Raw genomic sequence first — 72,089 nt, 5'->3', positions numbered from 1 at the left:
TGTTCCTTGACCAGAGGGCTCCAGCTGAGCCAGTGACCCCTTGCTCAAGCCAGAAATCTTGGGCTCAAGTCAGCGACCATGGGGTCATGTGATGATCCTATGCTCAAGCCAGCAACACTTTGCTCAAGCTGGTGAGCCCACGCTCAAGCCAGCAACCTTGGGGTTTTGAACCTGGGTCTTCTGCATCCTAGGCTGATGCTCTATTTACTGTGCCACTGCCTGTTAAGGCTGTAATATGTTTTTAAATCAGAAAGTGTATGGTGTACAACTTTGTTATTCTTTCTCAAGATTGTTTTAGCTATTTGAGGTGCTTTGAGATTCCATATAAATTTTAGGATAGATTTTCTATTTCTGTAAAAAATCTCACTGAAATTTTGATAGTTCCTTGAGATGTAGTTAGTTTATTGATTTGAATCTTTCCATTTTTTTAAAATATAGGGGTTTTTTTCCTACTATAAAACATCCCTCTTGGATGTTTTGCTGCATCCCGTAAGTTTTGGTATGTTTCTGTTTTGTTTTTCTTGGTCTCAAGATATTTTCTAATTTCCCTTGTGGTTTACTTTAGTCTTTGACCCATTGGTTCAAGAGCTAACTTTCTAGTTTGGGGAGGGAAAATTTCTATGTAAATGAGGCTGAAGACCAGTTACAAAGCAGGCAGGGCTCTCGTGCATGGCATGGACTTGTAAGGCTCACGCTATGCGATGCCCACAGTCTGGAGAATGATCATCAGAACACCAGCTGTGGAGACCATGGGGCTGTTGAGTGTCTTGATCACTATCTCTACTTGAGGCTCTGAGTGTATCTGTGGTTCTGTCCAGACAGAGCTTTAGTCTGAGGTTAAGTGACTGCCCCCAGAACACAGCACAGCCATGTCTTATTCCCATGCTCAGAGAGAACCAGGCACAGTGTTGGGCAGATAAAATGTATTATGCTCACTTTGTTAAAGAGGCCGTTGCCCAGGTGATATTAATGTGTGTTGGGGTGGGCTAAAGGCAGGCAGAATCCTTGTAGCCTGGGGCTTGGTTTTGGGATTAAGCCTTTCCTACCCTTTTTGGTGTAAGGTGGTACAATCCTATCATGCCTCAGAGAAGTGACTTTGTATTAAGAGACTTCCCTATTATGTATATTGGATTAAGGGTTTGGATTTCTACACTATAAAATGGGAACAGAGCGGGAGTTTGGCTCTTGGTTCCTGAGATTATCATTAGAAGAGAGAGCAGAGGAGAGCAGAGAAAGGCCACGTGGAGTAGGCCAGGAAAAGCAGCCAAGATGGTGGAGTGCTGAGTGAGATGCCAGTTTGTACAGAGTTTGTATCTGGGATAAGGCAGGAGATGGGGAACTGAGGAGAAGAAGGCTGGTGAGCTAGAAACCTTTGATTCTAGGAAACTCGGATAAGTCAGTGGCTTTGTGAGCACTGAGTGTGACTGGGTTTTGGAGCCCAGTGTATGTTTTTACTTGCCCGCCGGGTGCAAGGTAGGATTAAAGGCTATGGCCCACCAGTTTTTGGCTCCATGGTTTCTTTACCGACTGTCCGAATCCAATGCGAACCTGCATGGGCCGGGCGGCTGTGATAGTGGCCCTGGCCGTGATTGCTGGCTTTACACACAGGCAGAAAGACAGTCTAAAAAGAGGCCCACCCAAGCATCTCACAGGTTTCAAAGGTTTCTAATGCTGAGTGGTAAATTGTCTGTCTGGTCTTATCACTTCCTCTACCTACTCCTTCTTTGGAAGCCACTGCTCACCCTTCTTCTCTCCACACTCTTCCTTCATTCAAAGAGAGAAGAAAGAGAGTAAATAATATACCATGTGCTTTATATGCATTATCTCATCAAAGCCTTACTAAGTATTACCATCTCCATTTTATAGTTGAGAGAACTGAGGTTCACAATGGTTAAGTAACTTCCTCAATCATTGTTGAATAAGAAGGCAGTTAGTAAGAGGAAGAGATTAAACCACAAAAAAAGGTCTTTCTGAATCTAACACCAAACTCTTCTCATAGTAGCTACCTCTCCCATTTACTCACCAAATACCTGCGAGGTGTTTACCCTGTGATAGGGCTCAGAAAACGACAAAAACAACAAGATACGGTTCTTGTCATCCAAGGAAACAATTGCTGGTTGAGGAGATTGGTGGCAAACCTGTAAATTATCTCTTTAATTTTTTTAAATGCTATAGAAGTGTAAATACTATGGGAGCACAGAGAAGCAGGAATTCTAGGGTGTAAGTAGAAAGACATCTCACATTTAGGGCAGAAAGAAAAAGAAAAGGAAGGACATGTACTTTTTGAAATAAAATTCTAGATGGTAAATATTTTAGACTGCAAGCTAGGCAGTCTCTGCTACAGCTACTAACTCTGCCACTGCAGCCCCAAAGCAGACACAGACAAAACGTGAACCAATGAGCACAGCCATGTCCAACAAAACTGAATTTACAGAAACTAGAAGGCGGCTGGATCTCAGCCGGAGGCCAGAGTTTGCAGACCCCTCCAGAATTAAAATGAAAGGTGGTGAGTAAAGCAGGAAAGTGATCAGATTATTGTTTTAGAATGGCTACTCTGACAATGCAGAGAAAAGAGTTTATATTCTTTGGAGTGGCTGAAAGAAATTTGCACCACGGTGGGCCAGTGGGCCTTGGAACTATGTAAGGTAAGAATAGTGAGATGGGGAGTCTTCACACAGCTCTCTCACTCCTCCTGTGCCACTCACTCTCCCAATTCCATTTCCCCCTGTATATTTTATCTGTCCCCATTCTGAGTACAGGGTTGCCAGACTTAGCAAATAAAAATACAGAGCACTAAGTTAAATTTGAATTTCAGATTTGTTGGGCAGATAAAATGTATTATGCTCATTTTGTTAAAGATAATGCTGCCCACGTGGAGGCCGTTGCCCAGGTGATATTAATGTGTGTTGGGAGCAGGCAGGATCATTGTAGCCTGAGGCTTGGTTTGGGGATTAAGCCTTTCCCACCCTTTTTGATGTGGGGTGGTACAATCCAATCATGCCTCAGAGAAGTGACTTTATATTAGAGACTTCCCTATTTTGTATATTGGATTAAGAGTTTGGACTTCTACACTATAAAATGGGGACGGAACTAGAGTTTGCTCTTGGTTCCTGGGATGATTAGCATGAGAGAGCAGAGGAGAGCAGAGAAGGAGGCCACGTGGAGGAGGCCAGGAGAAGCAGCCAAGATGGCAGAGTGCTGAGTGAGATGCCAGTTTGTGTAGAGTTTGTATTTGGGATAAGGAAGGAGATGGGGAACTGAGGAGAATAAGGCTGGTGAGCTAGAAACCTTTGATTCTAGGAAACTCGGATAAGTCAGTGGCTTTGTGAGCACTGAATGTGACTGGGTTTTGGAGCCCAGTGTGTGTTTTTACTTGCCTGCCGGGTGCAAGCTAGAATTAAAGACTATGGCCCACCAGTTTGTGGCTCCGTTGTTTCTTTACCGACTGTCCGAATCCAATGCGAACCTGCATAGGCCAGAAGGCTGCTGTGATAGTGGCCCTGGCCTTGGCTTCTGGCTTTACAAGATTGTTGGGCAGATAAAATGTATTATGCTCACTTTGTTAAAGATGGTGCTGCCTACAAGGAGGAGGCCGTCACCCAGGTGATATTAATGTGTGTTGGGGGCGGGCTGTGGGCAGGCAGAATCCTTGTAGCCTGGGGCTTGGTCTTGGGATTAAGCCTTTCCCACCCTTTTTGATGTGGGGTGGTACAATCCTATCATGCCTCAGAAAGTGACTTTGTATTAGAGACTTCCCTATTTTGTATATTGGATTAAAGGTTTGTATTTCTACACTATAAAATAGGGGCAGAACGGGAGCTTGCTCTCTTGGTTCCTGAGATTAGCATTAGAGAGCAGAGAGCAGAAAGAGGCCATGTGGAGTAGGCCAGGAGAAGCAGCCAAGATAGCAGAGTGCTGAAAGAGAAGCCAGTTTGTGCAGAGTTTGTGCAGAGAGAAGGAAGGAGATGGGGAACAGAGGTGAATAAGGCTGGTGAGCTAGAAACCTTTGATTCTAGGAAACTCGGATAAATCAGTAGCTTTGTGAGCACTGAATGTGAGGGGGTTTTGGAGCCCAGTGTGTGTTTTTTGCTTGCCCGCCGGGTGCAAGCTAGGATTAAAGACTATGGCCCACCAGTTTTTGGCTCCGTTGTTTCTTTATGGACTGTCCAAATCCAATGCGAACCTGCATAGGCCAGGCTGCTGTAGTAGTGGCCGTGGCTTCTGGCTTTACACAGATAAACAACAGATCTTCAGTAGAAGTATGTTTCATGCAATATTGGGGATATACTTGTGCTAAAAATGTATTCATTGCTTATCTGAAATTCAAATTTAACTAAGTATCCCTTTTTATCTGGCAGTGCTACTTAGGGGCCCCTTCAGTCTGAGTTCCTCAGAATCCTAAAGAAATACAAGAGGACAGAGATCAGGACAGCTTCATGTATAGATTGAGTTGTGGCTGGTGGGCATGTGGGCAACAGCTAGGAATGGGTGAGACAGTGGAGTGAGGCCTAGTAAAGTGAGTATCGAGTAAAGTTCCGCTAAGCCATAGGTTGAGGGAAAGGGGATGCTGGTGAGAGGTTGCTGAGACAGGCCTGTGGAATGTGAGCTGGGCCAGGAAGTGAAGCAAGGGTAGGTGTGGTGGCTTTCACAATCCCGCCCATCTGAATAGAGCTTTACAACCTTACCAAAGTTGTTTCCATTGACCCTCCCAGGAACCTTGCTGGGAAAGGGCATGAGTATTCGTAGTGAATACTCACTTGAAAAGTGGAAAAACCAGTCTCAACTATTGATCAGGCAAGTTCCCTCAGATAACCCAGGTTAATGGCCCTTCTGAGACTCAAATAAAGCCTTTTGACCAAACTTCACTTCCCCTGCCTTCTGAAAATTTGTTCTATGGTCAAAGAAATTAATGATAATAAGAAGAAGCAACACCAGCATCAGTTGTTAACATTTATTGAGCACTTACCTTGTGACAGACCTTGTTGTAAGTGCTTTCTTTGTATATTTAACTCAATTCTCTCTTTAAATCCTTATTTAAATGACACAGAGAAATCAAGCAACTAGCTCAAGATGAGAATGAGAATCCAGATCCAGTCATTTCAGTTCAAGAGCCCAAGTTCCTGATATAGATTTGTTCCTTTTTCTCCACAGCCTCTCCAACACTTATTATTACCTGTCTTGTTAATAATAGCTAATCTAACAGGTGTGAGGTGGTATCTCATTGTAGATTTGATTTGCATTTCTCAATTAGCTAGCAAAGATGAGCATTTTTTCATATATCTGTTGGCCATTTGTATGTCTTCTTGTGAGAAGTGTCTGTTCAGGTTCTCTCCCCATTTTTTAATTGGATCGCTTGCTTATTTGTTGCTGAGCTTTGTGAGTTCTTTATATATTTTGGATATTAACCCCTTATCAGAGCTGTTGTTTGCAAATATCATCTCCCATTTAGTTGGCTGCCTATTTGTTTTATTATCAGGATTTTTTTTTTTTTGGGGGGGGGGGGTTGCTGTGCAGAAGCTTTTTAGTTTAATTTAGTCCCATTCATTTATTTTTGCCTTTACTTCCCTTGCCTTTGGGGTCAAATTCATAAACTGTTCTCTATGGCCAAGGTCCATGAGTTTAGGGCCTATGTTTTCTTCTATGTAATTTATTGTTGCAGATCTTATGTTTAGGTCTTTGATTCATTTTGAATTGATTTTTGTACAGAGAGACAAACTGAGGTCAAGTTTCATTCTTTTGCATGTGGCTTTCTAATTTTTCAGCACCATTTATTGAAGAGGCTTTCATTTCTCCATTGTGTGTTGTTGGCTCCTTTATCAAAGATGACCTGTCTATATATGTGTGGTTTTATTTCTGGGCTCTCACTTTTGTTCCATTGGTCTGTGTGTCTACTTTTCTGCCAATACCATACTCATTTGTTGCTCTTGGGAATGTAAATTAGTACAACCATTATGGAAGAAAAGTATGATGGTTCCTCAAAAATTTAAGAATAGAACAATCGCCTGACCAGGCAGTGGCGCAGTGGATGGAGCGTTGGACTGGGATGTGGAGGACCCAGGTTTGAGACCCCGAGGTTGCCAGCTTGAGCGCGGGCTCATTTGGTTTGAGCAAAAAGCCCACCAGCTTGGACCCAAGGTCACTGGCTCGAGCAAAGGGTCACTCGGTCTGCTGTAGCCCCCCAGTCAAGGCACATATGAGAAAGCAATCAATGAATAACTAAGGAGCCACAATGAAGAATTGATGTTTCTCATCTCTCCCATTCTGTCTGTCTGTCCCTATCTGTCCCTCACTCTGACTTTCTCTGTCTCTGCCAGAAAAAACAAACAAACAAACAAACAAAAAAGCACAATAGAACTACCATATGACCCAGCAATCCCTCTACTGGGGTAACTACCCCCCAAACTCAAAAACATTGGTACATAAAAATACATGCAACCCCATGTTCATCACAGCATTATTCACAGCGGCCAAGACATGGAAACAACCAAAGTGGCCTCGATAGAGGATTGGATAAAGATGTTGTACATACATACAATGGAATACTACTCAGCCTTAAGAAATGATGACACAGTGTCATTTACAACATGGATGGACCTTGAGAATAGTATACTGAGTGAAATAAGTAAATCAGAAAAGGCTGAAAACTGTATGATTTCACACATAGGTGGAACACAAAACTGAGACTCATCGACATAGATTAGAGCGCAGTGGTTATGGAGGAAAGGAAATATAAGAAAGGGAGGGGGGCCTGGGGAAAGGGTGTAAAGAGGAACAAATATAAGGCAATGGAAAATGATTTGACTTCAGGTGATGGATATACAACATAATCAACTATTCAAACAATGTAGTAATGTTTACCTGAAATCAATGATACCCTGTTAAATTTACTTTTCTTAAAAAAAAAAAAGACCTGTTCCTTCACCAAACTTTAGTCAGTCTCCTCTGAGTCCACTTCCCAAATAGGCTTAGCCTTGCTTCCTCCCTGTCCTTGCTGAGTCCAGTTGTAACAAGAATCTTGCTAAGTCAATTTAGAGAGAACCCCTTACCCAGGGGTCCCCAAACTTTTTACACAGAGGGCCAGTTCACTGTCCCTCAGACCGTTGGAGGGCCAGACTATAAAAAAAACTATGAACAAATCCCTATGCACACTGCACATATCTTATTTTAAAGTAAAAAAACAAAATGGGAACAAATACAATATTTAAAATAAAGAACAAGTAAATTTAAATCAACAAACTGACCAGTATTTCAATGGGAACTATGCTCCTCTCACTGACCACCAATGAAAGAAGTGCCCCTTCCAGAAGTGTGGCAGGGGCCGGATAAATGGCCCCCGGGGGCCGCATGTGGCCCACGGGCGGGCCGTAGTTTGGGGACCCCTGCCCTTACCCTTGATAAGGATCAAATATCTCATCCCCGACCACTGGTATCTCATCACCCTGGCCTGTCTTACCTAAGAATCCTGTTAAGTCGGTTTAGCAAGTACCCCCCTGCCCTTAATTTCTCTTAGCATATTCCCATCCACTGACATCCTCAGTGTGCTCACCATTTATAAATCCCCAGCTGCCTTTGCTGTATTTGGAGTTGAGTCCCATTTCTCATCCCTGTTGTGATAGTCTTGACACCTTTTGCAATAGTCCTGAAGTAACTCTTTCTTACCATTTTAACAAGGGTCAGAATAAATTTCTTTTTAACATATGCGGTTTATTCAGGTCAAAAGGTGGAAGGTATGAGGAATCAGATGTATGAGGAAGGAAAGCACAGGTTAGTACAAAATGAGATAAGCTGGGGGGACAGACCACCTCATTCTTCCCAATCCTCCTCTGCCCTTTTATGTCTTTGCACAAGCTGTCACTGAAATGGCCCCACTGCTATTCCCATGCCTCTTCACCCCAAACTCTTACATACCATTCACCACCTATTCAGATGTCACCAGGTTGAGGAGACCTCCACTTCCCTAGATAGTGTTTAGAACTCTTTTCTCTGAGTGGCAGACTTCTCTCTTAATGCCTGTATTAAAGGACTGCATTCCCATCATTTACAAGTCTGTCTCCCTTAATATCAGTATAGATTAGGTACTCTTCTACATGAAAGTCATTCCACCTTCAACCCTAAATTCAAGATTTTTAATTCAATCCCTCTCAGTGGCTTACACAACAGAAGCTTATGGTGAATCTCAAGAAACAATTTCTGATCTACAGGAGGACTTCCATGTGGTTATTTTAAAATTCAAGCTCCTTTTGTCTATTGGCTCCACCTTCCCCTAGGACCATGAAGTTCTCTGCATTCAACCTGAAGATGAGAAAAGGGGTTAAAGGGTTGCATGTGGAAGCTTTTTATGAACCAGGCTGGAAGTACCACTCTCCACTTCTGCTCCCATTCCACTGGCCACAATTCAGTCACATAGCCACAATGGGACTCAACTCCAAATACAACATAGGTTGTAGCCTAGCTACAGAGGAGGCTAGGAAGTGTAACTTTGCTGTGTGGCCTGAAAAAAGGAATGGACCACAACCAAATTGCCTGGTTTGATTCACAGTTCTATCACCTACTAGTTGTATGACCTTGGAAAAATTACTTAATTTTTAGAGCCATAATTTCTCATCTGTATAAATGAGAATAATGCATATCTCATGGGGTTAATAAAAGGAATAAATGAGTTAATATATGTCAAGTACTTAGAACAGTGCCCAGCATCTAATAAATGCTATCCAGAGGTTAACTATTATCAGCATTAATATTCTCTAATCAAAACTCTCTTAGTCCTTCCCCTCTGACCCAAAGTAAAAGCTGAAGTCTGCACAGTGGCCTATGAAACCCTTATATAATCTGTGCCCAGTTAGTTCCTGCTTCTCTTACTACTCAAGCCACATTGATCTCTTTACTCTTTCTGTCAAGTACCCAACTTGCTCTCACCTCAGGGCCTTTGCCTTGCAGCCTCTCTGCCCCGAAGGCTATTTATTCTCCAGGTTTCTGCATGAGTCACTCCAAAACTCTTTCAGATGTCATGCCCTGACTACTCAATCGAAAATTGCAAACAGTCTCACCCCAATAGTCCCAATTCCTCCTCCTTTCTTTATTTTTCTCCATATCTTCTATTATTACCTAATATGCCATATATTGAACTTAATTTTTTTCTGTCTTTCCCACTGGGCCTTCATCTCCATGAGGACAGGAATTTTTGCCTATTTCACTCACTTCTGTGTCCCCAGGATCTACAATAGTGTGTGGCACAGACTAGGCACTCAATAACTTTATACAACACTTCAACATACAACGATGCCTCAGTTTTCGCCGATAATCCGTCAGAAAACAATCAGTGAAATCCGAAACTGATGACAACCGAGGTAATTATTTCCATAAAAATTAATGTAAATCTAATTACTGTACACAGTAATCACTTACATGTAGTTGTAATATTAGCACTTGCAATCAATAAAAAAAAGCACAAAAACACTGGAAAGCAATGGAATTGTTTGGCTAGATGTGCGGGGTGATGCTCACACAACGAGAAAGAATGCCACCCTGAGCAGGAGAACACATGGAGTTAGCAATGAGGTCATGTGGGTGCACCGACAAAATCCGAGACAAATTTTTCACAGAAAAATTCGACAAAACCTGAAACAGACAATAACGGAAGACAACGAAAACCGAGGTATTACTGTGTTAACAAATGCATGCATGGCAATTCTTGTAGAGAAGAGACTATTGCACGATGTGACCATTGTCCAACCTACAAGCTGGACCAAGGCCCAAAAAGAGATTGCTTACTGTAAGCCCCCTTATACTCTGTCTGATCATAATCAATTTTCATTCTGAAAAAAAAAAAATTAGCACCCCTCTTTTGCCTCCTGGTAGTAATTGGGTTTGGAAAATATTCCATTTGTCTTGACCTGATCGAGCATGTGAAAGTAATTTTCCATACCCAGTGGCGTTCACAGACTAGTACGCCTGGCTCTTTCCCCTCTCCACTTTACCCTATATAATTCTTTGGTACCTGCTATGTAACACGGACGTCCATTTCATCTGATGCCTTCCCTTAGTAAATGCTATTGGTCACTAGACTGCAGTGGTCAGCTGTTTTCTTCAGGCTTTCCCTGCCCTCTAGTTACGGAGGGAATTTAAGCCTCAGGGCCTTTTTCTGGGTCTGCATGTACAATTTTCCACTAACAGTCTAACATCTCTGGGCTTATTAAACGTCTTTAAGAATTGTGGTGACTACGGTTTCTGTGTAGTCAGACCTACAGTTCATCTAGTAAGTGTGTGCAGTATGCAAACACTCTGTTGGAGACAGAAATACAAGAGAGTCCTTTGTCTCCAGGGAGCTGTGGTTTGACCAGCAACTGAATTATCTGAAATTGGAACAGTCCAAATAATCCAGAAAACATGAATTAGGGTCTTAGACTATAGTCTGCAGAAAAGCAGCAAAAAAAATAAAGTCTTGCTGCATCTTTATGACCAGTGTATTGAATCCAGCATATTCTGAGTCTGGCAACATCTAATGATGATGTTTAAAGTTCATACAGTGTGTTAAAATGAACACTAGTTAATTAATAATCAGTTATACAAAAAACTGAAGAAACTCCCCCCCCCCCTTTTTTTCCCTGTTTTAACAGAAATGAATTCCTTCCAGTGTTATTGTTAACTTTTGTAATTTTGTCTTGTTGGCAGTCTCCTGTTAACTTTTTCTATGATTCTGTAACTCTGGGGAAATACCAATGTAGAAGTCAGTTTTTCAAGAGTTGCATCAAGTCCAACAGCACTTCTTTCCTCTTCAAAGATTTGTCCTTTTCTTGCTTAAAGTAACACTAACAGAATAGGTGATGGGTCGGGTGTGACTTCTTCACCCAGGGGCTAATTCTCATTTTTACTCCAAATTAAGTGTATGTCAAGAGGCACTTTACAGAGAGTACCATATTTCTCCATGTATAATATGCTCCCATGTATAAGATGCACCTAAATTTTAGGGTCCAGAATTTGGGGGAAAAATGTACTACATAAAGTTATTGAACTCAAGTTTTATTCATCATAAAAATCATACAATTCCTCAAGCAGGAAATGCAAGTAAAAATATCTACAACCACTGTATAAGACGCACCCAGTTTTTACACCCCAGATTTTTCAAAAAAAGGTGCGTCTTATATACAAGCTGTGAAAATACTGAAACTGGTTTAGCTGGTCTGGGCGAGGAATCAGACTTTTTATCCACTATTCAGTTGAACCCACCAGTGATATTGAATCCTCCCACAAAATAAAACAAGCTTGAATGTTTCTGGGTAAAGCTAACAACAATTAAGGGCAGGGTCCTGGAGCTTTATTTTTAAGAGGAAAATTCTTGCCTGGAATACCCTCCATCCCCTCAACCCCACCCCAGTCTAGGTAGGTGTCCTGTGTTTTATTCCCCCAAAACAACCCTTTATAATACTTAGTATCTGTCTTTCAGGTCAGGAAGGGACTGAATCACATACTTTACACAGTATCTCAAATGCCTTGTGCAGTTTTGTGATCTATAAATATATACATTGACAACTAGCTTACTGACAACCTCCTATCTATGTGATTAACCTATGGGGAAGTCAAAGAGAACATCACTTTTAATTAAGCACCAGAGTCCCATATTGACTCTACTTTTTCTAGCTTTGTGACTTGGAAAAGTAACCCAGACTTTCAGAACATCTACTACTCCATTTGCGAAATGAGAATAATAATAGTACTATCCTCCTGCTTCAGAGCATTGTCTAGGAGCACTTGATTATATACTTGTGTTTAGTACCATATTTCCTCACGTATAAGACGCTTCAGTGTATAAGACACACCTTAATTTTGGGGCCCAAAATTTGAGAAAAAAAAAGTACAGTATTACATAAAGTTATTGAACTCAAGTTTTATTCATCATAAAATTGATAAAACTCAAAAAAATTTCATAAAACTCCTCATCACTGTCAAAACTCCCATCCATTAGCTTGTCCTCATCTGTGTCTGATGACAAATCAGTGTCTTCAACAATGAGAGCAAAAACAAGCGCAAAAAAGTGGGAAATGCAAGTAAAAAAAATCTACAGCCATTGAATAAGACGTACAAAGTTTTTAGACCCCAAATTTTTCAGAAAAAAGATGCGTCTTATACATGGGGGAATACGGTAACTATTCAAAGCATATTTAGCCAGAGTCATTTAAGTGGTGAACATTTTTAACCCTAATGCAGTAAAAAAATTTTATAATGGAAAATAAGATAAGATACAATCTTATCTTATAATATAATTTTATAATAGAAAATAAGAACAGAGGATATGGTCATCTATATCTTTGCCATCTGTGGTCAGTTTATTTGAGGTTAAAAGAATATCCATAGCATGGAGGAACTTGTGGAAGTGGCAGCAAATAAACACATTTATTATCTGCCTTACCTTGTCCATACTATTTGACTGCAAGTCTTGAGGTCAGGGGTCCTGGATTATTCACCATTGATTGCCAAATCCTGGGTCAGGGTTGGGCCTAAGCATATTCAAAACATATTTACTGAACAGATGATTGACCAAAACAATCTCTCCATTTCCTCCATTTGTCGAACTCAACCCATCTGCAGGGATTACCTGTGGCTAATGCCTGGGAATTAAACTGCTTTACCTGTATTCAGACTATCATCTTTGTTTATGAACATAGCCCTGAATTGTATTTTATCCTGACATAGGATCATATCTAACTACTAATTCTTTGGATTAGCCAAATGATACCCTCATTTCTATGGGTACAAACAGTTTCTGGCTTCTCCAGGATGTGTTAAGGACACCCACCCAGGCAGAACTTCTAGGAAACTGGCCCAATAAAAAAAAGTTACCGTGGTGTGTTGGCCAGAGGGTGGGAGGAGGGGGAAATAGAGAGCTGTTGTTTAATGGGTATAAAGTTTTAGTTTTGCAAGATGAAAACGTTCTGGAGATTGGGTGCACAAAATGTCATTATATTTAACATTACTGATCTGTGCCCTTAGAAATGGGTAAGACAGCTTTTCTGCCTGTGCCCCCCCCACACACACACACACACAAGTGCCGCTCACGCTACACCACAGCAGCTCCGAGCCCTGGGCTTCTGCTAAGCCAGTGCCTATGTCCTCTCCTCCCAGACATCATGATCATCTGCCAGAGCCTCGTCATTCATGGTGAGATGTTCTCCAGTATCTACAGGATCTGGGAAGCCTCAAGCTGTGCCTGGAGGTGAAGGGGAAGATGGTCGGTAGGACAAAGTGTAACACAGATGTGATTCGGTCACAGGTGAAAACGCCTCCACTGAAGGCCCCAAGGGCGAAGATACAGAAAGCACAGTCTCTGTAAAAAAAAAAAGGTAGGTTTGGCTGCCTAACCAATGAAAGCCAAACTTGTGATGCAAGTGCTGGTGCAAAAGGAAAGAGGTTTATTCAGGCTCCATGATCTGGGAGAACGATGGACTCCAGTCTCGAAGACCATCTCATCTTCCTGCTCAAGTACATGGTTCTTATAGGAATAGAGAGGGGAAGGTTGTTGGTTTTTTTCTATCTAATTATCTTGCTAGGTTTTGGTGTGCTCAGGCCCTGTCCCTTTATCTTTTTAGCCTTTGGTGCACTCAATATAAGAACCATCCCTCCTGCCTGACCAGGTGGTGGCGCAGTGGATAGAGCATTGGACTGGCACGTGGAGGACCCAGGTTCGAGACCCCGAGGTCGCCAGCTTGAGCGCGGGCTCATCTGGCTTGAGCAAGGCTCACTAGCTTGAGTCCAAGGTCGCTGGCTCAAGCAAGGAGTCACTTGGTCTGCTGGAGCCCCCCCAGTCAAGGCACATATGAGAAATCAATCAATGAACAACTAAGGAACCTCAATGAAGAATTGATGCTTCTCATCTCTCTCCTTTCCTGTCTGTCTGTCCTTATTTGTCCCTCTCTCTGACTCTCTCTGTCTCTGTTACACACACACACACACACACACACACACACACACACACACACACACAAAACCATCCCCTGCATCCTCTCAGCCAATGAGGGACCAATACTCCCTGCCTGTCTATGGTAAAAATGCCCCCCCACAAATTCTAGATGCTTGTAATCTTACAAAGGTAAATTGATGGGGTTCTCATCTTCTGTAGTTTCTTCTAAAAGATGTTACTTCCTTCTGATATCTGGGGCACTTTGCACAATAAAAGTCATGTTTACCATCCATAAATTTTCTGGTGCCTGTGGATCAACATCTGTGTGCTTTCAACAGGCATGATAGATCCTTCCTAAAAATCCAGAAGGATCTTTGTTTGGTTTCTGTTAAATGGCCTGTGTCATAGTCAGGCTCTTTTGTTTAAGGCACTCCTTTATTAAGTCCTTCTAAAGTGCATCTTCTGTAATGTGTTAAGAAGGCTAGGTCCCCATCACTCCGGTCCCACTTGGTCTCTGTCAAGGGAATCACCCCAACCAGGTTAAGAGGCCCATTGGGATTCTCTTGATGAAGGTGATGAGTCTCTCCATTAGCCTTATCTATAACTAGCCACCTTTCATCTGTCGTTTGCAGGATGTTAAGGAGAGCCTATACATTTGTCTACTTTGCATGGTGAGTGGCAAAAATGGAGGTGATAAGATCTGCCATTTTCTGAAGATCCTCCCTACATGAGGGGGTTAAAATTCTTCCAGTTCAGTAAATCTGAAGTGGAAAGTGAAGAACGGGCACAGCAGTACGGTTTACGGGCCTGCCTAGTTTACTCCTCCTGTAGGGCATTGCATCCAAGGGAACTGTCCTACTCTGGATAGGGTGCGCCCCGGCCAAACCCTGCCAGATCTTCAAGGGGTGGGGCTGTCACCTTTCTGGGTCCTATTTCAGGGGTATCTAGCAGCATGGTTGTTGATGGGCAAAATCTTCTTGCTGCTAATCCAGGGTCCCCCAGATCCAGGACATTAAAGAAACTCATTTCCTCATTTTCCTTTTCTTCTTGTGTCTTACTATCAGGGAGGAGTTTTAGAACCAATTCCCTTCTTTGTATCATTAATTTGTTCCCTTTCTTTTTCTGATCTTTATTGTATAAAGACATAAACACCTGGACCTATGGGATTTCATCCCATTCCCCTGATTGTTGGCAAACAATCCCAATGTATGATGGTATAGTAATGTAGGAAACGATTTAGGGGCCACTTCCCCCCATTGTAAACACAGGCCAAACAGCGTTACAATAGGAAACGAGTTCCTTCTTAAACATTGGATCATAGATATGTATGGACCAATCTGCTCAATTTTGGCCCAGTGGGCTCCCTTTAGGAGTCAAAACAACCCCTGACAGCATGAAAGTACAAACCCCAAACCATACCATAGGAAGATCCCAGACAAAGTGGAAATAAATATATGAACAAAACTTGGATCCATAATTCCATTTGTCCAAATGAGAGCTCACAAGCGAGTCTTAAGGTTTTATCTCCTGCCAACTGATATCGCAAGTGGTCCTGATTGGAACTCAAGTGGCACAAAGCCCAAGTGGCAAGGATAGATGGTTGGCTAATCAAAACTTTGCTGGCAGCTGCCCATGGTCTCTCAGCTGCAGCAACTTCCAGCAGTTAGCAGTGTCCCAGCCATTAATTTCATATGGCCGGCTCATTAGAACTTTGCCAGCATTTGTCAGGGGCACAAAACCCAAACAGCAGAGATAGAAGAATCCCACGTGTATGTGCTGTTTCAACGTACCCAGTTGGATCTATTGCCCATCATCATTACTGGCTGCTGCTTTTCATCCACACTCTAAAAGAAGGACAATGGGGCTGATGTTATCTTGAGCTCTTCATTTATTCTGACCTTAATTTATTTACAGCAGAGGCATTGATTTTAAGAAAAACATGTTGTTGCAGGAGTGACCCCATTGGAGGATAAGACACTCAGACAACTTAATTATTAGAGGGAGGAGAATGTATTAGTAGCCGGCAGAGCATGTGAGGATAGTAGCACCAAAACATGAGCCCCCAAATTAGATTTTCTCACAGGTTATATACCTTTAGCAGTGGTGGTCAACCTGGTCCCTACCGCCCACTAGTGGGCGTTCCAGCTTTCATGGTGGGCAGTAGTGGAGCAACCAAAGTATAAATAAAAAGATAGATTTAACTATGGTAAGTTGTTTTATAAATATTTATTCTGCCAAACTTAGTGAAAATCTGATATAATGTACTTGGTAGGTAATTATTATTATATGCTTTAACTTGCTGTAACTCTGCTTTATAAATTTTATAAAGTACAGTTACTTCCCTACTTTATAAATCACCATTACTGTGGAACCGGTGGGTGGTTAAAAAATTTTACTACTTAACAGAGATACAAAAGTGGGTGGTAGGTATAAAAAGGTTGACTACCCCTGGTTTACAGCATCCAAGCCATGGGTGTGTGATACCTTTGTTTAAGATTTTCTAGGACTCAAGGAGAGGGGAGGAGGAGTTTTGATGGGGTAAGCAAGGAGGAAGGGGTTACCAGGTCACTGGTGGTAGCTACATACAGATCCTGCTTCTCTTGCTTTGTGTTGCAAGCAGCTCTAAGCAGCCATTTAGAGAGAACTATAAATGCAGTTAATTTATAACTGGCTGACTCAGTTATCCCTGCTGGTTCCTCTCCCTTGTATTCTTCTGGTTTCTCCCCTCTCAGGGCAGAATGGAGGCTTGCTCCTTCCTCAATGTCATGTAGTTTGTCTAAAAATAAAAGGCACTTAAACTAAAAAAGATGAAAAAGACAGTAAATTTTATGTTGTGCATTTTATGACAATTTTTAAAATTGTAACCATCAGACATCTCTGCCATCCACTGAATAAACAGGGTAAAGTCCCTATGGAATAAAGATATTGCATTTTATTTTATGACAGATTGCATGAAAGCTTGGAGGTATTCTTATTACCTCCAGAATTCTTAAGCACTGACCTGTAGAAAATAGGAATGAAATAGCATACAAATATTTCATATTGCCAGGTTAGAAAATGAGTGTCTGGACTATGAAATAGTGTGTGAAGGTTATTAAATCCACAAAATACATGGATAAACTGACATTTTTCTACAGAGGCAAATCAGAGTACTTAAAGTGAGATTCATTATAGTACTTGGAGGGATTTTTTTTGTTCATTTGTTTTTTTCCAGCTTATTAGGATATAATTGGCATATAATATTGTCTAAATTTAAGGTATACAACCTGTTGATTTGATACACTTAATATTTTAAAATTATTACTACCTCCATCAGTGTTTCTTTTGTGAGAATATTTAAGATCTGCCCTATTAGGAACTTTCGAGGATATAATACAGTATTTTAAACAGTGCTTGGGATTTGCACTAAAGTTTATTAATTAGAAATTTCTCCAGCAACAACTACATACCTGTAGGGGAGAACATACACATCTGGTTTTCAACGCCTAGGTTCTACAACTCTGGTCAAATTATTCTGCTGAATTCACATGCTTTCTTTCTTCTTGTTTACCAAAGCAAGGTTATGTAGAATTACATGCCAAACAGAAATAGGAAGGGGTTTGTTTGTTTGGTTGGTTGACTCAACTTTTCCACTTGTCATATTTCAACCATTGTTTAAATGGCAGCAACATTCTAATCACAATTACAATTACAAGGCAAAATACAATTAATCTGTCCCTTGGGGCTTTTTCACAGTCTTCACTCACTTTTTTTATTTTTTATTTTAGTGAGAGAAAGAGAGGCAGAGACAGAGGCCCCCATGCTCCCCAACCGGATCCATCCGGCAAGCCCAGCAGGGGATGATGCTCTGCCCATCTGGGGCCCTTGCTCCTTTGCAACCATTTTTTAATACCTTAAGCGGAGACCATGGAGCCATGCTCAACACCTAGGGCCAACTTGCTCTAATCGAGCTGTGGCTGGGGAGGAGAATAGGAAGAGAGAGAGAGAGAGAGAGAAGTGAGAGGAGGAGGAGTAGAGAAGCATATGGTCACTTCTCCTGTGTACCCTGATCGGGAATCGAACCCGGGACTTCCACACATTGGCCTACGCTCTACCACTGAGCCTACCGGCCAGGGCCCTCACTCACTTTTGCTTCTTAAAGCATTCAGCACAGTTGACCTCATCTCCTTTAAGAAAAGTTCAGTATTGTTCTGTCTCCAGCTGTGGCTCTCTGTTTTTCTTCATCTCTGACTCTGTCCTTCCTGCTTTGCCACTTGCTTTTCTCCTCTATGTATTCAGTGAATATTTCTGGAGGGACTGCAATGCTCCAGTTCCCATACTCCCAACAGGGAGCAAAACGGATGTGCAGCCCATTCCCTTTGGGTGCCCTGAAAGTGGAGACGCAGGCGAGAATCAGATCCTTACAGTAACAAGTGTGGACTTGCAATGACAACTCATGACAAGGGCACTGGGCTGTGGGGAGGCCAGGGAAGGCCCTGGGGCTAAGACCTGAACGATGGGTAGGCATCTGTGAATGAGATGAAGAGGTGAGGCCATAACTCCCAATGTTCAGTCACGGGCAGCTTCATCTTCACCAACATCCTTGATTTGCAGAGTGCTTGTTTGTTTACAACCACTTGCACATACATCACATCCTGGTGATGTTCTGTATGTGGAAGGGCAGGGATTGTTAGCCCTTCATATAATTGAGGACACGAGGTTCAGAACCATTAAGTGGTATACCCACTAGACTGACTCCAGGCCTCCCATTCCAAGTCGTGGGAGTACCATTCTCTCTTCTTTGGTGACTCATTTCCTCACTCATAACCTCAACAGAAAGCTCTCAGACCCACCTCTCGGGGCCTTCCACTCTTCAGATTCACGATTCACATTGGCTGCTGGGTATTTCTACATGGGCATCCCAATAATGCTACTTAAATAAAATAGTGCTTCTGCGAACACTGGTTTTTCTTTTAAAGTTTTTTTTTTTTTTTTAAGGCACACTCTTAGGTAAGAGGTGCTTTTTTTATTATTTTTTTTATTCGTTTTTAGAGAGGAGAGGGAGAGACAGAGAGAGAGAAGGTGGGGAGGAGCTGGAAGCAACAACTCCCATATGTGCTTTGACCAGGCAAGCCTAGGGTTTCGAACCAGCAACCTCAGCATTTCCAGGTTGATGCTTTATCCACTGCGCCACCACAGGTCAGGCCTTTTAAAGTTTTTACATTAATTCTAACAATATCATTCTGCCAAAATCTTGGATTACATTAGGTTTAGGTTCCGATTATCCGGGACGAGAAGTCTCTGTTACTATTTTTCTTTTGTATAATTTCTCACCTAATATTGGACATTTATTTCTTCAATAAACTATATAATTATTTTTTCCAATTCCAAAAAATAAAATAAAATCTTGTTTTCATTCTAATGGAAACTGAATGAAATTAATTTTAAGAGAATTAACTTTTTTATGATGTAATATTTCTCATCCAAAAATATGGAAGACCTTTCCAGCTATTGAAATCCTTTTTGTGTTTTTACAAGGTGGTAAGAGACTTCCCCTGTATTTTCTGTTATGTTTTGTTAGAATTATGCCTAAGTAATTTATAGTTTTTGTCACAATTATACATGGAAAAATATATTTCCATTTTTAGTTTTAGTTGACTCTTATTAGAATAAGAAAAAATATGCTATTGATTTCTATATCTAGCATCCATCCACTTTATCACATTTTCTTAAGATATTATTTACTATTAGTTTTTGGTAAATAGTCTTTTGTCTACTTAAATAATTTGCTCCTATGCTTATACTTAGAATTTTTATTAGGAATGCATAACTGCTGAATTTTAGTGTCCTTTGAACATCTACTGATGTTTTCTTCTCTTCCTTAGTTTATCAAAGTAATGGCTTATGTTCATGGACCACTCTCATAGTTTGGGAATATACTTTGCTTATTGTTTTTCTTTGTTTTGATATAATGAAGGCTTCTATAAGCTAATATTTTATTTATAATTTTTTTTCAATCATAAGTGAAATTAGTCTACAATTGTTGGTCAAATAAGTTTGTAAAATATGAGTTTTATGTTTGCTCGCTTATAGTTTGCATTGGGGGCTGGGCAGCGCCAGGTATACATGATCTGTGAAATTGCAAATTACCTTCCTGCTTGGGAAGGGCCATTGTTTTGCTAATGTTTGCTGGAGGAGAGGTTTTCACACCAGAAAGTTTTGAAAAGAGAGAGCAGAAGGAGAGGAGGAAAGAAAGAAGCCATGTTTGCAGAGTGAGAGCAGAGAGAATGCAGAGTGCTGAAGGAGAAGCCATGTTGGCAGAGAGAGAGAAGGTGTGCAGATAGGGAACCACAGCTGAGGGGCTTTTGTGAGCTCCGCTGAGACTGGTGGGGCCTTTGATTCTAGGAGAAACCAGAGAAGATTCTTCTGGTTGTGGACCAGATAATGTATCAGGGCTTTGTGAGCTCTGAATGAAGAGGGAAATGTTTTCCCTATGTATTTGCTCATTGGCCGGTGCGAGACTTTAATAAACGAATGGCCCACCAGTTTTTGGCTCCACTGTTTCTTTACTGTCTCCAAATTCACTGGGAACCTGCAAGTGAATGGCAGTGACGGCCACGACTATTGGCCATATAACAATTATAACTGTATTTAAAAATTATAAGTCATCTGAACATTTTTTTCTTATTTTTGCATTAAAATTATATTGAATTGAAAACATGAATTTAAAAGATTTTTAAATGTCTTGGTGAAGCTAAACCCACAGTTCTGATCAGCTCCCAGGTGATACCAGTGCTACTAGTTTGTGGACACGCTTTGAGTAGCAAGGGTTTTTTAAATCAGTGGCTTTCAACTGTTTTTACACTTGGGGACAGGTGGAAATAGAATTATTTCAGGACAACTAAAGCAGAAGCAAAGTAGAATGGCATGGTTATTCACATCAGTTGATTCATCAAGTTGTAAATGACAAAACATTTTGATTTCTTCATCCCTTCTACAATTTGCTCTTTAATACTGTTGACCATGTCAGCAATTCTTCTCTAGAGCAATCTAGCCTCAAGTTTTTGTGCTGGTTGAGGACCCAAAATTTCCCAAGTGACATCTAAGATGCAAGACTTAACTAATTCTTCACCAATACTCAAGTTTTTCTTTCTTCAATATTCAAAGGGCAACTAATTAAAATGCTTGTAGCCGCAATTTGTCATTAATCATCAAGTTCTTCACTTGAATTTTTTGACTTTTCATTTGGTTGTATAATCTTTCCAAAAAAACCCAAAAACAACCCAGTGGCTTCTCAACAAAATCACTATGCTTCTAATGCAAATGACAAGTAAGTTTGGAAGGGTGTGGGTCAAATAAGTTTGCAAATATGACGTATATGTTTGCTCACTTATAGTTTGCATTGGGTGTGGGGGACAGGCTGTAAGCAGGCAGGGTTCTAATAGCCTAAGGCAGGTGTTCAGCAAACTCATTAGTTACCAGAGCCAAATATCAATAGTACAACGATTTAAATTTCTTTTTGTAAGGTCAGTGGTGGGCAATGGGGAAAGGTCACGTGAGGAACCAGACCCGGGAACTTTGACTAGAACCACCCACACCCATGTGCGCCAAAAGAAACTTCCCAGAAGTCTTTTGAAAAAGAGCGACTGTCAGCCAGTGAGATTTCACTACGTCATATCAGCTCGACCACTCTACAGACCCTTTAAATATTCCCCACGTGGTTTCATCTACGCAACTTCTCTGGTCTCTGTCCCCGGGACCAGAGAATATCATCCAGGAAGCACTGTACTAAATAAAGCTTTTATTATTTCACACTTCATGGCTACACCCTTTCTTCTTCCTCGGCAGAGAAAAATACCTTACATTTGGTGCCAAAACCCGGGAGGAGTTGAAGTCCACAAAGGACCGCTCCTCTCCCCTTCCCCTCCAAGAAAGAACCAGGATCTCCAACTTTCCACCCACTTTGGCACATGGTGCGGTAAGTCCCCTGCCTCCAGCCTCCCCTCAGTTCTTTCTGCCAAGACTCCCTGTCCGAAACAGCTGCTGCATCAGGGACCTCTTTTCCATTCCGAGTGTGTGTGTGCCCATGGAGACGTCTGGGAACACCTACTTTACTTAACCATCCAGGGGCCAGAGATTGAGTTGTGGGACGCCAATTCTCATCTCTGACCACTCCGAGAACTGAGGGTGGCCATAGAGGCACAGGAATCGAAACCAAAACCAAAAACACTACTGGAGTGCCTTATCCAAAATCTCTCCCTCCCTAAAGAAGAAGAAATTGTTCTCTTTTCCACTGTGGCCAGGCCACAGAACCCACTGGATAATCAAACCAGGTAGCCTCCTGAAGGGACTTTCAATTTTAACATCCTCACCAATTTAACCATTGCCAAAGAACTGGGAACTGGTTGGAGATCCCTTACATTCAGGGCTTCTAGTATTTGCACTCCCGTCCTAATCTCTGTGCTGCCTGCTACATGGCACAGGCCCTTTTTGGCCAGAGAAACCTCACCTAAACCCTCCACTTCTGATCTTTCCTCCTTTGCTGACCCCAAATTCTCTCCCACTCCTGCCTGACCCCTGGGGGCACCCTTCTCCCAGGACCCCTCTCTGGTCCCTCTGTGGACCTCTTCCACTAGGGTCTCTTCCCTCCAAGAGCCCCCTGCCCTCCTTTTGCAGGATCCTGTTTCTCATTCACCTGCAAATACCACTCTCTTTCTCCTCCCCTGCTGGCCAGGAGCCCCTCCCTTCTCCACTGTGTTCTTAAGCCCCTCCTCTGTCAGGCCACTCTCCACCTACTATTGACCCTCACGCCAGTTTTCAGTTCACCTGACCCCATGGCCCAACCCCAGTCTTCTTGCAGGAAGGCCTGGCCCTGTCCTGCCTTTGGCTCCAGCATTTCCGGCTGGATCCGGGTGTCAGGCTCCCCAGGAACCCCCCCTCCTCTTATTCTCAACCCCTAAACCCCTATCTGGGACCTGTGAACACAGCATTTAAAGTTTTTAATAATCACAGCTAGTAGAAAAAGGTTGAGGCTACTTGCCAGGCCCGCATGCATCAGAAAGTAACTCTCCAAACCCAGACTCTTATGGCAGCCCTGAGGCCAGCACAGCAACAGAGGCAAGGCACAGAAGGTGCCCGACTCAAGTCCGGGCTGCAAAGAGGAATCCCACCCGGAGCTTGCTTTAAGTGTGGCAAGGAGGGTCACTGGTCCTGGCAGTGCCCACTAAACCCTGCCCTGACTTCAAGCAGCCCGGTCACTGGTGGAGTGATTGCCCCTTTTGGGAAACAGGCTTTTCCTTAGCTCCTCTATGTGAAGGACAAGCCACCCAAATGGGAGGCCAAGCCAGCCAGGCAGGCTCACCACTCGAACTCCTAGGCCTCATGGACGACTGACACCAACCAGACTCAAAGACTCCCGTCACCCACACCAAACCCAGGGTAATGCAGCAACTAGCGGGTAAGTTCATCTCATTTCTTGTGGACTACATTCTCTGTTTTGCCATCACACTCTGGACCTCTAGTTCTCTCACAGGTCTCGGTTATGGGAGAGGATGGGACCCCTTCCTTTCCTGTTGGGCAGATAAAATATATTATGCTCACTTTGTTAAAGATGGTGCTGCCCACATGGAAGCCCATCGCCCAGGTGATGGTATTGGTTGCCCTTCTTGCTTGGGATGGGCGTGATTATATTAATGTGTGTTGGGGGCGGGCTGTGGGCAGGCAGGATCCTTGGAGCCTGGGGCTTGGTTTTGGGACTAAGCCTTTCTCACCCTTTTTGATGTGGGGTGGTGCAATCTCATGAGGAATCCCATCATGCCTCAGATAAGTGACTTTGCATCAGAGACTTCCTTGTTTGTATATTGGATTAAAGGTTTTGGTTCCTACACTATAAAGTGGGGCAGACCGGACCTTGCTCTCTCTCAGTTCCTGAGATTAGCATTAGAGAGGAGAGCAGAGAAAGGTCATGTGGAGGAGGCCAGGAAAAGCAGCCAAGATGGTGGAGTGCTGAGGAAAAGCAAGTTTGTGCAGAGAGAAGGAAGGAGACAGGGAACAGAGGTTATAAAGTCAGTATCCACAGCCATTATCACAGCTGCCTGGCCCGTGCAGGTTCTCATTGGATTGAGACAGACGGTAATGAAACAACAGAGCCACGAACTGGTGGGCCATTATCTTTAATCCTAGCTTGCACCCGGCGGGCAAGTAAAAATACACACTGGGCTCCAAAACCCACTCATTCAGTGCTCACAAAGCTGACTTATCCGAGTTTCCTAGAATCAAAGGTTTGTAGCTCACTAGCCTCATTCACCTTTGTTCCCCATCTCCGTCTCTACACAAACTCTGCACTAACTGACTTCTCTTTCAGCACTCCGCCATCTTGGCTGCCTCTCCTCTCCTCCATGTGGCCTTACTGTACTTTCCAACCTGTTCTCTGCTCTAATGCTAATCTCAGGAACCAGAGAGAGAGCAAGCTCCCAATCTGCCCCACTTTATAGTGTAGAAACCCAAACCTTTAATCCAATATACAAACAAGGAACTCTCTGATACAAAGTCACTTATCTGAGGCATGATGGGATTCCTCATGAGATTGCACCACCCTACATCAAAAAGGGTGGGAAAGGCTTAGTCCTAAAACCAAGCCTTGGGATACAAGGATCCTGCCTGCCCACAGTCCGCCCCCAACACACATTAAATATAATCACACCCATCCCAAGCAATCACCTGGGCATGGGCTTCCAAGTGGGCAGTGCCATCTTTAACAAAGTGAGCATAATATATTTTATCTTCCCAACAGAGGTGAATAAATCTGGTGAGCTAGAAACCTTTGATTCTAGGAAACTTGGATAAGCCAGTAGCTTTGGGAGCCCTGAATGGAAAGGGAAGTGTTTTCCCACTGTGCATATTACTTGCCCGCTGGGTGCAAGCTAGGATTCAAGATAATGGCCCACCAGTTCTTGGCTCCATTGTTGTTGTTTTTTTGCATTTTTCTGAAGCTGGAAACGGGGAGAGACAGTCAGGCAGACTCCCGCATGCGCCCGACCGGGATCCACCCGGCACGCCCACCAGGGGCGATGCTCTGCCCACCAGGGGGTGATGCTCTGCCCCTCCGGGGAGTCGCTCTGCCAAGACCAGAGCCACTCTAGCGCCTGGGGCAGAGGCCAAGGAGCCATCCCCAGTGCCCGGGCCATCTTTGCTCCAATGGAGCCTTGGCTGCGGGAGGGGAAGAGAGAGACAGAGAGGAAGGAGGAGGGGGGGGGTGGAGAAGCAAATGGGTGCTTCTCCTGTGTGCCCTGGCTGGGAATCGAACCCAGGTTCCCCGCACGCCAGGCTGCCGCTCTGCTGCTGAGCCAACCGGCCAGGGCCTCCATTGTTTCATTATCGTCTGTCCGAATCTAATGCGAACCTGCATGGGCCAGGTGGCTGTGATGGTGGCGATGGCTACTAACTTTACATTTCCACTTCGTACGCCACTCCTGACATGCAGTTTTGTCTCAAGCTGCCCCTATACAGGACCGTTGGCAGTCAGAACCACTGGATCCTACTCATCTCTGGCTCACCAAAAGGCTGGTCCCTGCAGATCCTTCTATTACTCCTCTTTTTTAAAATTCTTACAGGACTGCATCCATGAAATTTCTCAAGTCACGGTCAAACAGATGTTCCTCCCGACTCCCCTCAAGGCCACCACCTTCCGATCTCCCCTCCCCACAATGCCCCTAACCAGCAGGAAGTAGCCAGAAAAATAGCAGTACCCCTATTTAATACAAAAGATTGGAATAGCCCTGGCCGGTTGGCTCAGCGGTAGAGCGTCGGCCTGGCGTGTTGGGGACCCGGGTTCGATTCCCGGCCAGGGCACATAGGAGAGGTGCCCATTTGCTTCTCCACCCCCCACCCCCTCCTTCCTCTCTGTCTCTCTCTTCCCCTCCCGCAGCCAAGGCTCCATTGGAGCAAAGATGGCCCGGGCGCTGGGGATGGCTCCTTGGCCTCTGCCCCAGGCGCTAGAGTGGCTCTGGTCGCAGCAGAGTGACACGGTGGGCAGAGCATCCCCCCTGGTGGGCGTGCCGGGTGGATCCCGGTTGGGCGCATGCGGGAGTCTGTCTGACTGTCTCTCCCCGTTTCCAGCTTCAGAAAAAAATAAAATAAATAAAAAATAAATAAAAATATATATATTTTATCTGCTCAACAATGCCTCAGATAAATGGTTTGGTATCAGAGACTTCCTTATTTGTATACTGGCTTAAAGGCGTTAATTTCTACACTATAAAATAAGGCAGACCAGGGGCTCTCTCGGTTCCTGAAATTAGCATTGCAGAGGAGAAGCAGCCAAGATGGCAGAGTGCTGAAGAAGAAGCCAGTTTGTGCAGAGTTTGTGCAGAGAGAAAGAGTTGGGGAACAGAGGTGATTAAGGCTGGTGAGGTAGAAACCTTTGATTCTAGGAAACTCAGATGAGTCAGTGGCTTTGGGAGCCCTGAATGGAAAGGGAAATGTTTTATCACTGTGTGCATTTTTCGCCTGCCAGGTGCGAGCTAAGATTAAAGGTAATGGCCCACCAGTTCTTGGATTCATTGTTTCATTACCATCTGTCCAAATCAAACCTGAGCCTGGCGGCTGTTATGGTGGCCGTGGCTACTGGCCATACAAAGGGATTACTACATTATTTGACAGAACTTCAGAACATACTACACATAAGAGCAATGGCGATGATTTGCTACCAGGTGCTTTAATGAAACCAAGTCTTAAATATTCCTTTTTGTGCTGCCTAACAGTTTCCTTTTTTTTTTTTTGGTTTCTGTTGCACTTTCCAAATTATCAACACATTTCCTTTTCACTGTGTCAACGTAAAAAAACTTCCAAAACCTGTGAGAATCTTTAATAAGTTTATTTGAGCCAAACTGTCAACAACTGCCAGGAAGCCAAGTCTCACCGGATTGAGAAAGTGTTCCGGAAAATGGTGGTTTCACCACTTATTTTATACAGAGACATGAGGGAGTTACATGAAATTGATTGGATTGGAGATAGATTAAGGAAGTGGGAGAAAGCAAGGGGGGGAAATCTCTGGGATTGGATAAAAAGTACTGAAATTTCTCTTACACAGACAAGATTAAATAGTTCACAGTTAATTAACATGTCAACAGTAACAATAAGGGGATTTGTAGTTTCAAGCCCTGGTGGAACACTTGCCCTGAGGGCAATTTAGGAAAAGAAAATTACCTGCATGTTATCAGGTACAGATATTATAGATGCAAAAGACAAGAGCGGACTAGATTAAGGTAAACATTGACCTTTGTTAGAGAAAAATACCTCCCTAGGACATGACTACCCACCGTGAACTGCTTTTAGTTAGAAAGTTTTCATTTCAGACGATCCTGTGTGGTTACTGTAAGAATGAGATGGCACTCCATCACCAGATGTGCAGGCTTTATTAGAGGATAAAGACCTGCTGGGGCACTCCTCCAGGAGAAGTGCACCGGGTTACAGACTAGGGGTGAGTTATATAGAGCCTGAGGGGATACTGAGGCAAAAGTCCTGGTATGTTTGGAATGCTCCTCCTTGGGGGGCTTCGAGCATGTGGGTGTTGAATCAAAAGTCCTGGTATGTCTGGAGCCCCTCCTTGGGGCGGCTTGTCAGCTTTTTGGAATTTCCTCTGTCTCAGGAGCGATAGTCCAGTAAGGGTGAGGTCTGACAGATAAGAGGAACATCAAGAGGGCAGTTTGGAATACACATATCTACCATTTACTTCAGGTCCCTGAATCTGCAGGCTTTCGCTGAGCTCGCCAGGTTCGGCATGCGGCCCTTTCTTGCTCCACAGCTGTTCCTTTTAAACTTGAAGCACTACCACCTGGTTTACATTCAGTGTCATTACTACTTTTCTTTTGACTATTGTTTTCACTTATGAAGGTTAAAATGTTTTGGTTATTTTTCTTCTCATTTTGTAGGGTTTTAAGTTTACAGCACAATGACACTAAAACACAGAATATAAATTATGCAAACAATATGAACACATTCTGAACAGGATAGTACAGGCATGACTATTTGACCAAGTGTGAAAAAAATGTACTACTGAGAAAGAGAGGGGACCAGGCATGGAAAACACAACATAAAGAGTTTTATCATACTGCACATGATAGTACATTACAGTGCAAGCTGGTACTTGGTTTCCAAACGCCACTGTAAGGCCAGTAGCCATGGCATGGCCACCATCACAGCCGCCTGGCCCATGCAGGTTCGCATTTGATTCGGACAGACGGTAATGAAACAAGGGAGCCAAGAACTGGTGGGGCATTTAATCCTATGTTGGGCAGATAAAATATATTATGCTCACTTTGTTAAAGATGGTGCTGCCCACGTGGAAGCCGTTGCCAAGGTGATATTAATGTGTGTTGGGGGCGGGCTGTGGGCTGGCAGGATCCTTGTAGCCTGGGGCTTGGTTTTAGGACTAAGCCTTTCGTACCCTTTTTGATGTAGGGTGGTGCAATCCAATCATGTCTCTGATAAGTGACTTTGTATCAGAGACTTCCCTATTTTGTATATTGGATTAAAGGTTTTGATTTCTACACTATAAAATGGGGCAGAACGGGAGCTTGCCCTCTCGATTCCTGGGATTATTAGCATTAGAGGAGAGAGCAGAGAGGAGAGGAGAGAGAGGCCACGTGGAGAAGGCCAGGAGAAGCAGCCAAGATGGCGGAGTGTTGAGTGAGAAGCCAGTTTGTGCAGAGTTTGTGCAGGGAGAAGGAAGGAGATGGGGAACAGAGGTGAATGAGTCTGGTGCGGTAGAAATCTTTGATTCTAGGAAACTCAGATAAGTCAATGGCTTTGGGAGCCCTGAATGGAAAAGGAAGTGTTTTCCCATTGTGTGTATTTCTTGCCTGCCGGGTGCAAACTAGGATTAACGATGATGGCCCACCAGTTCTTGGCTCTGTTGTTTCATTACCATCTGTTCAAATCAAATGCGAACTGTTGGGCAGATAAAATATATAATGCTCACTTTGTTAAAGATGGCGCTGCCCATATGGAGGCCATCGCCCAGGTGATATTAATGTGTGTTGGGGATCGTTGTAGCCTCGGGCTTGGTTTTGGGATTAAGCCTTTCCCACCCTTTTTGATGTGGGGTGGTACAATCCCATCATGCCCCAGATAAGTGACTTTGTATTAGAGACTTCCCTATTTTGTATATTGGATTAAAGGTTTTGATTTCTACACTATAAAATGGGGGCAGAATGGGAGCTTGCTCTTGGTTCCTGAGATTAACATTAGAGGAGACAGCAGAGAGGAGAGCAGAGAAAGGTCACGTGGAGGAGGCCAGGAGAAGCAGCCAAGATGGCGGAGTGTTGAGTGAAAAGCCAGTTTGTGCAGAGTTTGTGCAGGGAGAAGGAAGGAGATGGGGAACAGAGGTGAATAAATCTGGTGAGCGAGAAACCTTTGATTCTAGGAAACTCGGATAAGTCAGTAGCTTTGTGAGCACTGAATGAGTGGGTTTTGGAGCCCAGTGTGTGTTTTACTTGCCCGCTGGGTGCAAGCTAGGATTAAAGATGATGGCCCATCAGTTTTTGGCTCCGTTGTTTCTTTACCGACTGTCCAAATCCAATGCGAACCTGCATGGGCCAGGCGGCTGTGATAGTGGCCCTGGCTACTGGCTTTACACAAACCTGCATGGGCCAGACAGCTGTGATGGTGGCCGTGGCTACTGGCTTTACACCTAGAATCAAATTTTGTACCTCACCAGCTTTATTCACCTCTGTTCCCCATCTCCTTCTCTCTGCACAAACTGGCTTCTCCTTCAGCACTCTGCCATCTTGGCTGCTTCTCCTTACCTCCCCGTGGCCTTTCTCTGCTCTCCTCTTCTGCATGGGTTTCTCTGCCCCATTTTATAGTGTAGAAATCAAAACCTTTAATGCAATATACAAAGAAATCTCTGATACAAAGTCACTTATTTGAGGCATAATGGGATTCCTCAAAAGGGTGGGAAAGGCTTAGTCTTAAAACTAAGCCTTAGGCTATAATGACCCTGCCTGCTTACAGCCTGTCCACTACACTCAATGCAAACAATAAGTGAGCAAACCTATATATCATATTTACAAACTTATTTGACCAACAGCCACGTGTACAAGGCATTGAACACTACATAAATTTGTCTGAACACTATTTGTGCAAGTGTGAAAAAAATGAACTACAAAGAGAAGGTGTGGAAATTAGAGCCTGCATATAACCCAGCCAGCCAGAAACAGAAACATGCAACAAATAAAGTTTTATTTTGTCATACATGACAATACAACACAGTTCAAGCTGGTGCTTGATTTCTGAGCTACACATGTAGGATGCATTGAAGACTACACAAGTTTGTCCTCATGCTTTTTTAATCTATTTTTTTAACAGAGATGGAGAGAGAGTCGGAGAGAGAGTCAGAGAGAGGGATAGACAGGGACAGACAGACAGGAACGGAGAGATGAGAAGCATCAATCAGTTTTTCGTTGCGCATTCTGACACCTTAGTTGTTCATTGATTGCTTTCTCATATGTGTCTTGACCGCGGGCCTTCAGCAGACCAAGTAAGCCCTTGCTCGAGCCAGTGACCTTGGGTCCAAGCTGGTGAGCTTTGCTCAAACCAGATGAGCCTCTGCTCAAGCTGGCGACCTCGGGGTATCGAACCTGGGTCCTTGGCATCCTAGTCCAAAGCTCTATCCACTGCACCACCACCTGGTCAGGTGTCCTAGTGTTTTTTTATAGTGACCAACTTTTTTACAATGAAAAGGACAAAAATAAATTGAAGAAAGCAAGATCGGAAATAAAAGAAACATTTTATTTATTGCAACAATAATACATTGTAATATGATTGTGTAGCCAGTGGCCAGGGCCACCATCACAGCTGCCTGGCCCATGCAGGTTCACATTGGATTCGGACAGTCGGTAAAGAAACAATGGAGCCAAAAACAGGTGGGCCACCATCTTTAATTCTAGCTTGCACCCAGCGGGCAAGTAAAAAACACACACTGGGCTCCAAAACCCACTCACATTCAGTGCTCACAAAGCCACTGACTTATCCGAGTTTCCTAGAATCAAAGGTTTCTAGTTCACCAGACTTATTCTCCTCAGTTCCCCATCTCCTTCCTTATCCCTGCACAAACTCTGCACAAACTGGCTTTTCACTCAACACTCCGCCATCTTGGCTGCTTCTCCTGGCCTCCTCCACATGGCCTTTCTCTGCTCTCTGCTCTGCTCTCTCCTCTAATGCTAATCTCAGGAACCAAGAGCGCAAGCTCCCGTTCTGCCCCTATTTTATAGTGTAGAAATCAAAACCTTTAATCCAATATACAAAATAGGGAAGTCTCTAATACAAAGTCACTTATCTGGGGCATGATGGGATTGTACCACCCCACATCAAAAAGGGTGGGAAAGGTTTAGTCCCAAAACCAAGCCCCAGGCTACAACGATCCCCAACACACATTAATATCACCTGGGCGACGGCCTCCACATGGGCAGCGCCATCTTTAACAAAGTGAGCATGATACATTTTATCTGCCCAACAATCCACCCCTATGCTCACTTTACTACCCACAATCTACATCACCGGCATCCCTGTGCAAGGAAATTAGGCACATTACACAAATTGCAACATGGCAAATCATACAATTTCAACAATCACAAAGGTACACTTCACCAGTGTCTGAGCACTTAGCCCAAAGCACAAAATGTCCTCGGCCTTCTTTCTAGCCACAGGAAAAGCTTCCCGGGGCAGGGGAGTGCTTCCAGCAAAGTCACCCCTCACCCCCATCAGGGTATTTCACATTGTCCAAAATTCGTAATCCGTAAGTCCATCCAACAAAGGAGTCACTGCCCACTCCGGTAGTAATCCAGGAAATCAGTCCACGCACATAGGGCGTCAGCCACCCCCCTCATCCCTGCCATCCTGGCAGGCCTTACACTGTCCCAAAGAGGAGCACATGTCAATGGCAGTCAGCATTTCCATCTTGGCTCTGGAGAGCATGATAGAGTCCATCCTATGTCCCCAGAATTGCAAACCTACCAGGAGCCTAGTAAGAACTCCTTGCTTCTGGGCTCTCACCTTCTGGAGACTGCGGATCGCAACTCCAGCCCGATTCTCCTCATCCTCCAAAGAGGGACTGAAAACACCAGCTCCCGCTGCCGGGCTTGCAGCCCCGGCCCGGCCTCGGCCCAGGCCTCAGCTTCAGCCTCAACCTCAGCTCCGGCTTCCTGCCGCTGCTGGCTCTCCACAACATCCAGGGCAATCTGCAACTCATGAACCTGTGAATCCTCCTCCAGCAGTTGCTCCATTTCCAGGCGAATCTCGCAAACCTGGTCGTCGTCCTCCTCCAGCGCTTCCTCCAGCTTCAGGGTCAGCATCTGCTTCTCCTGTGTTTGCTCCAGCTCCTTCCACTGCTTGGTTTGCAGGTCCCAGGCAGCCTCTTCCACAGAGCTCTCAGTTTCTTCACGCATGGCTGTAAAAATCAGCCAGCCTATGGTCCCCAAAAGGACAGCCATGGGGAACCAAAACAGCAGCCAGTCCTCTACTCCACCGCTCAAAGGCTCCTTGCCGATCTGTATCGAATCCTGCCACAGACTACGCCAAATGTGTAGCCAGTGGCCACTGCCACCATCACAGCCGCCTGGCCCATACAGGTTCACATTGGATTCAGACAGTCGGTAAAGAAACAACAGAGCAAAAAACTGGTGGGCCATCATCTTTAATCCTAGCTTGCACCGGCGGGCAAGTAAAACACACACTGGGCTCCAAAACCCACTCACATTCAGTGCTCACAAAGCCACTGACTTATCCAAGTTTCCTAGAATCAAAGGTTTCTAGCTCACCAGATTTATTCACCTCTGTTCCCCATCTCCTTCCTTCTCCCTGCACAAACTCTGCACAAACTGGCTTCTCACTCAACACTCCGCCATCTTGGCTGCTTCTCCTGGCCTCCTCCACGTGACCTTTCTCTGCTCTCCTCTCTGCTGTCTCCTCTAATGTTAATCTCAGAAACCAAGAGCAAGCTCCCATTCTGCCCCCATTTTATAGTGTAGAAATCAAAACCTTTAATCCAATATACAAAATAGGGAAGTCTCTAATACAAAGTCACTTATCTGGGGCATGATGGGATTGTACCACCCCACATCAAAAAGGGTGGGAAAGGCTTAGTCCCAAAACCAAGCCCCAGGCTAGGCTACAACGATCCCCAACACACATTAATATCACCTGGGCGACGACCTCCACATGGGCAGCGCCATCTTTAACAAAGTGAGCATGATACATTTTATCTGCCCAACAATGATAAATGCATAATAAAATCATTTGTAATATTTTATATTGTAACTATGCTTACGTGCTTATTAATTTTTAATAATAATTGTAAGAAAAAAGTACTCATTTAGTAAAACTAAATATCAAACAAAACCACTAATTTGGAGTGATATTCAGATGTATTTATCATTTTCTAATTAAAAAACATCTGTTTTATGCAACTATTTTTTATTTTTTTTATTTTTCTATTTTAGAGAGGAGAGGGGAGAGAGAGAAAGAGAGAGAGAGAGAGAGAGAGAGAAGGGGGAGGAGCAGGAAGCATCAACTCCCATATGTGCCTTGACCAGGCAAGCCAGGGTTTTGAACCGGCGACCTCAGTGTTTCCAGGTTGATGCTTTATCCACTGCGCCACCACAGGTCAGGCTTATGCAACTATTTAATCAAAATGCATTATTATTAGATATGGTTTGAGGTTAGATTTCCACTTTAAAACTCAAGTTTTGGGAAAATACTTGTAAATAAAATTATACATATTTGGAAATTATTAAATAGATAATGAATTAATGAAATGTGAATTGTGCTTATCTGTCTATGATTGAATATTCACTGAGAAAGAAATAATCATGAGTCTACAATGTCATATATGCCGTGTCGTATTTCAGTAAGAAGTATATAAAGCCATTTGCACGCTTGGTATATCACACACTCTCTCAAGGCCTCCCGTGTGGAGCACATGCGTCTCATAATCGTGTCTCACCACACTGTACTGATCCATGATGAATCGTCATGTCAAATACAAATACATCACATCACATGCAATGGATTGACTCTGCATTGATTGAAAATGGACATTTACAGATTAGTCTTCCAAAATGAAAAAGGAGGACACCTTTCAAGGGAGAACAGAACTTAAAAAAGAAGGACTGTCCTCCCTATAGGAGGATGATTGGTCATCTTAGCTTTTTGTCTCTTGCATATAATGTGTAAATGTTCTGCATGGTGCAAAAAGGTTGTTCAAACAAGCCTATAAATTCCATAGATACTTAAGACAACCTCAATAGTATTTTCATCGATGATACAGGCTGATAAGTGGCAATCACCCTCAGCATAAACAAATTTGACTAAGATCATAAGGTCTACAGTCTTCATACAACATTTAGGGTGGTTAACTCTTTCATGGACTGGTACGATTTTTCTGGCTGGTTGAAAAACATTGGTTTAAATAACTTATTAACATTGAAAATAGCAGACCTTTAGAGGTAAACTAAAATTCAACTCTAAGGCCGTCTGGCTCTAGAATCTTCTCATTATTTACATCTAATCACCTTCTCATTGGTCTATTCATCTTTTCCTTCTCTTCTTGGGTCTGTTTTCATAGTTTGTATTTTGCCAGAAAAGAATCATACATTTCCTGTACTTTTTTCATACTCATTGTTGTAGAGTTGTCTATAGTGAGTCTCTTAAATCTTAATTTCTCATGTACCTAAAGTATAACTTTTTTAAATTATTTATTTATCTATTCATTTTAGAGAAGAGAGAGAGAGAGAGAGAGAGAGAAGGAGGGAGGAGCAGGAAGCATCAACTCCCATATGTGCCTTGACCAGGCAGGCCCAGGGTTTTGAACCAGCAACCTCAGCATTCCAGGTCAATGCTTCATCCACTGCGGCACCACAGGTCAGGCAAAGTATAACTTTTTTCTCATTCCTAACCTTTTCTGTTTTTTTTTCTCTTTTTTCCTCTTCAAACTTGTAAATCTTTAATCTATTTTATATTAATATATAGTTTATTGGTCTAGTCAATAAATTTTTGCAGTTATTTTTATTAGATTTTTATTTATTTATCCTTCTTACTATTATTATTCATTTGATCATTTTCTTAAAGATCTTAAAATTTTATTTATTCATTTTAAAGGGGGAAGGAGCAGGAAGCATCACTTCCCATTCCCATATGTGCCTTGACCAGGCAAGCCCACAGTTTCGAACCAGTAACCTCAGCATTCCAGGCCGACACTTTATCCACTGTGCCACCACAGGTCAGGCCTCGGTTATTTTTTCCATATTATTAGTTTCAAATTTTACCTTTATTGAGTTCAACTTCCTGATTGATTTTTTTTCCAAGATGAATATTTAGTTCCTTTATTCTGTGGTTTTACTTTTAAGCTTGATGATTTTTTAGAGCTCTAAATGTTCCTCTTAGTACCGCTTTCAGGGTCCTAACAGTCTCAATAGGAAGTGGTTCCTTTTCATTAGTTTCTAGAAAGTTATGACTTCCCTTTCATTGCCTCTTAGATCTAAGACTTAACTAAGAGTTTGCTTCTTAATTTCTATTTATGGGTTTTAGATCACCTTTTATCATGTATTTATAATTTTACATTTTCATGAAAAAATATGTTCTTTATCTGTGGGTTGTAAGAAGTCCTTATATGTACGATATCAAGTTATTTGTTATTCAGTTCAACTGAATAATGGTTTTTTTGTTTGTTTTGTTTTGTTTTTTACAGAGACAGAGAGAAAGAGTCAGAGAGAGGGATAGATAGGGACAGACAGGGACGGAGACAGATGAGAAGCATCAATCATTAGTTTTTCAGTGCGACACCTTAGTTGTTCATTGATTGCTTTCTCATATGTGCCTTGACCGCGGGCCTTCAGCAGACCAAGTAACCTCTTGCTCAAGCCAGCGACCTTGGGTCCAAGCTGGTGGGCTTTTTGCTCAGACCAGATGAGCCCGCGCTCAAGCTGGCGACCTCGGGGTCTCAAACCTGGGTCCTCCGCATCCCAGTTCAGTGCTCTATCCACTGCGCCACAGCCTGGTCAGGCAATACTGTTTTAACTAGTATAACATTGTGTCATTTTGTTGGTCTGAAAGACGTTTTCTCAGTTTTATTGAGATATAATTGACATACAGTAGTGTTGCAGTTTAAAGTGTACAGTATAATGAATGATTTTTTGTGTGTAAGACAGAGATGGGAAAGGAGAAGGGAATGAGGAGAGAGATGAGTAACATCAACTTATAGCTGCTTCATTTTAGTTGTTCATTGATTGCTTTCTCATATGTGCCTTGACCAGGGGGCCCAGGCCAAGCCAGTGACTCCTTGCTCATGCCAGCGACCTTGGGCCTAAACCAGCAACCTTGGGATGATGTCGATGATCCTGCCTAAGTATGTTTAGCTGCTAAAATAGACATTCTTTCATGTCTAATTTATAACTGTTATATCTTCTTGATCATCTATACCTTTTATATAAGGATGTCCCTTAAAATCTAAATGCTTTTAGCCTGCAATTCCACCTTGTCTGATATTAATGTTACCACTCCTGCTTTCATTTGTTTTTCATTTGTTCAGTATTTATTTGCCAGTCATTTCATTTTCACCCTTTTATTTTCACCTGTTTCAAGTATGAATCAATATGTTCAATGAGCCACATCTTCACATTAATGTTTTCCAACACTTCAGAATTTAGCTTTTTAACATTGAGTTCATCATCTTCTCCCTAAAATCTCTTCCTCTCCCTAACTTTACATTTTAATTGTGATGGGAACCTCTTGTTTTGCCATTTGTTCTGAACAGAGCATCCAGATATCCTTCTGCTGGGTCATTCCCCCCTTGCTCCGCCCCACCCCCCAACCCCAGCCCAGGAGCTCTGGATGGCATTTCATCTTGCCTACTTCAGGTGGGCATGGGACTGAACCTTGGCCAATTAGATATCACTTCTAACTGTGGGGACTCAAACAGAGCTCACGCAATGCAACTGAATCCAGACGGATGGCTCACATTCAGTAGAGGCACTTCAGAGCACGGGCTTAGAAACCAGACTGCAGAACTCAAATTCAGACTCTGTCTCTTGTTGGTTACTTTGAGTCACTCAATCTCCCTCCATTTTCCCATCTACCTCATCTTTGTGAAAATTACAAGTGTTAAAGTTTAGAACAGCAGTAAGCAAATATGTGCATTAACCAGTGGTGGGATTCAGCCAATTCGCACCGGTTTGGCAGAACTGATACCTAATTTTTTTAGTTCAGCGAACAATTGTTAAAATGGCACTTGTAATCAGGGTTCTCTCTTGGGTGGGTGCCTGGGGAGCCGCCCAATATGGAAATCACAAATTTACACTTCTTACTCTTTTTTTAACATTCATCTGTGCAACAGCATATTCTAAGTGTCTGTAGTAATGTTCATTCCATCCATAGGTGAAAAAAATTGCAAGTGAGGATGCCAGTCAAGAAGCAATATAGAAATAGCTTAAAGAATAGTTTTATTAAAAAAAAAAAAAAAAAAAAGAATAGTTTTATTGTTTTTGGTCAAGTATTTTTAAATATTCATTAATATTTTAAAACTCTTTCTTATAACATAATCCAGTTTTGTATACCTCTTTTTTGTTCTTATTTAGGTTTTAAATGCATGAAATTAGATATAAACTGCCTTTCAGTATATCTTTTTTATATACTTAAAATGGTCATTGGGGCAGAGAATCGGTTGTTAAATTATTTGAGTTCCACCTGTGGCATTAACTCTTGTTGTTACTATTTTCTCTTGCCCAGGATCTGGGAGGACAAGTCTGGGGCTGTTGGCAGCCACCACAGGACACATGAAGTCCGAGAAGGAACAAGGTCAGCAGGAAGGAGAGTGGAGCCATCAGAGAAGGAGAGCTGACCACAAGGGTGAGCTCTGGAAAAAATTGTTTCTCAAGCTGGTTTTTCAGACATGAGGCAATAAAACCCTTTTTTGCTTAACATGAACTTAAGTCAGAAAGAGTCTCAAATGATTGCAACTGTCAAGCAATGTCCCAGGCTAGAAATTTGGAGACCGTTTCATTTCTTCCCTCTCCCTCACTGTCCACATCCTATACGGTAAGCTGCCCATTCTACTTCCTCTATTTCTTTAAACTTCCCTAACTCGGGAGATAAAAAAGAAAATCAATATTTGCTGAGGACCTGTTACACACTTATAGACTATGGTAGAACATGTTCACTTTTTAATCTTGACAACACTCCTAGGAGGAACCTGAAACACAGAGACAGTGACTGATTAGTCCCAGGTCACACAGTGAGCCCGTGATCATTCCAGTTCAGCAGGCTAGACTGACACCACTAGGCCACACTGTGTTGATAAATATGCTGCTCACAAAAATTAGGGGATATTTCAAAAATGAACATGAAGCTATAAAATATCCCCGAAATTTTGTGAGCAGTATATTTGTGGTAACAGATGGTTGCCTGACTTATTGTAGCGATCACTTGATAAAATATTTAAATGTCTAATCACTGTGTTGTACACCTGAAACTAATGTAATATTGTATGTCAACTGCAGTTTAAAAATAAATAAGTAAAAGTACATTTGATAAAGAGGGAAAATAAAAACAAAAATGTTTGTTGAATGACTAACCCCAGAAACAATACTGTACCTACAAAATTTGCTTCAGGAAGTACTTCACTAGGCATAGGCTGGTGGCTAACTTGGTCCTTTTTGAAAAGGGCAATGCCCCTAAAGCATTCTGGTCAATGCCAGGAGTCACACATACCTGTCCTGACCACTTTTCTCTGGGAATTGGTGGTCAATTGAATCTACCCATTTCTTAACTCCAAAGCTTGGTGAGCCTGTTTGCAAAGAGAGAAACAACACTAATTAAGTTGTTCCCATGTCCTATTCTTTAATTATATAAAGACAAACAAATGACCTTGTGACTTTTTTCAGCATGAATTCACACACATTCACGCACACATACACGCATGAGCACATGATGCATCTGCCAATCTCTCTTCTTAAAAATGGAGTCCTTTCTGAATAGTCCTATAAAACGATTTCCTCCTCCATTGCTAGGCTCCTCCCATTGTCCAGTAGAATGCTCATGGCTTGTCCTGCAGGTGCCCCCTCTCAGTTCCTCAAATCTGCTGAGCTCGTGCTGGGATTTTGCCCTCTCCTGGGAAGCTCCTCCTACCCTCCCCACACAGCCAGGACCTGCTCAGGCTTGGGGTCTCTGCTTCAGGGAGGCCCTTCTTGCCCACCCTGTCTAAGGTAGGCTCCCTTATTCAGAATCTCAGGCCCCTGGTGATTTTCTTTGCAACCCGGAAAACAATATGCAACTATTTTTTTCACTTGTACGTTTACTGGGGTTTTGTTTGTGTCTGTATGTGTTTTTCTTAGGTCTTTCTCTTTTATTGGAAGGAAAGAAAATGGACATCTTGAGAGCAGGAAACCTGTTTGTTTCTGCTGTAGCTCCAGCAGCTCACAGAAGCCTGATATGCAAGAATGTGCTCAATGTATATTTGTTTAATGAATGAAAAAAGAATCAAAGACTCGGACACAAGGCCAGGAAGGCTGATTTTACCCCATCACAGACAGGCCCCTTTTAAATTGCTTGATTGGTATAAATGGGCAAAATGGGTAAAATCTCCAAACCCTGGATTCTTCTCTTTTCCATACAACGCAATTGATTCCTGAATAATTTTTGCATTCTTTTCCTATTCTTATGTGGCTGACTCAGACCACAACTCTAAAGACATTTTAATGCTCTCCTATGGGATTCTGAACTCTCATGCCTTTGTCTGGTTTGGCTCCAGCTCAGAAGTCAAGCTAGTGAAAAAGCTCTACACTTCTCCTTCTGAGGCTCAGTGTCCCGTTGGGGGGCACAGCAGGTGAAATATCCTACTGGGGAAAGAGAAGGAGACACTGGGGACTCTGGAGGAACCCAAAAAGCAGAGCCGTGTCCTAAGGAAGGGCAGGGATAACAGGGAAAGTTTGAAACACACTCTCTATTGCACATCCTCCATTTATCTAGGTTCTCTCCCATATTATCTCATTTATTGCTCACCACAGTCCTGTGATGCTGAAGATTTTATTACCATTTTGTTATTGAGAATACAGTCATGTGTGGCCTAACAATGTTTTAGTCAAAGATCAACCACATATACCACAGTGATCCCATAAGATTATAATAGAACTGAACATTTTCCATTGCTTAGAGACACAGTAGCTGTCATAAATTCATAGCACAACGCAACGCATATACAATAGCTCACAGAATTCATTAAAGTCACATACTGTACAGGTTTGTAGCCTAGGAGCAATAGGCTATCCCAGATAGCCTATGTCAGCAGTTGGCTACACCATCTAGATTTGTGTATGTGCACTCTGTGATATTTGCACGAGAAAATTGCCTAATGACGTATTTCTCAGAATGTATCCCCATTATTAAGCAGCATATGACTGTGAGAAAAACATGAGCTTTTGTGTCACATAGGCTTGAGTTAAAATTTCACCCACCCAAATTACTATAGGGCCCTTGGGCAAATTACTTAAATTTCCTGTTATATTCTTGAGGATAATAACAACCAGAGTTGCTGTGAAATTGAGTGCTAAAGATGTATCTTGATATATTTGCTAAGTAAAATGATTTTGTGCTTGGTGTAGACTAAGCACTCAATAAATCACAGCATTTTTTATAAATTGATTCTTATAGAGAAAGAAAAGGAGAGAGAGCAAGACAGGAACATAGATCTGTTCCTGTATGTCCCCTGACTGGGGATCGAACCAGCAACCTCTGTGCTTCTGAATAATGCTCCAATCAACCAAGCTACCCTGCCAAAGCTGCTTTTCTTTCTTTTCTTTTCTTTTTTTTCCAATTAAGACATTTACTCAAGGTTAGCCTGTGATGGCGCAGTGAATAGATCATCAATCTGCAATGCTGAGTGGTGAGGTAGTTGGTTTGAAACTTTGGGCTTGTCATGTGAAGGCACAGATGACAAGCAACCAATGAACAACTAAAGTAGAGCAACTATGAGTTGATACTTCTCACTCCTCCCACCCTCTCCTCTGTGTAAAATCAATAAGTAAAATCTTTTTAAAAATTATTTTTAGCCTGACCAGGTGGTGGCGCAGTGGACAGAGCATCAGACTGGGATGTGGAGGACCCAGGTTCGAGACCTCGAGGTCGCCAGCTTGAGTGAGGTTCATCTGGTTTGAGCAAGGCTCAACAGCTTGAGCCCAAGGTCGCTGGCTCAAGCAAAGGGTCACTTGGTCTGCTATAGTCCCCCGGTCAAGGCACATATAAGAAATCAATCAATGTAGCTATTATTAACAAGACAGGTAATAGCAAATGTTGGACAGGCTGTGGAGAAAAAGGAACCCTCATACACTGTTGGTGGGAATGTAAAGTAGTACAACCATTATGGAAGAAAGTATGGTGGTTCCTCAAAAAACTGAAAATAGAACTACCTTATGACCCAGCAATCCCTCTACTGGGTATATACCCCCAAAACTCAGAAACATTGATACATAAAGACACATGCAGCCCCATGTTCATTGCAGCATTGTTCACAGTGGCCAGGACATGGAAACAACCAAAAAGCCCGTCAATAGATGACTGGATAAAGAAGATGTGGCACATATACACTATGGAATACTACTCAGCCATAAGAAATGATGACATCGGATCATTTACAGCAAATTGGTGGGATCTTGATAACATTATACGAAGTGAAATAAGTAAATCAGAAAAAAACAGGAACTGCATTATTCCATACGTAGGTGGGACATAAAAGTGAAACTAAGAGACATTGATAAGAGTGTGGTGGTTACGGGGGGAGGGAGGAGAGGGAGAGGGAAAGGGGGAGTGGGAAGGGCACAAAGAAAACTAGATAGAAGATGACAGAGGACAATCTGACTTTGGGTAATGGGTAGGCAACATAGGTGAACGACAAGATAACCTGGACTTGTTATCTTTGAATATATGTATCCTGATTTATTGATGTCGCCTCATTAAAAAAATAAAATTAAAAAAAAAAAAGATAAGTATTTGGGAATCATAGCAGCTGAGTTGGTTTGAGAGCTGAAAGGCCTTGAGGGACAAGAGCACTGCATCTACTTATTTGGTGGTGTTAATGCCTACTGTAAGCACTCTCTAGGGTTTGGGGGCTCTTACTTTAATAAAATCTCACCCATAAAAAAAAATCAATCAATGAACAACTAAAGAGCCACAACGAAGAATTGATGTTTCTCATCTCTCTCCCTTCCTATCTATCTGTCCCTCTCTCTCACTCTGTCTCTGCCACAAAAAAATAAATAAATAAATAAAAATTATTTTTAAAATACATTTACTCAAGATCCACATAGCAAGTGGCCTAGAATTTGACGACCTCTTGCTTTGTAAGATCCTATGCATATTTCCTATACAGGCTGTATTTTTTGGCGTACTTGCCATGTCATGAGCTCTCCTAGGACAGGAATGATGTTGCCTGCCTTTGATCTAGTGACCTATACATACAGTGGTTATTACTCACGCACTAGTCTCTTGAAACAAGATAGCGATTATTATTCAGAAATTGAGTTTTCTGCTAAATGCTATGTGTGCATGTTAGTCGACTAGGGAAATGCCCCTTTGAGATATGTTAAGCACCCAGGATCCCTTTCCCACTATCTTTCATCTTCCGAAACAAGTCCCTCTCCCTCTGTACATATGGCTAACCAAGAAGAAGAAAAAGTTTTAGCGATGTGAGTCATTTGAATTTTATGTTCAAATACATGAAAGAAGATACAACCATCTTAGAGTCACTCTGAAGGGAAAGAAGGACATTTTAACTTCAACTAATCTAACAAAATATTTTGTCAGCAACCGGAAATAATTAAGGTTTTTATACACAGTAGTGATTCATTCATTCCCTTTCCCATCCTTCTGCCCAAGTCCTAAGAACTGCCATTTTCTGCTATGATTTTCCGTCAAATCCCTCCTCTTGCTTTCCGTGCTGGCTCGGACCCTCTTCGTCCTTTACTCTCTATGAATAGCTGGCAGGAGCTCCCTGGTGCCAGTCTTGCCTTTGAGAATCCAGGCTCCACACTGGGCACCAGACAGGTGACTCCAAAATGCCATTGACCATGTCACTGCTCTGCCCCTAACCTTTGATCCGTTCCTTTGTTCACGCCATACAGCTCCTTAGCTTTGAACAAGAATCCTAATTACCTGGCAAGAAGAAGATTGAATATCTCTTTAGCATTTGTGAGACATAAGACCAGCTACCCAGTTCTTACTTTAAAACATGTTTCAAGAACTTTAAATGCCTGAGGAAGTAAATGAATGCTAGAAATCCTAACTAAATATGCAAGCCTTGGACCTTCATAAAATGTGTTCTTGCCCAATCTTAAATAAATCTTGCTGCCTTTGGGAGCAATGTTTTCAGCCAAATGTCACATAAAATAAATGCAATGAGATAAAACGCAGTGTCCACATTCTTAAACACAAAAGCATTGGTCCCCTAGGCGGTAAAGATGACTCCTGCAAGATTTCTTTCCTCCAGTCCCACCTCCTAACTTCCCCACCCCTGACCCCACCCTTGGTGATTACAACCGGAGGCTGAAGCAGCACAGCAGTTGTACTCCTGAGCCTGCCGCTGGTTGCTCTGGCTGCTGTCCTCTGCAGTTAACCTTTGTGTGGTAAGTATTTTTGCGATTCAGAATGCCTTTTCCATTTTACAAATCTTTTGTCTTTCTCTCCTACACTCTTTCAAAAGAGAAAATGTGATTAAAGAAATAATAAACTATAGAGCTAATAAAACCCTACAGTGTAACTAACATAAACTAAGGCAAATGAAATAGATGTTAACCTAGGATAAACTTTTAAAAACCCACACATCTGCCACATGCAATTGTCTTTTAAATTCAGTTTGGCAGTAGTGATTCTTAAGTCTGTGAATATCGTGACTTTTTTCTTTAAAATGTGCCACTAGAAGATAACAGTTTTTAAAAAAGATTTTATTTATAGATTTTACAGTGGGGTGGGGAGGGAGCGAGAAGTATCAACTCATAGTTGCTTTACTTTAGCTGTTCACTGCTTGCTTGTTGCTTGTTGTATGTGCCTTGACCAGGCAAGCCCAGGGTTTCGAGCCAGAGACCTCAGTGTTCCAGGTCAGCACCTTTTCCACGGCACCACCACAGGCCAGGCAGATACATTTTTTGAAGAAGAAAAAAATGTTCTTTTTTTATTAAACAGAAAAAAAACCTTCTTTTCACTTTTTTTTTCCTAAGGGAGACAGACAGACAGACAGACAGACAGGAAGGGAGAGAGATGAGGAGTACCAACCCATTGGTTGCAGCACTTTATTTGTTCATTGATTGTTTCTCATACATACATGCCTTGACAGGGGTAGGGGATAAAGGTAGATTTCAACGGAGCCAGTGACCCTTGCTCAAGCCAGCGACCTTGGGCCTAAACCAATAACCTTTGGGCTTAAGCCAGCGACCATGAGGTCACGTCTATGATCCTGTGCTCAAGCTGGCAACCTCGGGGTTTTGAACCTGGGTTTTTAGCATCCCAGGTTGATGCTCTCTCTATTACACCACTACCAGTCAGGCAACATTCTGAAAATTTTGATGATTGTATGGTTAAAGATCAGCACTATCTTAACTCCATTACTTTCATCACCAGTACAATTTGGAGGACCGGAATAGAAGGGACTTTTTCCTCCACATTATAAAACAAACTTTAAAATCATCCAACAAACTTGACTGTTTACCAAATGAATAAATAAATAAATATCAAGCCCTTTTGAGATGTTTTGTAGCAAAGTGGATGCAGTCACTAGCTGTATTGATTCTCCAGGTAAGTGCTCTTCAGCCTACATGATTCAAAGGACAGGTAATTCCCATTCAGATTTGACTTACTGCAAGATTTAAAACACAGTGCTATACTTTATAGGTCTTTTGGTTTTTTAGCCAAGATATTGCATCTGAACATTTGCAGGTCTGCAATGCCTGTCTATATGACCAGATAGCAGATATGCTAAGTATAGGTAGAGCCAAGCCTTCTGCAAGTTCAAGAGTTGGTGATACCTTTTGGGGTTCCTCTGCTGAACTGCTATTTGAGACAGAAGAGTTCCAAGAAAGATGTGAAGAAACAGAATAAAAACAAGATTTGAGTCTGCAGAAATATATAATTGCTTATGTGAGGAATATGGTTTTAGTTGAGTGTTTTCAGTATATCTGCATACAAATCGGGACTTTTAAGGGAGTTCAAAAGATTCATTCACTCAATCAATGATATTTCAACCTTTAATTCTACAGACAGAAATAAATTGTAAGATGAGCTAGAAGAACACAAATTAAATGTTCTTAGAAAGAAAGACTCTTTCTTCTCCTTTACACCAACTCAAGTCATGGTAGAGGTCTCAACTAACCAGATCATAATTGTTAGCTGAAGCACAGTGATCAGATACCTTTTTTTTTTTTTTAAAGAGATGAATGCTTGTTCCCCAATTATAACAAACAAGAGAAGCAGCCTCCTCTACACTATAAGAGAAATGGTTTTATTGCCACATTTGGGAGTATCCTCATGAAAAAGTGGTCCTGTCACAAAGTATTTTTTTTTATTAGATCGAATGGAAGGTCATATACATCAGAAGTTTCAGTAGTGGTTTGGTTTGTATGGTGGATTTACTAGAAGTTTTTTCTTTTGATATTTTTGTGATTATTTTTTAGATTGTCTTCATTGATCATGTTATGATGGCTAAATTTTTTAAATTATACATGTGTGGGGTGAAAATGTAAGTAGATGAGGAAACTACTTTTGTATAAAAGACTTAAGTTCCACTATTTCAAAACTCAAATCATCATTCTGAATAGAATCCTTTACTACAGTGATTCTCAATCTTCAGTGCACCTTGTAATCTCCAAGGAAGCATTAAAATATCAATTCAAAGGCCACTAATCTCTTCCATTCAGACCAATGGATCAGAATCCAAATAGAGCCAAGTGGTTGGCATTTTTAAAAAGTGAACTCACAAAGTTATCTAAGGTTTCAGTTCTTTTATCTCTGTTGACTAGTAATTTAGGTTACTTAAAATTAGCCTCCGCAGGGTTTCACTGAATTCTTTTGTTGTCACAGTGGGTGGGTTTTGTTAACTCTCAACATAAAAGTTTTCCAGTCTCTGTGGCTTGGAAGTCCAGGACTTTGATTAGTCACATATAATCCATAGTGTTACACAAAGTGTACTGCTTCACAAAGCAGTGTCAGTTTGTTTTAAATGGACCATTTAAATAGCAATTGTAGCCTGGGTTGGCTATTTCTTTTCTTTAAATGTCCCCACTGGTCACCTGCTAAATCAGTTTTAGAACTGTTTTCTCAGGAAAACAAAGGCTTTCCTGCAGGTTTGCTTTAGCTTATCTCCATGTTGAATTAGGATAGCCATTGATTAGCTCACCTCCATGCTACTAATGTGGTCTTCTGTTCAGCTGTGTTGTTCTGGTTGCATCTTTTAATTTTTATAACAATGTATTTGACCTATGTGTCTTTTCCTCTGCATACCTGTTGCTATATACAGTAAGCAACGCTGGTTGGGAATCTGAGCTCAGGTTCTTGCCAAAGACTTCTATTTAGCCTCACAGCTGTCCAATTCTTATCAAACCCCAGCTGGTAAAAACACTATTCATGGAGGATTGTCAAAGAAAATGTGTCCATATGTTTCTCTGAATAATCAAAATAATCTGATTTTTAATCTTGAATCATCCCAGATTATTAGAGAGGTAAGTATTTAGAGGAGACCATTTTCACTTCTCATATATTGCTTTCAGGAATTCTACCCCAACCTTGTGTTTTAACCTTATATTAAGAAATAAGCTCAGGAAAACTACTTTTCTGTTTATTGCAGAGAAATTGTTAAAGTCCTTGACCATTTCATATCATATATCATCTCCTTTATGAGGGCCTTAATAAGGAATTTACTGGGTCTCAACTTGTTTTTATTTTATGGAAGTGGTCAATCTCTTAAATGTTAAATCTCTTCACTTTGCCTGGTAGGAAGTTCAGAGTCTAATTTGCAGCCGATGTCTAGCACTGGACAGGAACCTTAAGGCATGCACAAAATTTGCCTCAGGCTCTTTTTCCCCTGTATCTGATTTCTTCATTTTTTATTTTGTATCTTGTTATTGTCTATGTAAATTTGTAAACTGCTCAACTCTTCTTAATAAGATAACGGTATAAATCAGAGTTTCTCAGCCTTGATACTGTTGGCCTGAATAATTCCTTATTGGCAAGAATGGGCAGGTAGGAGAGAGGGAGTGAGGGGGAGGAGTAGGGAGGCAAACGGGGAGAGAGAGAGGAGGCATCCTTGGTCTCTACCTACAGCTAGTGCTCGACTTACAACCACGATTGGTTTCGACAGACCAGTCGTAACACGATTTGGTCATAAGTTGAGTAGGCTATATGTACAGTACTGTGAAATGATGTTATAAAAATCTTTAAGTCATATTTTATCATAATTTTCTTTCATTATTGTTATATATCATAATTTTCTTTGTTCATTTTATGCCATTTGTATCATCTTTACACCATTTTGTTTCTTATTTTTACATTCATCAGGTTTAAGTAAAACACTGCATTACCAGTTCAACTGGTTTAATATTTGCAAAGACAATTTCCTCTTGGTAGACATCTTGGAAGGGGTTTGATGAAAAATATCCAAGACATAAAACACAAATTGCTGTACCGAGTCTGGGATAACAGTTGAAATGGTGCACGTGGAGATGGTAATGCTGCCGGAAGCTGGTCTGCACTGTCCTACACCCAGCTGGGCAATGCTTGTGCTGCCAGACGCAGAGCAGTGGTGGCTAGCGATTGTGGTCATAAAGTCGAATGGTCGTGCCTGACCAGGCGGTGGTGCAGTGGATAAAGCATTGGACTGGGATGCCAAGGACCCAGGTTCGAGATCCCAAGGTTGCCAGCTTGAGTATGGGCTCATCTGGTTTGAGCAAAAGCTCACCAGCTTGGACCCAAGGTCACTGGCTCGAGCAAGGGGTTACTTGGTCTGCTGAAGGCCCGTGGTCAAGGCACATAGGAGAAAGCAGTCAATGAACAACTAAGGCGTCGCAATGCACAACGAAAAACTAATGATTGATGCTTCTCATCTCTCCGTTCTTGTCTGTCTGTCCCTGTCTATCCCTCTCGCTGTCTCTGTAAAAAAAAAAAAAAAAAAAAAAAAGTTGAATGGTTGTAAGTTGCATAAGTTGTAAGTCGATCAATATTTGTACTAACTGCCAATAGCAGTTCTCCCTCCCACCTTCTACTTCAAGTTGAGACAACCAAAATGTCACCAGACATTACCAGATGTCCTCTGGGGGGAAAATCACCTCTGATTAAAAAATCACTGGTATAAATGAATGAATAAACTGGGATTAAGCATGTAAGAAAAGAAGTTTTCCTCCACCCTCTTAAAGTCCCTGGCTGGGTCTGGAAATTAAACTGACAAAGACAAATTAACAAAAGAAAAGCATACAAATTGTATGGAATTTTTACGTGTACACAGGAACCTTCATAAGAGAATGAAAGACCCAAGGAAATGAAGGGCAGGGCAGGAAGCCTTTATACCTTTTAGACAAAGAAACAATAAATTTGTGAAGAATTGACAAGACAAGGGAGTTGTCCAAAGGGTACTAAATGGCAGGGAAATAACATAATTTGTTTATTGTCAGCCCTGAATTTCCTGTCTCTATTGATAAGAATGCCTCCCTTCTTCTTAGTTCATGGAAGTACCTTTCAGAAGACAGATTTATCTCTTACTTCTAAGGAGGAAGGATGAGGAGAGGGAGTCAGAATGACTTTCCTGTCTCTGCTTTTTTCTCAGACTTCTTCAGTTTAAGATATTCAACATGCCAAGGTGCTACATTTTAGGGTAGCATGTCCTAGACCTTATCAAGTGCTAGGCTATGCATAGGTCACTGTCTCTGCAGGACACAAAGAGGATGAAGCCCAGTAAATTGCCCCCAGAGAAAAAAAACAACCAACACATCAAAAAGAACAAAAAAAATTTAAGTGCTTAGAATGCACATATCTAAATCTCATATCTGAAGTTAGTCATATACCACATAATATTTGGGTCGATGATGGACCGTATATATGACAGTGGTCTCATAAAATTATAACGAAGCTGACATTTTTCTGTTGCCTCATATGTTGTTTAAAATTGTAGCAGAACACATTACTCGCGTGCTCATGGTGATGCTGGTGTAAACAAACCTCGTGTGCTGCTAGCCGTACAGAACTGTAGCACATACAATTATGTACAGTCCATAATACTTGGTTGATAACGATGATAAGTGACTGTGTTACTGGTTTGTATATTATTTTCCATGCCATACTTTTATCATTTTAGAGTGTACGCTTTCTATTTATAAAACAGAAGTTTACTGTAACACGGTGTGTGCTGTGTTTGCCAGCAGCCTCATACAGCTTGTGTTTACTATGTCTCTTCATCACATCATTTTCTCTCCTACTTGATTTAACGTCTTGTTTTTGTACAGTGACATGCTGTGCAGGTGTGTAGCCTGGCAACAATAGGCTGTCCCATAGATCCTAAGTGTGTAGTAGGCTTTATCAGCTAGGTTTGTGTCAGTGCACTCTATGTTGTTTAATAAAATCTCCTAATGATGCATTTCCCAGAACGTATTCCCATCATTAAGCAGCCCATGACTGTTTAGCTTCTAGTAGCTTTCTCAGTAACCCTGGGAAGAAGGAAGATAAGATACTTTCATTGTCATTTAGAGTAAAGAAACAGAAGTAGCCAAGTATCAATGCTATAGTTAGAGCCCAGTGTCCTAACCTCAAGCGCAAGGGGCTTCCCACTACATCATAAAAGTGATGAGCCAGTTCGGAGGAGGGAGAGAGGCAAATCCAATTTGCAGGATTAGGAATGGCTTCGGGGAGAAGGTGGCATTTGAGATGGGATATTAACAGGTTAAAAGGGAAACAGGAGGCCGTAACTCACAGCAGAACAGTGTAGAAGGAATGCCTGCAGAGTGGCGAGGAATCTGGTCTGACAAACGAAGAACAAAATGGTAATAAAAAGACTAGAAAAATAGAGTGGGTCATGTTGTAAGGCGCTTCCGAGGTCAGGCCTAGAGGGTTTGGATGTGAAAGTGTAGTTTTCCCATAGAACCATGCATGCCTGACACCAGTTGAACACTTTATAAAAGTAGGGAAGCTTAATGAATTAGGTCACCAGAGACATTAGTGATAGTAAAATGACAGTGGAGAGATGAAAGGACCCAGTGTATCTTATGTTGTTCATCCCTACTCTTACTCAAATTAAACACTTCAGTAAACCAAGTCCCCTTTACTTTCTTGATGAAAGAAGGATTACTGGACTTTTCAGGTGTCAGAAAAATCCTCAGTCTTGCACTGTCAGCAGCACAAATACTACTAAGGGAGCTTTTCATTTAAGCATTGGCAGGCCTGAGCACAATTTTTAACATGAGGAAAAATGTTTTTGGAGTGGCATTATGTTTATAGAAATCATTTCACTTAAATTAGGAAATGCCATATCCTCAGTTATGCATAATCATGTTTTAATTTTATTATGCATAATCATGTTTTAATTTTATTATGCATAAGCGTTTTCATAGAATTTCAGAAGTGACATTGCAGGAGAGGACAGTTTTCCCTCTACTCTTCTAAGATCTTGTCTGAGCACCCCCCATCTCCACCCGCCCCGTAACCAAAGACAGAGTAAAACAGGGAAAACAAACAAAAGTTTATTAACATGTAAATCTCATATAGATACCCAGGGAAATGACTACCAGAGATAGCTTAGAACTCAGGTTTAAATACCATCTTCAGGCAAAAGAGAGAAGGTGTGGGGGAGGTGACAGGGATACAAGAGTAAGGTTTGCTACACAGTTTTCAGCCGGCACCTTCTCCATCCTAAGAGTTTCTTTTTTTAAAAGATTTTATTTATTCACTTTTAGAGAGAAAAGAGAGAACACCTTCTCCATCCTAAGAGTTTCTTTTTTTTTTAAGATTTTATTTATTCACTTTTAGAGAGAAAAGAGAGAAGGAGGGAGGAGCAGGAAGCATCAACTCCCATATGTGCCTTGACCAGGCAAGTCCAGGGTATTGAACTGGTGACCTCAGCATTCCAGGTCAATGTTTTATCCACTGCACACCACAGGTCAGGCAAGAGCTTCTTGAGATTTAGAGTCATCCTTCTCTTCCTGGCACTACTGAGAGAGACTCCCTGACAAAGGAAGGTTGCTTCTGTAAGTGTAAATTTCCCTTGAAAGGTAACTTCCACTCTGTTTTCAGAGTTCCTGCTGCACCTACTGTTTCTCAAAATAACCCTTACACCAAAGAGGTATATTTTGGGATGGCATTTTCTGGTCTACATCATAACGAGGCGGGACCTGAGCATGATGCAGAGACTGCAGATTTCCGTAGAGACCCAAAGGTGCTAAGCTAGGAGGCCGGGGAGGCGGTAGACAGCTGGCTGCAGATGCCTACTCAGACCCAGGACTAAAAGACAGGCCTGAAGTGGGATTTGGGGTGCTAGAGAAGAAGCTCAAAGTGGCTAAAAAAAAAAGCAGGGCCTACTGTCTGACAGTGGGGCAAAGGTGCATGGTTGCCATAACAAGAAGTAACAAGAAGGTATCTTAAGACCGACAAACAAAGCAGTTAACTCCACAGACTATATAAAACAATTTATTACAGGGTCATTCATTTACTTGTGGGAATTTTGGGTTGGAGCAGAAAAGACAATTCAGCTGTCTTCCCAGATTCTTCTTCTCTACAGATTTCTGTTACAGTACTTTTTTATGGTATAACTCAGGTACTAATGATTGACAAGACAAAGGGACAAAGAATACAGTAGTTCCTGGGCCAAACCTCCTAGTGGTCTTGATTGTTTATAATCAAACCTATTCTCAATTTGATATTTATCTCCATTGCCATTACTAACAAAAATATTTTTGGGTAGAGTGTAAGAAATACAGATAATGATCAACTAGGGAGCTCTGATATGCTTGCTCAAGACAGTGAAGTTGGTCAAAGGAGACAGCATGAAACTTAAAAATGAAATAAAATCCGGGACACAGAGATGAATTTAGCTCACATCTACATATATACAACCTACTCAATTGACTATATTTTATCTTCTTGTTTCAGAAATGGGTTGCATATAACCCATGGAATTATTTTGTAGGAAGCTGAAAGTCAGAGGATATGAACAGAGAAGAAAGTAGGTGATGGACTTGCCCTAACCAGATAGCTCAGTTGGTTAGAGTATTGTCATGAAGCACAGAAGTTGCCTGTTCGATCCCCAGTCAGGGCACATACAGGAACAGATGTTCCAGTCTCCTTCCTGCTCTCTCCATTCCTCTTTATAAAAGAAAGAAAGAAAGAAAGAAAGAAAGAAAGAAAGAAAGAAAGAAAGAAAGAAAGAAAGAAAGAAAGAAAGAAAGAAAGAAAGAAAGAAAAGAAAAGATGAAAATTGAGGGAATTAAGAGGCCTGGCATGCCCAGAGCGAGTGATAGCTGTTTAAAACTCCTTCCAAAACGACATGAGATTTGGCATAGTGAAAGAGCATGGACATGGGCTTTAGCTCGCCTAGCTTTGAACCTGGATGAGCTACCTGACTTCTCCAAGTATGGGATTTCACCATAGCAGAAAAGATTGAGACTAGAATCTGTTAGCATGAAAACTGGCAGGAGAAAGGGCTCAAAAAATTTCAGTTTTCCTTCCTTTATCCAGGAATAAACAATTGTGTGTTCCCAGGGGAAATGCTCTTACAGTAATTTAGATAGAAATCAACCATTGCTGACATTTGGGTTCTTTGGACTCTGATCACTGGAGGAGTGAGAGCTTCCTGCACCAGCACAGGGACCTGCACTGGGTTGGCCTTCTCCCCACCACTTCCCACTCCTGTAAACATAGGCAGCAGTTATCTGCTTGTTCCCACACTGGTATCTACCACTAACGGCACTCCCTCAACCCTCCAGATAAAATACACAATGTCCCGTGAAATTTGAATTTCAAATAAGAACAAAAAAATTTTAATATAAGTATGTCTAACATTTTGCATGAGACATTATTCAAATTTAACTGAATGTCTTGTATTTATTTTCTCAAATGTGGCAACTCTATTTAATATTTAACCATCATTTCTGTTTTCCTTAGTTTTAAACCTAGTTTTTTGCTCTCCAGTTTCTTTAGCAACCTATGGGTAGAAAAAAAATGTTGGCATTACCAAGTATTGGCAAGGATTTGGTGCGACTGAAACTCTCATACGTTACTGAAGGGAGTGTAAATTGGTACCACCACATCAGAATACTGTTTAGCACTACCTACTAACCCTGGGAACTAGCAATTCTACCCCTAAGTATAGATATAACAAATACATACATGGTCCAGCTGAAGTTATGTACAAGAATATTCATGATAGCACTATACTATTTGAAATAGTCCAAACTAGAAGCAATATAAGGGTAGAATGGATAAATAAATTGTAGTATATCTATATAATAGAATATTATACAGCAATAAGAATGAATGAATTATTGCTGCCTGACCAGGTGATGGCGCAGTGGATAGAGTGTTGGCCTGGGATGCAGAAGACCCAGGTTCAAAACCCTGAGGTTGCCGGCTTGAATGTGCTACAACTAAGAATTGATGCTTCTCATCTCTCTACCTTCCTGTGTGTCTGTCCTTGTCTCTCCCTCTCCCTCTCTCTTTCTCTCTTGCAAAAAAAAAAGAAAAAAAGGACGAATGAATTATTGCTACATCCAACATGGTTGAATCCCACAATCATGATTTTGAACAAAAAAAGCCAGGCACACCAATACACAGGCAAAATGAGCCTCTGGTGTTAGAAGACAGGGCAGAGATTGCCTTTGGATAGAGCGTTAGGCTCCCTGGGAAGGTAAGGAGGGGTTCTGGGGTGCTGGTAATGTCCTAGTTCTTGAATCAGGTTGTGGTTACAAGAATTGTTCACTTTGTGAAAGTTCATCAACATGCTTATGATTTCTGTACTTTACTGTGTATACATACATTACACTTTAATTAAAAGTTTACTTAAAGAGAAAAAAATAGTAGAAATGGATAGGTTAAAAGTAGTAGAACTGGATAGATCAATGTGGGAACAATAAGCAGAAGGAAAAGAGGCAGGTTTGGAGTTGGGGGTGGACCAAGCAGGACTTGCCACACAGAAGAGGAATTTCAGAACAAGATGTGAATAGATCCATAGGGATATTGGAGTCATGTAATAATTCCTGAGTTCTAGTGCTTGCAGTTTGAACACTTCTGGACTAAGAAACAATGTGTTCCTTTTCATTCCTCACCGGAACTGCTTGTCACTTCTACTGCAGACAGGACTTATGTATCTGCTGGGAAACTGACTTAGATACCGATACTGACATTTTATGGTGCTGTTTGTGTTCTCTAAACCAGTGGTTTTCAACCTCCAGTCCACAGACCACTGTCACTCTGCCAGAAACTTTCTGCTGGTCTGAAAAAGAGTTTCCTGATAAGATAACCATCCTGATATTGTATGAAGATTACAGAGTTTATAATCATTGGGTCTATAATCTTCATCGGACCAACAGTTAAAAACCACTACTCTAAAACATTGTCTCTTACCTCAGCACTGTTGACATTTAGGGCTAGAAAGTTCTTCATTGTGGGGGCTGTTATGTGCTTTGCAAGAATGCCTGACCTCTTACCCACTAGATCACAATAACACCTCACCCCCAGTTATGACAACTAAAAATGTTTCCAGACATGGGCAAATGTCCCCCGGAAGTTAAAATGATCTCCGATTGAGAATCAGTAATCTAACCTGTATTGTGCGGATTCTAGGGCAAGTTTCTGAGTGACTGGTCCCAGGCTGTTAAAAATAATACGTACACACATGCATAAACACATAAATAAATGCATAAAAAGAAGGCAAAGTTAGTCACAAACTATCTAGTTTTCTTCAGTTCCAAAATTTCCCTAAGAAGGAACACTCCAGGAAAGCGCTTACCTTTTATTCCTGAACAGGGCTTGCGCGTTTCAGTGGGCAAAGAATTGTAATTCCTGATTGACGAAGCTCAGTGGAGAGAAGAATAAAGGCTTTGGAGTCACACAGAACTGAATTCAAGTCCCAGCCCAGCCACTCTGTCGCTTTGGGCGTATGACTTATTGTCTGTTTCGTTCCTTTTCTTCTGTAGCCTTCTAGAAGAACTACCCACATATCACAGTATCTTGGAGTATAAAAGATGAAACGGTGGACAGAGGGATAGTATTTGTTTCCCTCTTGGGCCAAGGACTCTTTTTTACTTAACTAATATTCATAAAGCACCCTATAGCAGGGCTTTTCAAACATTAACTCATTTCATCCTTCTGACAACGTTATAAGCAAGGTACTGTTAATACCTATTTCACAGCTAAGGAAACTGAGGCACAGAAACTAGGCGACTAGGAAGAGGATGAGGGGCCATACTCAATCTTTGAGACAAGCCTTAATGTCTCATCTATAAATTAAAAAGGTTGAACTAACAATAATGATTTTTCCCTGCCGTTGACACTTAACCTTTTGTCTGCGGTAAAAAAAAGAAAAATTAACAAATTAATTTTTTAAAAAGGACTTATCAGCCTTAATTTCCTGAGTGCTGTGGTGTGCTGTGAATATTAAATAGAGATCAATATAAACTGGAGATCAAATATGAAAATGCTTTGAAAAGTACAATGTTCTGTACAAGAGTAAGCCATTGTCATACTGGCAAACATATCACGCTCAGGTTTTTTCCATTAACTGTCACTGGCATTTAGACTTTCTCTCGGCATATGGTGGTTTGCAGTTTCAAAGTGTCTTCACATACGTGATCTTATTTGAGCCTGCCAAACACAAGCAATGACTAAAATCCAAGCCTTCTGATTCATACGGCATTGGTCATCTTATCCCACACTCTCATTTGCCTTCTGGGTGCTGTGCTCCCAGGCACATTTTCATACCATTAAATCAGGCATAGGCCCTGCTACTTAGCAACACTTAATTTAAAATAGACACAAGGATGCATATGTCAGGTCATTGGCATATTATAGGAAACACAATGCTTAATTGACATAGTCTATTGACATAATCTCATTACATAAATACAACAATCCAATGAGAAAAGTCATATTATACTTATTTTTAAAATGTCAGAACCGAGGCTCAGAGAAGTTAGTATACTTGTCCAAGGGCACACACAGAGAGAAAATAGATTTAAACCCAGGTTTGTTTGTCTCTATGGTTCCTAATTATAATCTACACTCTGGTTAGTCAGAGTGTGGGCCAAACACCTACAGCATTGGCACTACCTGAGAACTTGTTACTGCAAATCTCAGGATGCATTCGGGACCTACTGAATCAGGATCTACATTCTAAAAGGATACATAGGTGGGCCCTGTGCACATTATAATTTAAGAACCACTGATCTCAGTTGCATCTCAGTATAGATTAATCCATAATATATAGAAGTGCAAAATCTATAAATAAACACATATGTACACACATACACTGCAGTATGTGTTTATAATATACTTCTAAACATTTTACTTTAAGAAAGGGAATTTAAGGATTTATAAGCATGTGCATGGGCTTCTGTGTTAGATTTGGAACTGAATTAATTGAATTAAGATGTACACAGTACAGCCTAATCAGGCGGTGGTGCAGTGGATAGAGCGTCAGACTGGGATGCGGAGGACCCAAGGTTCGAGACCTCAAGGTTGCCAGCTTGAGCACAGGCTCATCTGGTTTCAGCAAAAAGCTCACCAGCTTGGACCCAAGGTCGTTGACTTGAGCAAGGAGTTACTCGGTCTGCTGAAGCCCCATGGTCAAGGCACATATGAGAAAGCAATCAATGAACAACCTAAGTGCCACAACGAAAAACTGATGATTGATGCTTCTCATCTCTCTCCATTCCTGTCTGTCTGTTTCTATTTATCCCTCTCTCTGACTCTCCCTCTGTCTCTGAAAAGAAAAGAAAAAGATGTACACAGTACATACTATGATAGATGTGATTTGCTTATATGACAATTGAAGCATATGCCCATTGCTGGATTTATATCAGAACCTCTGATTCCCAAAACTTACTCACTGGTATTTTTTTTTTTTTACATCAAACCAACAAATTTTATCCTTACTCCAAACTACTCAGCACAACAAGTGTATGTGTCCAGAGCAGTACAAACAGTTATGAAAGGTATGAAGCCCTAGAAGAATATTTAAGATACAACCTTTGCCCCGATGTAATTTTCAGCTCCAAGTTCTCTTGAAAAGATCCTTAGCATGGTTTTTCATTTTGATATATTGGCTAAATTGACTGTGATTGGCTCTACTAAATTTTTTTTTCTAAAGATTTGTTTTTATTAAAGAAGTAATTTTTATTTTTTTTCTTTTAAAAATATAGCCATACTGGTAAATTTTTCTTTCTTTAATGGTACACATACACACACTCACACACATACATGTGCAAAGCAGCAACTATGTATATTTTAACTGGACTGATTTTCTCAGTATATTTGTTTAAAGTAATGAATAATTCAAACTTGAGTTGGAGCTATATTCTTAACAGTCAGACTTAAACAAAACATTGCCTATATAATTTACTCTTATCTATATCTATTTCTCTTATAATAGATTAAGTCCACATCATGTACCAACTCTGATCAAATGGTAACATCCAGTACAGTGTCAGAAAATAAGACATGTCCAAAGTGAAAGAGTGGGAAAACTGGGGGCTGAATGCAGTCCTACAGAACTGCAGAGACTTTATTCTTCTTCCCACTGAACTCCAATCAGGAATTGCAATGGTCTAGGATTCTAAGGTGCATCCAGTGGAAATAGCTTCTACATTCTGGGATCAGTTAGCAGTGTCTGCTGTGGGTACAGGAAAGAACTGTTGATAGACTACACAGTGCTCTCTCTACACATCAACCCTACCTCCTGCCCCAAAAAGATCGTGTCTCTACCGTTCTTCATGCATTTCCCAATCTTTCTTTTCCCTGGGCATTTCCTTGCACTCTTGCACTATATCCACACCTAGAATATTCTACTTTCTGTACCCAACAGAATACCATGACCTTAATCAGACTTCCACCTTCTCCAGAACTGGATGATAATTCTAGTTTTGCTAGTTTGGAAAACAGATCAACAACAACCAAATATAAATATATATGCATTCCCAGAGCATATGCTTGAAACTTCTCCACCTTGTGTCAGACGCTTCCCTTACCTCTCCCCAGGCAGGCCAAAGAGATTCTCAATACATACTTGTTTTTGTTTTTGTTTTTGTTTTTTATTACAGAGACAGAGAGTGAGTCAGAGAGAGGGATAGACAGGGACAGACAGACAGGAACAGAGAGAGATGAGAAGCATCAATCATTAGTTTTTCATTGAGCGTTGCAACACCTTAGTTGTTCATTGATTGCTTTCTTGTATGTGCCTTGACTGCGGACCTTCAGCAGACCGAGTAACCTCTTGCTGAAGCCAGCGACCTTGGGTTCAAGCTGGTGGGCTTTTTCCTCAAACCAGATGAGCCCGCAGTCAAGCTGGCGACCTCGGGGTCTTGAACTGGGGTCCTCTGCATCCCAGTCTGACGCTTTATCCACTGCACCACCACCTGGTCAGGCTATACATACTTGTTTTAACTGAAATTAAATACTACCACTTCCTTGTCTGAGCCTTGGTGGCTCAGAAGATAGAGCGTCAACCTGGAATGCTAAGGTTGCCGGTTTGAAATCCAGGGCTCTCCCAGTCAAGGCACATATGCCAAGCAAACAATGGACAGCTAAAGTGAAACAACCATGAGTTGATGCTTCTCATCCACCTCCCCCCTTCCCCATAAAATCAATAAGTAAAATCTTTTAAACAAATAAATAAATAAAAAGCAAGAGTTTTAACAACAACAACAAAATACTATCACTTCCTCTTTGGGTAACATCTGCCTTTCTGGGGCTGTGTAAGTGTGTCAGCAGTTTTCAGTCTTTTATTTTACTACTAGAAATTCCCACACAATGAGTTCTCAATTTCTCCTTATTCAAATTTCTGTTACACTCTCTCTGGCTTCCTAACTATACCCAGTACCAAAATGGGTATCAGTGAAATCTCAGAGGGATCAGTGTTTGGGAAGGGAATTGAAAAAAAAAATGCAATTTAGATTTAAAAGCAGAGTAGCAATAATACTGTTATGGCCCCCTCCACCGCACTCACTGTGTATCAATCCCTCACCCTTAAGAGGCACTTATTAAGTATACAGATTCCTCAGTCCCTTTCCAGGCTTATGAAATCCAGTATTCTAGGGATGTGTCATTCTTAACAAGTTCTTCAGGTGATTCTTACCCACACAAAGGTTTTAAAAATAGAAATATTTATTAACTATAAATGAGTTTTTATTGTATTTTATAAAGTTATACCGCACATGTTAGCTAGCAACATGACAGTGGTTTTCAAAGACAAAATGTCTGTAGACAGAAACCAGTGGAAAATATATGCTATGTAGAATATTTTAATCAATAAGACCCCATTACAACCAGAACTAAAAAATACTCCATCCAAAACCTTAAAAGTTTGTGCTTGATGCTGCACAAGTTTAAATTTACTTGATTAGGCAAGGCAAATACTATGCATTCTCATGCCTTTTAACCATGGCTTCTCTGCTATTCTATAGAACCATTTCAAATGCCAAATAGTGTTCAATATGATTGCCTTGAAAACAGAAAAATAAAATCATCTTGCTGATAAGTAAAAGGAAGGGGGGACCCAGAAAACCTGGGAAAGCAACCTTCATCCCCTTTCCTTTACGGTTTTAATTTCCAGGTATCGCCAATAGTCTGGAAATGTTATGCTGAGTTTGTTGGATGTGAGCTTCCTTAATCAGGAGAGGTGTGATGAAATGCCTTCTCACCTGGTACTAGAGTCTATCCAACCACTACAGTTAGGTGTTTAATATTTTTTGGTTTTGTTTTTACAGGCAGTGACCTCTTGAAATTATCCTTAAAAATGAACCCAGTTGTTACCCAGCCAGGATATGGTGCAAGGGCCACGATGAGCAGTGACTGGCAAACTGGCGTGTTTGACTGCTGCAGCGACATGGGGGTCTGTAAGTGCTCATCGTAATTGCTTTCTCCTTAACTGCTCGTAATAACGCAGATCACTAACATCATACACACTGCTTACTGATCCTATCATTGAGTTCCATGTTTAATTCTCTAACTCAGAAGTCACAAGCCGGAAGCCCATGGTGAATTGAGCCAGCAGGAGTGTTTTGTTTCTCCTGTATGGAATGAGCCTTCTTGATGTATGCATTTTAATCTAGTAGGAAACATCTACAAATCAGATTTCACACAAAAATCTAGCTTTCTGATCTAGATTCCCAGCTTCTCTTGAAATTTTGGAAAATCGGGAAAGATGAGTGAGTCCTCATTCTCACGTAGTCAGCCCCATTAAAACACGTGCACCCTACAGTTTGCCATATTTATATCCACTGTTTTGTGTTGGTGGGTTTTTTTTGAAACCTATTTAATTCATTTATTTTACCTGCCTGGCCTTGAGCTTGGGATTCTTGTTTAGCTCAATCACCTCTCTAGTATCACGTGTTCTCGACATGTTTCTCCAGTCTTCTATTTACATCTTCCTTTTCCTAACTCTGTTTCCTGTCTTTCAGTGATACTCTTGCAGCTGTTTTGTTTCAGGAAGCACTGTGGGTTGTTAGCTTTACTGACTTCTAGTTCTTTTTCACTGCCAAACACACTTTGCGTGAGAAAATTTTCCTTCTTTCAGAGTCCATTGCCATGCGAGTTGCAGACACTCTCTGTACGGACTATCTTCCAGTGCTTTTAAAAAACAACCTCCGTTTTCTTTTCTTTTCTTTTCTTTTCTTTTTTTTTTTTTTTTTGTAAATATCCTGGAAGTTCCAAGTTCATTAGAGATAGCCTTTTGCTTAAAACAATCAATCAATAAAACAGAAGCTTTCTTATCTAGGGTACAACCTTATCAAAACTCCGCCCCAGAGCCTTCCGAAATAGACTTTTACTCAGAGCGTGTTTGAGAAGTTTCCTGCTTGTTGCCATTTTCTAAGGCCCTTTTGTCTTATACATATATATATATATATTTAAACTTTTCACTGATTTGAGAGAGAGAAAGGAGAGAAAGAGTGAAGCATCAACTCATTGTTCCACTTAGTTCCACACTCACTGATTGCTTCTTGTATGTGCCCTGACCAGGGATCAAACCCACAACCTTGATGCGCCAGAATGATGCTTTATCCACTGAGCAACCTGGCCAGGGCCTTATCCAGATCCTTTAAAGTGAAATTGCAGTAAGCTTTTTAAGCTTTTGGTGCCAATAACCCTTAACTTCTGCTTGCTTCTACCCTCATCTCTGTCACTGGTTCTACGCTCTGCCTGCCTGACATCTAGAATCCGTTCCCTATTGCTTTTTTCATTTGGGCGCTAATGATTTTTCCACTTACCTATTTCTGACCCAGAAACTTTCCTATAGTTTTCAGAGGGCTTTTCAGACATCCTGACACCACAAATGTCCTATGCAAACATGACCCAAATGTAAACAAGGGCAGGGAATAAAGATAATTTTTTGCATGCTCAGATTGGCAAGACAAAATCTTTTACAATTAAATCTGACCTGATACAGTGACAAGCAAATTTTTCCCAGTTCTCAGACACAAGCAAGACATAAAGAGGCAGATGACCACACTGTTTTCTCAGAGGGCTCATTAGACTATTTCCTGAGTGAGCATCAATTTGATTTCCATATGATTTAGTAGAAACCATGATGACTTTGACTAATTCCTCTGTTTGGTTTCACCCTCACTCAGGCCTCTGTGGGACTTTCTGTCCTGTGTGCCTTTCATGTCAGATTGCCGCTGACATGAACGAATGCTGCCTGTGTGGATATTCTGTCGCCATAAGGACCATGTATCGAACCCGATACGGCATCCCGGTGAGTCACCCCGGGGTACGCCGCCAGGTGGGAGCCCAGACACCTGAGGGCTTCTCTTCCATCTGACGGGGTCTCCATGATTGCCCTCCTCACCTTCATGCCTTGACCTAGGCTTTTCTCCACTACCATCCTAACTTTAAAGTGATTTACAGGAATAGTGTGGCTATCTATATTTTGAAATAGATTAGTAATAAAATCTTCTATTGACCCAAAAATATGTCTTTGAAAAAGTTGCTAGAGGTGAATAAATGAGAAACAGAAGCCAACCCAGGACCCATCATCTCTCCTGGCTTCACTCAGGGTCAGACAGGATCCTGCAAGTCTGCAGTACCGCCTAGAACTTTGTTAACTCATAAGCTGGTGTTCCTATATTCAACGGGGAAGTAGCCCGTACCTAGAATATGCCCATTGCTATCACAGATGCTAGAGACACATCAGTGAATAAAAAAAAATCCAAATCCCTGTTTTCATGGAGTTTACATTCTTTTATTTTTAAAGACTTTTTAACATAATTTTAGATTTAATGAAGAGTTATGGAAATGGTACAAAGACTTGCTGAATACCCTTTGCTTAGATTCCCCAAATATGAAAACTTTGCCATGCTTGTTTTATTTTTCTCTTTATTCATCTTTTTTTTTTTTTTCTAAATCATTTGAGGGTAGATTACAAACTTGATGCAGTGTTACTGCCATTTTCAGTGTATTTCTTAAAAACAAGGACATTTTCTTATATAACCTTGGAAGAATTATCAAAATCAGGAATTTAACATTGGTAAATACTATTAGCTAGTCTATAGATTTTATTTAAACTTTATCAATGATCCCAATACAACCTTTCTTTCTTTCTTTCTTTTTTAAGTGAGAGGAGGGAAGATAGTGATACAGAGTCCCGCATGAGCCCAAACTGGGATCCACCCAGCAACCCCTGTCTGGGATCAATGCTCTGTCTATTTTGGGTAGATGCTCACAACTGAGCTATTTTTAGTGCCTGAGGTGAAAGCTCCATGGAGCCATCCTCATCCTGGGGCCGATGCACTTGAATTAGTCAAGGAATGGCTGCAGGAGAGGAAGAGAAGGAGAAAAGGGGGAAGAAGAGGGAAGGAGAAACAGATGGTCACTTCTCCTTTGTGCCCTGTCTGGGGATTGAAGCCAGGACTTCCACACACCAGGTCGATGCTGAGCCAACTGTACAGGGCCCCAATACCATTCTTTAGATGAGAATAAAATCAACCTGGAATCACACGTGTTCAGTCATCATACCTCTGTCATCTCCTACAATAAGAAACAGTTTCTGTCATTGTCTTTCTTTTTTTTTTAAGGAACACAAATCAGTTATTATGTAAACTATCCCTCAGCTCAGTTTATCAAATGTTTCCTCATTTTAGACTTAGGTTACACATTTTTTAGCAGAAACTCCACAGAAGCAATACTACGTTTTTCACACATCCTATCAGGAACACATGGCATCAATTTATCTTATTATGGGAAATCTTAACTTTTGTTACTTGGTTAAGACAGTGGTCTGCTATCTCCACTATAAAATGCTATTTTCCTCTTTATAATGGATAAGGATCTTGTAGGGAGATATAAATATCTTATTTCCCATCAAACTTTCACCCTCTAGTTCTAACACTCGTTGAAGATTCTTGCTTGAATCAGTTATGATGGTTGCCAGTGGTAGAACTTAACACTTTAACAGGAGAAGATAACTACAATATAAATAAGCAAAAGTATAATATATAGGATGGTGATGAGTGCTGCAGAGAAAAACAAGGCAAGGAAGAGGAATAGGGTGTTAAAGCTTCTAATTTTAAATAAGGTTATGAGGAAAGACCTCGGTCGGAAAGCAAAGACCTAAAAGAATGAAAGGGTGACTGATCTGGGAAAGGTCCAAGCAGAGCAACGAGATCGACCCAAGGCCTCGAGGAAGAATTTACCTGAAATGTTCCAGAAATAATGGGTGGAGGATAGGACTAGAGTGTGTAAGGGTGGAGAATAGAAGGTGATGTCAGAGCATTAGCAAGGGTCTTGTCGACTCTAGTAACTTTTACTCTGAGTGAACTGGGAAGTCACTAAAATGTTTTAAATCAAGACGCGACACGATGGATTCTTGTTGCTGAAAACTTAACCTCTACCCTACTCATTGCTCCCGTGTGATGAGAGAAAGTTATTATTAATTGTCCTAACCTTGGCTATCAATAATGATACCTTGCCTGACCAGGCAGTGGCACAGTGGATAGAGCGTCGGACTGGGATGCGAAGGACCCAGGTTCGAGACCCCAAAGTCGCCAGCTTGAGCGGGGGCTCATCCGGTTTGAGCAAAAAGCTCACCAGCTTGGACCCAAGGTCGCTGGCTCAAGCAAGAGGTTACTCGGTCTGCTGTAGCCCCACGGTCAAGGCACATATGAGAAAGCAATCCATGAACAACTAAGGTGTTGCAGTGAAAAACTGATGATTGATGCTTCTCATCTCTCTCTGTTCCTGTCTGTCTGTCCCTATCTATCCCTCTCTCTCTGTCCCTGTAAAAAATAATAATAATAATAATGATACCTTCACTGTGCTGGTGTAGTAAGTCACATATGGTAATGCATGGGAAAAGCTAGCACAGAGCCTGATAAGCAGTAAGTGCTCAATAGATAACTGTTATTATTTCTGTGCTTACCTCAGAAAGTGACTTGGCTGTTTCCTCAGGGCAGGGGTGAGTTCAGGGCCCTGGTTTCATTTCTCCATGAGACTTTCTCAACACTCCCTGCGCTCTCATACCCACTACTCACGAGGCAGCCTACCTCACAGCAGTTCTTAACTTCGTGACTGAACCACGAACCTCCTGAAATTAAGGGCAAGTGGCATGTGTGTGTAGTTATATGTCTGGGTGTGAGGGGAGCTTCTCAGAGTGGTCCCTGACCCCAAAGTGGAATAGGAGAAGGGGCACTTAGTTGGATTCTAGAGATAAAAGTTCTGGGAACAGCTCGGCAAGTAGCTAATTCTTAGACTCTCTGGTAAATCATTTGGCAGCATTGATTCCCTCACCTGTCTTGAAGAAGCTGTGCAAGATGATTCTAAAGTCATTTCTAGGTCCAGGACTCAATGATGAGTTTTCAAATAAGTGTATTTATAGATAATATTCTTCCTCCTTGTGACAGACTTTTACAGTGACGAGTAATTCCTAGGACTAATTTGTGTAATGCAGGCTTTCTGCTTTGTTTCCCTTTTACATCCATGCAAATCTTCATGTGGCTGCTACGATGCAGCCTCTTTGATCTGCCCCTCCCTTCATGGACACAGCCAAGACAGCACCCCATTAGGCCAGGAAGGGGCTCAGCCCCTGCCCTAGAGAAGGAGCAATAAAGGAGACTGAGGACCATGTGCTGGGATAGGACTTTGACATATCTGCTCATTTACTACTCCAGAGTTTCTGTGCTGCCAGGATTGTCATCTCTCTTCGTAGATATGGAAACCAGGCGTGAGGCAGGCTTAAGGTCACAGAACATGGAAATGCTGGAAATTGGGCTCAGGTTTAATCCGACTAACTCCAAAGGTCTGGTTTTTCTCCCTTTATCATCCTGCCTTCCTAAGTACATGTGTGGTCAACCATGTACCACAAGTCATTTATTTATTTGCTCAGTCAATGATTCTGTAACAGTGTACATAACAAGACTTTTTTTTTTTAAACCAGCAAAGTACTGGTTCAGTTTAACCCAATAGAGTGGTGAATTCAAAATCTTTCCTTTCTTTCTGTTTCTTTTCTTTTCTTTTTTAAGTGAGAGGAAGGGATATAGTGAGACAGACTCCCACATGCGCCCTGACTGAGATGGACCGGGAAACCCTTGTTTGGGGACAATGCTCAAATCAAATGAGCTATCTTCAGTGCCTGAGGCTGACACTCAGATCAGCCAAGCCACTGGCTGTGAGAAGGAAAAAAAGAGAGAAGGGGGAAAGAAAAAGAGAAGCAGATGGTTGTTTCTCCTGTGTGCCCTGACTGGGAATAGAACCTGGGACATCCATACACTGGGCCAACACTCTATCCACTGAACCAACCATCCAGGGCAAAATCTTTATTTCTGACCCCCATTTCCCGAGGAGCTATTCTGATCAAGGCATCTGTATCCCTTATTAGCTTCAGCATGATGTAAATTTGTAGTTCACTTCCTTTCCTTTTGAAAAAGAATATTTTTTCTTCTCTGTAGTCTCTGTTATCTATATTATGAAACAGACTAAGAATTTGGGTTTGTTTTCTATAGGTTTCACTACGTTTCTCAGCAAATAGTAGTGAGACATTTTTTTCCTCCTAAAAGTTACCTGAGCTAAAAGACAGGCACAGACATGCCAGAACAGAAAAGTAATTAGGTCCCATTGAATAAGACTACTTTCTTCTTAGTGGCATATTATATGTATTCAATAATGCTGGTTTAATAAAGCCTTAAAAGATAAAAAGAGCCTGACCAGGCTGTGGCACAGTGGATAGAGCGTTGGACTGGGATGCCGAGGACCCAGGTTCGAGACCCCGAGGTTGCCAGCTTGAGCTCAGGCTCATCTGGCTTGAGCAAAATAAAAAATGCTCACCAGCGTGGACCCAGGGTTGCTGGCTCGAGCAAGGGGTTACTCGGTCTGCTGAAGGCCCATGGTCAAGGCACATACGAGAAAGCAATCAATGAACAACTGAGGTGTTGCAACGAAAAACTGATGATTGATGCTTCTCATCTCCATTCCTGTCTGTCTGTCCCTATCTATCCCTCTCTCTGTCCCTGTAAAGAAAAAAAAAAGATAAAAAGAATGAAAAGTAAATAATGAATTAAAGACTAAGAAACTCAAATCCTATGAGTCAGGGTTACAGGAATTTGGACTATTTATTGGGGGAAAAGGGAAGGCTTAAATTGTCTCCAGGCTGCATATCCATCCCTCCTTCTAATGTCACAACGTTAGAAGAGTGTTAATGTTGTTATTCATTTTTCCACCTTTTTTCCCACATGCTTACTTCATTAAGGAAAATTAACATCACTGTTGCAATGAAATTTTTTTATTAAAACGATAGAGCACTCAGGCCCTGGCCAGTGGCTCAGTGGATAGAGCATCAGCCTGATGTATGGATGTCCCAGATTTGATTCCTGCTCAGAGCACATAGGTGAAGCGCCCATGTGCTTCTTCCTGCTATACCTCTCCACCTTCTCTCTCCCTTCCCCTCCTACAGTCAGTGAATTGATTGGTTTGAGTGTGAGCCCAGGCGCTGAGGATAGCTTCGTTAGAGCGCATCAGCCTTGGGTGCTAAAAATAGCTCAGTACTTAAGCATTAGCCCCAGATGGGGTTGCCAGGTGGATCCCAGTCAGGGAGCATGCAGGAGTCTGCCTCACAGTCTCCCATCCTCTCAAAAATAAAAAATAAAAAAAATAGAGCACTCATAATATCAATATTTAGGAGCTTATAACTCTTATAAGCTGAATCTATCACAACTATCTCTCTCCCTCTCTGCTCACAACTGTAAATTGGGGATTGCATTTACTCAACATTTTAAAAAAATTCATGCTATCAAAAAATGGGGCTTGAAATTATTTCAATCCATCAAGACATAGCATCATAGAATCTGGTTGTCAGATTAGAGCCCCTTGGATCACCCAGTACCTTCTGCAAAGGCATCTCTACCAAAGGGTCATTGAGAGCCCAAGTGGACCCTTCCAAAGACAGGGCCTTCAGAACTGTGCAAAGTAGCACATTGTATGGTTTTTCCAAAACAGTATTCATTCTCTTCTTTCTTTTCTTTCCTGTAATTATATATCTCTCCCTCACGTTGTACTTTCTCCCTTGCAGAACATGAAAGATGCCAATAAAAATGTCTAGAGAGATACATGATGAGGCTTGGTCTGGTATTGCTCACAAACTATAGAAAAATTGGTGCATTACACAACTGGCTTTAAAGGGAATCATTCCACAACAGATGCTAGAGGCCGGGCAATCATTGTAACCTGCAGATAATTTGAAAGGATGTAATATTATGTAAAAGGAATTGGTTTGGGAAGAGAAAGACCAAGCATTGTCACCAATTTCCTAAGTGATCTTAGCAAGTCTTTTTTTTTTTTTTTTCTTTCATTTTTCTGAAGCTGGAAACGGGGAGAGACAGTCAGACAGACTCCCGCATGCGCCCGACCGGGATCCACCCGGCACGCCCACCAGGGGCAACGCTCTGCCCACCAGGGGGCGATGCTCTGCCCCTCCAGGGTGTCGCTCTACCGCGACCAGAGCCACTCTAGCGCCTGGGGCAGAGGCCAAGGAGCCATCCCCAGCGCCCGGGCCATCTTTGCTCCAATGGAGTCTTGGCTGCGGGAGGGAAAGAGAGAGACAGAGAGGAAGGAGGGGGGGGGGGGGGTGGAGAAGCAAATGGGCGCTTCTCCTATGTGCCCTGGCCGAGAATCGAACCCGGGTCCCCCGCTGAGCCAACCGGCCAGGGCCTTAGCAAGTCTTTTAACTTCTCTGGCTCATCAGGAAAATGGAGATAATGTCACAGAATTCTCATGATCACCAAGTGACATAATGTATGTTTCAAAGAGGTTAGAAAAGCTATACAAATGCAAGGAATTGTGTGACTGTATTTATAGGCTACATGTTGACTCATTTGTCTGTTTTCTAACAGGGATCCATTTGCAGTGATTTCCTATGGCTGGCGTGTTTCCCTGTATGCACCCTTTGTCAACTCAAGAGAGATATTAATAAAAGAAAAGAAATGAATGCTTTCTAAAAGATGCTCGGTACGTTAGTAGAAATTCTTTGATTAATGATTATCAGAACAAATTTTCAAAGATATCTTTTATTTCCTTGGTACTCAGTCACAGGTACAGGAGATATCCCTTAACAGATGGAAGGCAATTGATTTTTTTTTTTTTTTTTTTTTGTATTTTTCTGAAGCTGGAAACGGGGAGAGACAGTCAGACAGACTCCCGCATGCGCCCCACCGGGATCCACCCGGCACGCCCACCAGGGGCAACGCTCTGCCCACCAGGGGGCGATGCTCTGCCCCTCCAGGCGTCGCTCTGCCGAGACCAGAGCCACTGTAGCGCCTGGGGCAGAGGCCAAGGAGCCATCCCCAGCGCCTGGGCCATCTTTGCTCCAATGGGGCCTTGGCTGCGGGAGGGGAAGAGAGAGACAGAGAGGAAGGAGGGGGTGGGGTGGAGAAGCAAATGGGCGCTTCTCCTATGTGCCCTGGTCCCCCGCACGCCAGGCCGACGCTCTACCGCTGAGCCAACCGGCCAGGGCGGCAATTGATTTTAATTGCCAGCCTACACCAGTCAGTTAGTAGTCAGCTTTGCAGACCCTGGATTGAAAAGACTAAGCCTGGTTGGATAGGAAAGAATTCTTTGACTTTTTAAAAATGTCTGCCACAACAGCAGTGACCTTGTGATGTACCAAATAAATGTGCCCTATGCTACCATGCCCATCTTAGGCAAACCATAACTTAAGGTAGTAGAAATATGTGCATGACTGGATATGCATCTGCTTAAGCCTAGATCTCAAGTCCACTGCTATGTTTGTATCAATACCATAATATGAAAATAATAATTCATACTCTAAAGTAGTGGGAAGCTCTTTTAGTCTCTATATGTTGGATATGGACAATTCACCCAGTTATCCAAAATTCCCAAAGCCCCCAAGATAAAGAGGAATTACTGACTTTTTGATGGCCATATTGTCAAAGTTGGACAGCTACCTAAGCTCTCCTGAAAGCATTTTTAATCTTCTCAGTTCTTCCTGTTTCTCTCAGGCAAGAGGGGAATGGCTATACTCAGTCCTGTCTTTCAATCTTCTGGTCAATCCCCATATAATTTGTAATCAAAGTTTAGTTTTCACATGGAAATGATTAGTCTCCATAAAAGTCTTGTCTCCTGAGAGGTTTTTGAGAGTGATCAGGATGGTGCTTCATGTGTATGATTGGTTGACGTTGATACAATCTGTCTCTTTCTAAACTATTTTTGCCACATGCAGCACAAATTAATGTCCTCTTCATGAACCATGCTTCAGTAGGTTGCATTTTTAGTACCATTTTAGTATCCTAGTATTTGCCTTCTGGTTGTTCTAAATGACTTCCTTCAAAAACTGGAGTACTTAACTCACTTTCAAGCAAAGTCAAGATAGGGAGTTTTCTTATTAGTTTTTTTCTTCCTAATTCCCTACCCCCCATGCATTGACTGTTTGTTACCTCCTTTGTCAAGCAGCGATGATTTTTTAAGGGCCTGTGTTAGCAACTTGACCCAGAATTTGATGCCAAAAGAGCCCTTAGGGGATTAGAATGTGGCAGTTGACTGGTCTAGTCATCCAGTCAATGAAAAAGATTGTTTTAGGTTCTTTGCCTTTTAGATACTATTACCATCGCATGTTTGATGATTCACTGTCATTTGGTAACAGAAGTTAATTCTGGAAATCTACAAAGCATTCTGTTGGTTCACTCAACCACCTAGCAATAGTGCCTGACACATAGTAGTCACTTAATAAATATCATAGAAGAAAAAGTGAATGTAACTTTCAAGTAAGAAAACAAACTAAGGCCCTAACCTAGGAGACTCATCTAAACCGTCACTGATGATTATGACTCTTCCTAATAGATTGTTCTAAACCAAGGGCCATTGTTTGATGTAGATTTTAAATATGTAATATTGTGGCAGTAGGGTAGGGATGGAGTGGAAGTTTTGATATTTGGAACAAGATAATGTAAAGAAAATTGAAACCAATATATCTTAATTCTTTTACTCACTCATTCTTTTCTTTCTTTCTTTCTTTCTTTCTTTTTTTTTTATGGTTCCTACAGGTAAAATGTACATTGTGGTGAAATAAAATGCTGGAATGAAATACTGCATGTGTTAAGCGCTATCTCACCTCAGATATTAGAAATTAATTCAACTAATCACATGGTTTCAAATGTCTTCAAAGCATTTTAACTTTCAGTTTATTTTTAAAGAAATATGTTTCCAGTGCTATTCTCTAAGATAAGTGCCATTAAAAAAAATTTATTTCTTCCATCATTCTTGTGTCTTTAATTACTGCTGCATGGGAAATCACACTATGCTTCTTTAAAAGATTAACACAAGGTTGTCAAATGTCAAAGTTGAACAATGAGTAGATAGACATGCTTTATTCTACTTTTCTACCTTTATATATGTTGAAAATGTTTACAAATATAAAAAATTTTTAATCTTGTTAAGTAAAAAGCTTTTGTTATTTTGGATTTTCCCTCCACCGGGAGGTCAAGTGTCAGCCTGTGCATTCTCTCATTCCAGGCAGAGTGGTTTCCTCCCTCTGGGAGCCTAAATGGCATTTGATACTTCTTCACATCCTCGTGAAGTTAAATCCACTCCAGTAAGTGTTTGCTGAGCAATGCAGAGTTTCCTGTAGATTATATAAACAAAAGAGAGGATTTTTGTCATAGTCACACAGCCAACCACCTAATTAAAACTCCCAGTAGGCACTTCTATCCTCCCCAAAATCACCTCCAACAGTAAGGCAGCGGCAGGGCCTTCAAACACCTTTCTCTCTGCTTCCCCCAGGTTATTGTGGCATTTTATTATTTGTTTATTGAGATCTAACTAATATAGAACATAGTATTAGTTTTATGTCAAATCATCATGTAATGATTTAATATATGTATATATTGAAAAACAACTATCATAATAAGTTTAGTTAAAACCCATCACCACACATAGTTACAATTCTTTTCTTGTGATGAGAACTTGTAAGATGTATTCTCCTGTCAACTTTTAAATATGCAATACAGTATTATTAACTGTAGTCATCATGTCGTACCAGGGGTCCCCAAACTTTTTACACAGGGGGCCAGTTCACTGTCCTTCAGACCGTTGGAGGGCTGCCACATACAGTGCTCCTCTCACTGACCACCAATGAAAGAGGTGCCCCTTCCGGAAGTGCGGCGGGGGCCAGATAAATGACCTCAGGGTGGACGCATGCGGCCTGCGGGCCGTAGTTTGGGGACGCCTGTTAGCCCCAGGATTTGTGTGTATGTGTGTGTGTGTGCATGGTTTTGTTTTTATTTTTGTTTGTGTTTTTTTTAGATTCCACCTGTAAGTGAGATCCTATGGTATTTGTCTTTCCCTGTCAGACTCATTTCACTTAGTATAAATATAATGCGCTCAAGGTCCATTCATGTTGTTGCAAATGGCAGGCTTTCCTTCTTTTTTACGCCTGAAAAGTATTCCGTTGTATCTATACATTTTCTTTATCTATTCATCTGTTGACGGACACTTAAGTAGT

At 41.6% G+C, this 72,089-nt stretch overlaps 1 protein-coding gene across 1 annotated transcript; it reads left to right on the top strand.

Annotated features, from left to right (window-relative positions):
* Nucleotides 1-43,388: 43,388 nt before the first annotated feature.
* Nucleotides 43,389-70,841, top strand: PLAC8 (placenta associated 8). The gene is made up of 5 exons (XM_066386141.1): nucleotides 43,389-43,539; nucleotides 59,857-59,985; nucleotides 61,720-61,844; nucleotides 68,467-68,581; nucleotides 70,633-70,841. The coding sequence occupies exons 2-4, from the start codon at nucleotides 59,886-59,888 to the stop codon at nucleotides 68,569-68,571; spliced, it is 330 nt and encodes a 109-aa protein (XP_066242238.1). The 5' UTR covers nucleotides 43,389-43,539; nucleotides 59,857-59,885; the 3' UTR covers nucleotides 68,572-68,581; nucleotides 70,633-70,841.
* The last annotated feature ends 1,248 nt before the right edge of the window (nucleotides 70,842-72,089 follow it).

The sequence above is a fragment of the Saccopteryx leptura genome, chromosome 5 (genome assembly GCF_036850995.1).
Source record: "Saccopteryx leptura isolate mSacLep1 chromosome 5, mSacLep1_pri_phased_curated, whole genome shotgun sequence".
NCBI classification, from domain to species: Eukaryota; Metazoa; Chordata; class Mammalia; order Chiroptera; family Emballonuridae; genus Saccopteryx; species Saccopteryx leptura.
The sequence above is the reverse complement of the archived record's forward strand: the minus strand, read 5'-3'. Positions and strand labels throughout refer to the sequence as shown.

Coding starts and splice junctions, on each gene's coding strand:
- PLAC8 (XM_066386141.1), top strand. CDS start 59,886: ATGAACCCAGTTGTTACCCAGCCAGGATATGGTGCAAGGGCCACGATG. Junction 59,986..61,719: donor CTGCAGCGACATGGGGGTCT/GTAAGTGCTCAT, acceptor ACCCTCACTCAG/GCCTCTGTGGGACTTTCTGT. Junction 61,845..68,466: donor GAACCCGATACGGCATCCCG/GTGAGTCACCCC, acceptor GTTTTCTAACAG/GGATCCATTTGCAGTGATTT.